Source organism: Podarcis filfolensis (assembly GCF_964270895.1).
Source record: "Podarcis filfolensis genome assembly, chromosome: 2".
Classification (NCBI taxonomy): Eukaryota; Metazoa; Chordata; class Lepidosauria; order Squamata; family Lacertidae; genus Podarcis; species Podarcis filfolensis.
Genome location: NC_139605.1, coordinates 114,461,418 through 114,533,506, shown reverse-complemented (window position 1 = coordinate 114,533,506; position 72,089 = coordinate 114,461,418). Strand labels below are relative to the sequence as shown.

The window sequence follows — 72,089 nt, the reverse complement described above, 5'->3', positions numbered from 1 at the left end:
GCAATGGAAGCGGCAGCTGTAGCCCCTGCCCATTTCATTCTGTTGGTGGACATATCTCTGTGTGCCAGGTGACCTGAACTCTCTCCCCTCCTTGCAGTGGCGTAGGTGTGGGGGGTGCAGGGGGGCCAGGCGCACCGGGCGCAACATCTGGGGGGGGCGCTCGCACTTGCAGCTCTCTGCCCCTACCTGGCTCACTCACTCTCTCTCAGCGCTGTCACAGATTTCGCAAAAAATTCGCTATTGTCACACGGATCCTCCTCCTAGCCAATCAGGAAGTGGGATCCACTTCCTCATTGGCCGAAAGGCGAATGCATGCAATTGGCTGAGCTGCCGAGCAGGAGGCGGGAGGACTCGAGGAGACGCGGGGAACTGAGTAGAAGCCACCACTGCAGGTAAGTCTCTCTGCATTGAAAGGGGGCACATTGATCATTCTGCAATGAAAGGGGGCACGCTGGTCGTTTACGATGGTTGTGAGACGACATATAATAGCATGGCCCATGCTAGATTACTACATTTGTAGATTTGTATTCATAGACCTGCTGAAAATGTGGAGAATGTGTAATGCATGTTCGCACTCAATAAAGTGTTTGAAAATAAACTTGTATTTAGATGCATTTTACTTTAATTACATCAGTATTTTCATAACAAACAATACATGTGCTTAGGGGGTAAGGGTTTCTTTAACTAATCTAGTGGAAGAGACTCGAGTGCTAAAATCCACGCGTTAGGGGGCGCAAATTACTTGCCTTGCCCCGGGTGCTGACAAGCCAAGCTACGCCACGGCCTCCTTGCAACCTGCTGATCTCAAATGCAATGGAAGATGGTGCCCCGCTAGCAGTGTCAAAACAAGGTCCAACTTCCAGTGTGGTCTACAACTCACACACCCCATGCCCATGGACCATGCTTGCTGGAGCTGATGGAAGCTTGAATTCAACAGCACCAGTTCTCCATAAAAGGAAATGATTGTGCGAAGAGGATCAGGTAAGGTTGAATCCCATATTGTAAATGCAGGTTCCTGCATAGGAGACCGTCAGGCCTATGCAATGTGGAATATAGGTAAAGGGTAAAGGGACCCCTGACCATTAGGTCCAGTCGTGGCCAACTCTGGGGTTGCGGCGCTCATCTCGCTTTATTGGCCGAGGGAGCCGCCGTACAGCTTCCAGGTCATGTGGCCAGCATGACTAAGCCGCTTCTGGCGAACCAGAGCAGCGCACGAAAACGCCGTTTACCTTCCCGCCAGAGCGGTACCTATTTATCTACTTGCACTTTGACGTGCTTTCGAACTGCTAGGTTGGCAGGAGCAGGGACCCAGCAATGGGAGCTTACCCCGTTGCGGGGATTCGAACCGCCGACCTTCTGATCGGCAAGCCCTCAGCTCTGTGGTTTAACCCACAGCGCCACCCGCATGATGCGGAATATACTGTGTCCCTTATCAGTGAAGAGCGTCTTGTGGGATTGGTGAACAATCAGGTGTATCCTCCAACATTTCTCCAATGAAAATAGGGACATCCTATTCCATAATAATAACAACAACAATAATTTTATTATTTATACCCTGCCTGTCTGACTGGGTTGCCCCAGCCACTCTGAGCGGCTTCCAACATATATAAAAACATAATCAAACATTAAACATGCAAAAACTTCCCTATACAGGGCCACCTTCAGATATCTTCTAATGGCTGTATAGTTACTTATCTTATAGGCTTGGGGGGTCACATTAACTCCATACCCTCCAATAGTTCTCTGATGAAAATAGGGACGTCCTAAGGAAAAGCGTGACATTCCGGGATCAAATCAGAAACCAGGACAGCTTCTGTAAATCCAGGACTGTCCCTGGAAAATAGGGTCTGGGACTATGAGAGGAGGGTTATGTGACTGAATGCTTCTCCATACAAATTAAAAAATAAATTCTTGCATGGAAGAGCACTCAGCCATCATGATCACCTGCAGGTTGAAGCGGTATAGTCCAAACACAGGTATACCACTTGAAACTAGGCCTACATTTCACCTATTCACCTCTGTATTTACCTATGCAGGCATGTCCAACAGGTAGATCACTGGACACCTGTGGTAGATCACTGGTAGATCATTGGCTCCCCGCAAAGAAGCTGAACTGTGGCTCCCCTAAAAAAAGCTCAACATTTTACCTCCTCCCTGAAAAACAACCTCAACAACTTTGACCCAAATCCCCCAAAAGGGGGTAGATCACTGCCAGTTTTTAACAATGTACTGTATTTTTCGCTCTATAGGACACACCCGACCATAGGACGTGCGTTGTTTTAGAGGGGGAGAACAAGGGGGGGGGAAATCTCTCCCTCTCTGCGCAGCACCCCTTCAGCGAAGTGGCAGGAGAAATGGAGCCCCTTCCATTTCTCCTCCCGCTTCGCTGAAGGGGCGCTGCGCAGAGAGGGAAAGCTGTGCAGCGCCTCTCCAGCGAAGCAAACCCAGGAAAGCAAGAGGGATCAGTGCGCACCAACCCCTCTCGCTCTCACACACATTTCCCTTTAATTTTTGGAGGGGGGAAAGTGTGTCTTATAGAGCGGAAAATATGGTAAGTAGATGACAGTCTCTTGGGAGTTGGCCACCCATAGGCCATTGGAAGCTCATCTCACAATCTTGGCTCCAACTAACTCCACCAGAGGGAAACTGCAGGCTGTGTCTACTTCAACATCGAGATCAATGACAATTACTTCAGGGTCAAACAAATTATTTGAGGGGGTCAGTGCTACACAAAGGTGTTGATGCGCCTAGCCAGTTTACCTTTAGGAACATCTCTGCATCAATGGTGCAGAAGACTTTTCCACCAGGAAGAACCTATGGGAACCATTGCCTGCTAATGATGCTCTCCAAGCTGTTTTCCAACGAATGGGTATGTAAATTTCACTGTGCAGCTGAGCAGAAAATCTCAGCGCCAGCATCTCCTCCTGCAATTAAAAGAATAAATAAACCACAAGCCACCTGGTGGCGATGCTCTAAAAATCTGGAGATGTGTCCTACCTTGCTGGAATATCCACTGAGGGAACAGGCAAGTGGGAGGAAAGCAGGAACATTCCCCTTAAGGTCAATGACTTCACACAAGTAGGTCCACCACTTGATGCCTCGTCACTTCCGCACCACCACCAAAATTTGATAATACCCCTTTCTTAAACAAAAACTGTAATATTTTTATCATTAATATTTATAAAGCAGCATCAACAACCAATCACAACAGAGAAAGGCTCTCACATGCATTGACTTCCACATTACAGAGCTTTGTGGGACCACTTTTAACGAATAAGAAAGGCCTTTGGTTTAAGGAGTTGTCCCGGACGAGAGAGCCCTGTTATGCTGGTCCAAATGGTATATGGTTTTTACTGGCTTATGTCTCAAACAATTGGTAATATAACCACCTACTCAACCCCATGATTGTTTCAACACACCCAGATAGGCAGGGCATTTATTATTATTATTATTATTATTATTATTATTATTAATGTGAACCTCCCCAAAGTCAATTCAGAGTGGGGGTAACGCCTCTTGCCCTCACTCTGAATGAGCGGGGCACTTTTAGACCCGTCTGCAGAATGATGAAAAGTGAAAAGGGATAAAAGGCAAACGTCGACACCAACTTCCCTTGTTCCTGCTGAGCTGTAGTTGTTACAGAAGGATAGCTGTGTGGTTAAGTATGTCACAGCAGGAACAACTAAGAGTCCCATGGCACCTTAAAGACCAGCAATAACTAACCATAAAGGTGTCAGTCTTTAACGTGCCACAGGACTCCTTGTTGCTAAGATTATTAATTCAGTGTAGCTCTGAGTGGCTTACAACAGCCCTAATAAAATAAAAAAATCAACAGTGAAAATATAAAAGTTAAATAAAAACATACAGTGCGAATCAATAAAACTCTAAACCAGTAAAGTCAACAAAACCATCTGTAACGATTACCGTTTACAACTACACACCCTCTGAAAGCCTGCATAAAAAAAGAATGTTTTACAATGCTTCTGAATATTGGGCTCAAATGGCCTTCTTTCAGCAGGGAAGCATATAGTGTTGCTTGAGAGTAGCCACATGTTCAAAGCACACATCTTCCACCAGTGAGTTGCTCTACAGCTACTATTTCCTTCCTTCCTTCCTTCCCTTTGTAAGAGATGGAGAAAGAGAGTAAGGGGATGAAAAAGGAGCATGAAAGCCTGAGAGGGAGAGAGAAGGAAAACGAGAAGGATGGATGGACAGATGTGGTAGAAACTGAGTCCTGGACCCTGAAAGGCATAGCGCTCTGTGTGTCTGAAAAGGTTGGGATCTGTTACTTGAAAGCATCTTCCATCTACTGAGAGTCACATTGGAAAGAACCTTGTTTTGCCCTTCTTCCCACCTGTCTTTTGCGACGTTTAAGCCTCCAAATGGAGCGGCTGGCTTGCTGCATCCGAGACTGGATGATATTATAAGAGACGAGGTCAGAAAATTAGATGCTTTCATCACCTTGACACTTAGAACTCGGTTTTGCCTGGTCCAAAAAGTGATTCTCACCAGATGCTGGGGGACGCAGACAATCCGATACAGCTGATCTTTGATGCAGGCTCCTGCGAGAGGGAGCGGGTCCTTTTGATTTCGCCGCCCACCCCCCCCCCAGCCCTGTGGCTTCCCCTCCAGCCCTCAGCCCCCATCTGTTAGTTCCAGAGCGAAATCTCAAATTTCAGGTTAATGTCACGGGAGATCAAAAGCTGTGTGGGGCAGGTGGGATGGAGAGTGGAGTTGGGATGAGGTAGTGATGAGGTAATGGCCTAAAATTCTAGGGCCCTCTGAAGCCCCTTGGGACTCAGCACAGCAGCAGGATGTAGCCAGCCTGTGCAACGGGGGGGGGGGCAGCCTTATATAGGGTCCATTTCCTTGAAAAGAGAGAGCATGATGAACGTGTGTTTTTCCTGTTTATTACAAGGCAAGATCTGTTTATTCACAAAGATACAAACTGCACATGGGTGGGCAGCCAGAACAGCCCATTTCTTTAAGACAGCACCACTTCTCCCACAAGTACCGTATTTTTCGCTCTATAAGACACACTTTTTCCCTCCCAAAAAGTAAGGGGAAATGTGTGTGCCTCTTATGGAGCAAATGCAGGCTGCACAGCTACCACAGAAACCAGAACAGCAAGAGGGATCACGAAAGAAGCGATCCCTCTTGCTGTTCTGACTTCTGGGATAACCGTGCGAAGCCTCTTCAGGGCAACAGGAGGAACGCCCACCCTGCCCTGAAGAGGCTTGACATGGCTATCACAGAAGCCAGAACAGCAAGTGGGATCACTGCTTTAGCTGCGCAGCAATCCCTCTTTCTTTACTGACTTCGCTTCGCTGGAGAGGCGCTGCGCAGAGAGGGAGAGCTGCGCAGCGCCCCTTCAGCGAAGTGGGAGGAGAAATGGAAGGGGCTCCGTTTCTCCTGCCACTTCGCTGAAGGGGTGCTGTGCAGAGAGGCGCTGTGCAGAGAGGGAGAATATTTTTTTCTTGTTCTCCTCCTCTAAAACTAGGTGCGTCTTATGGCCGGGTGCATCTTATAGAGCGGAAAATACGGTATGTCCTTGAGAAACCCTACCACCACCACCACCACCACCACGGCTTCTTAGCATCATAGAACTAGAGAGTTGGAAGAGACCCTAAGGGTCATCTAGTCCAACCCCTTGCAATGCAGGAAACCTGCCCACAGCCGTCCCTGGGTGGGCTTGAACCACCAACCTCCTGTCAGCTGCCAAACCTGGGCTCTTGTGTCCATTCCTGGCTCCATTACAATTGTTTCTTTCTCCGGCCACCATTCAGACAGGTGGGGATGTCCATAGCAGCTCAGTTGGTTAGAGTGCAGTGCTGATAATGCCAAGGTTGCAGGTTCAATCCCTGCTTGGGACAGATGCATAAACCTGCATTGAAAGGGGCTGGACTAGATCAGTGTTTCCCAACCTTGGGCCTCCAGCTGTTTTTGGACTACAACTCCCATCATCCCTAGCTAGCAAGACCAGTGGTCAGGGATGATGGGAATTGTAGTTCAAAAACAGCTGGAGGCCCAAGGTTGGGAAACACTGGACTAGATAAGGGGTCAGTAAACTTTTTCAGCAGGGGGCCGGTCCACTGTCCCTCAGACCTTGTGGGGGGCCGGACTATATCTTGAAAAGGGGAAAAAAAATGAACGCATTCCTATGCCCCGCAAATAACCCAGAGATGCATTTTAAATAAAAGGACACATTCTACTCATGTAAAAACACACTGATTCCCGGACTGTCCGCGAGCCGGATTTAGAAGGCGATTGGTCTGGATCCGGCCCCTGGGCCTTAGTTTGCCTACCCATGGACTAGATAATAGATGTTAATGGTGGAATTCGTGTTCTTTACGCACCCAGGTTTTTCACACTGTCTGCATGATGGCACCGTTGTCCAAAATGCCAGCTCGTTTTTTATATGTATACTTAATCTGGATTTTCTTGTACAGTGGAAATCCTGTTATGCAGAAGTAACCTGCTATGCAGCCACTGCTGGTAGTGAAAGCTTGTTAGCTCTTTTCTTCTGGGAGGGGAAGGTGGTTTGCCCTTTGCGTCAAAGTTTGCTCCTCAAACATTGGTGAAGTTTCAGTTTCAACAACTGCAATCGGAGAAGTTGCTCGCTCAAGATCTCATGTTACCATGGCGACTGTAATCACAGTACAGTGGTACCTCAGGTTACATACGCTTCAGGTTACATATGCTTCAGGTTACAGACTCTGCTAACCCAGAAATAGTGCTTCAGGTTAAGAACTTTGCTTCAGGATGAGAACAGAAATTGTGTTCCGGCGGCGCGGCAGCAGCAGGAGGCCCCCATTAGCTAAAGTGGTGCTTCAGGTTAAGAACAGTTTCAGGTTAAGAACGGACCTCCAGAACGAATTAAGTACTTAACCCACTGTACATGCATTAGGACGTTCTTTTTTTCATACTGAATTTCTGCACAAGATCTCTTTATCAGAATATAGATCAGCGGAATGCAAAACCTCTGCATATATTTTGAAAACAGAATGGAAATAGATACTCCTCTCCTTAAACAACAACCCACAAGGCTTCATTGTGAAACATGGTAACAAGAGACGGGTAATGTTCACTCTTCTGCTCTTGCACACTTCCTGTGTGTGCTGTTGTTCTTGCTTTTTAAGAGCATGGGCACACAAATACAGAAATACTTGCACGTATGCCCAGAATGGGAAAAGATGGGGGGGTAGAAGTAGCAGCTGAGGGGACCAGAAAACACAGCATAGGAATATTCCACGGAGGACCGCCCACTGTTGAGGATGGGGAAGAAAGGAATATCTCTGAAAAACCCCAGTAGCTATCAAGACAGGACATTTAAAAGCACATTCTTCAGATATACAACACATGACTTAAATCAAGGGATGGCTGGTTGAAATCCTGACAGAGGCCCTACTAGATACTTTTAGCTCCGGATTATGAAACAATCAAAAATAATTGTTAAGTGCATTGTGATGCATTATTTACTGTGCAAGCCACTTTGAAGAATCTCAGTGAGAACTCGGTGAGATAAACTGTTCTTATTTATAAATGTATAGGCCACTTATTGGCACAATCAGCTCGCAAGCAGTTTACAAAGTATAAAAATCTGTTATACAGAAATTGAAATAGAAAACACCCATAATGAAAGTACACAATAAAACAGTCCCATTAAAACATTAAAATATCAACGTCCATCATTAAAATGTGCTAAAATAACCACATGATGACAACACAGCAATCGAAACCAAACAGGAGACTTGGGTCAAGATCAGGGGAATGCCTGTGTTTACAAGAGTTGGCAGAATGCCAAAGCTGATAGCCAATACTCATATACCGTATTTTTCGCTCTATAGGACGCACTTTTTCCCCTTCAAAAATGAAGGGGAAATGTGTGTGCGTCCTATGGAGCGAAGACGCCATAGCCCCGCGACCCTCTCCCGGCTGGAGAGGTGACGCGCGCCCATGGCAGGAACCTCCATAGGCACGCGTCACCTCTCCACCCGGGAGAGCGCGCGCGGGGCTAAAGCAGCCCCCCGCGACCCTCTGCCGGCAGGAGAGGTGACGCGCGCCTATGGCAGGAGCCTCCATATGCGCGCGTCACCTCTCCACCCGGGAGAGCGCGTGCGGGGCTAAAGCAGCCCCCCACGACCCTCTCCCGGCTGGAGAGGTGATGCACGCCCATGGCAGGAACCTCCATAGGCGCGCGTCACCTCTCCACCCGGGAGAGCGCGCGCGGGGCTAAAGCAGCCCCCCGCGACCCTCTCCCGGCTGGAGAGGTGACGCGCGCCTATGGCAGGAGCCTCCATAGGCACGCGTCACCTCTCCACCCGGGAGAGCGCGCGCGGGGCTAAAGCAGCCCCCCGCGACCCTCTCCCGGCTGGAGAGGTGACGCGCGCCCATGGCAGGAACCTCCATAGGCGCGCGTCACCTCTCCACCCGGGAGAGCGCGCGGGGGGCTAAAGCAGCCCCCCGCGACCCTCTCCCAGCTGGAGAGGTGACGCGCGCCTATGGCAGGAGCCTCCATAGGCGCGCGTCACCTCTCCACCCGGGAGAGCGCGCGCGGGGCTAAAGCAGCCCCCCGCGACCCTCTCCCGGCTGGAGAGGTGACGCGCGCCTATGGCAGGAGCCTCCATAGGCGCGCATCACCTCTCCACCCAGGAGAGCGCGCGCGGGGCTAAAGCAGCCCCCCGCGACCCTCTCCCGGCTGGAGAGGTGACGCGCGCCTATGGCAGGAGCCTCCATAGGCGCGCGTCACCTCTCCACCCAGGAGAGCGCGCGCAGGGCTAAAGAAGCCATAGCCCCGCGACCCTCTCCCAGCTGGAGAAGTGACGCGTGACTATGGCAGCAGCCTCTCCGCTGCGCCTTTCCGCTGCTCCCTGACCTGCTCTTTGGGGCTGGTGGTGGGCTTCCCCCCGCCAGCCCCAAAGCTCAGGTCGAAAGGAACCTGAAGCCTGGAGAGCGAGAGGGGTCGGTGCGCACCGACCCCTCTCGCTCTCCAGGCTTCCAAGGTAGCCGCCTGAACGCACCTTAAATGGCACCTTGTTTTAGAGCGGGAAAACAAGAGGGGGAAAATTCTCCCACTCTGCGCAGCGCCTCCTGCCACTTCGCTGAAGGGGCGCTGGGCAGAGAGCGGAATAATTTTTTCCCCTTGTTCTCCCCCCTCTAAAACAAGGTGCGTCCTATTGTCCGGTGCGTCCTATGGTGCGAAAAATACGGTATCTATGAGGTTCATCTGAGCTGCTGCAACTTCTCCTGGCACAAAATAATAACACATAAAAATACACATGGACACAAACCAACCACACCAGGGAGTGAATTAGCTAGATAGAACTAAATACCTTTTCACCATTCTCAAATACCTTTTCATCCATTCTTAAGGAAATCAGCCCTGAGTGCTCACTGGAAGGACAGATCCTGAAGCTGAGGCTCCAATACTTTGGCCACCTCATGAGAAGAGAAGACTCCTTGGAAAAGACCCTGATGTTGGGAAAGATGGAGGGCACAAGGAGAAGGGGACGACAGAGGACGAGATGGTTGGACAGTGTTCTTGAAGCTACCAGCATGAGTTTGACCAAACTGCGGGAGGCAGTGGAAGACAGGAGGGCCTGGCGTGCTCTGGTCCATGGGGTCATGAAGAGTCGGACACGACTAAATGACAGCAACCTTTTCACCAGATTTTTCTCATATCTCGTAACGAATAGAATGAAGGCTGTGACAGCCAATGAGATCCAGGGTCCAATCTAGAATGTTATCAAGGTAACGTTTTAGGGGAAAGGGGATTTATTTGTACTGGAACCATCTGAATTGAAAATAAAGGTTCAGTCAAAACTGGGTTCTTCTACCAGCAACAAGAGGCATGGAGCTTCATTATAGATAGGATAAGACCATTCTCACAGCAGCTGTAAATTAAAGTGTCAAGCTTTTGCACATACGTTTCTCACTAGGCTTAACTTTCTTCTCTGTTAATAGACCAGGAAACCACTCCATTACAACCTATGATTATTCCCAAAAAAACTTCCTACAGGTCATTAGGGTTTTCTCCAGAGTTATCAAGGTGGTGGTCAACGACTCTATTACAAACTTAAAAACAGAAAGTGTAATGCTGGTGGTCAACAAGAGGTTTAAAGACTGTCTCAAGGCAAATCTTTAAAAATGTAGTATAAACAGTGACAACTGGGAAACACTGGCCTGCGAGCGCTCCAACTGGAGAACAGCCTTTATCAAAGGTGTCATGGACTTTGAAGACACTCGAACTCAGGACACAAGGGAGAAACGTGCTAAGAGTAAGGCACGCTTGGCAAATCCACACTGTGATCAACTCCCGCCCGGAAACCAATGTCCCCACTGTGGAAGGACATGTGGGTTCAGAATTGGCCTCCACAGTCACTTACGAACTCATTGTTAAAACCGTGTTTATGGAAGACCATCTTACTTGGCTACGAGTGATCGCCAAAGAGGAGGAGGAGGAAGAAGAAGAAGGAGGAGGAGGAGGAGGAGGAGGAGGAGGTTGCTCCTCCAAAACCACGAGGACTATAAACTCGTTGTTATATAAAAGCCCCGATTCCAAGGAAAGAGTTTCAGACGCCAAGTTAAAAGCTGTATTCTGTGCTCCGCTGTGATCAATTGCAGCAAGGTGGATTTCGCTAGGCTCCCTGGAGGGTCTTTTTTGTGCTAAACTCAACCTCCCCTACAAGCACGAAGGCACTTTGCGATTTGGTCTCCCCAGGCCTCCAGAAGTGGAGCAAGCCGATAAGCGGCTGCAGCGACAGCTGCTCTTGGAGCTGTGGATTGAGTTACAAGGGAGCGCAGATTGCTTTTGTCCACTCGGCTCTGAGCCATCCATCACCAGCTCTGACAGCGCTTAGAACTGCAGGAACACACCGGCCACAGCGGCTCTCAGCACTGGGCTATCGGCGACATTACATCTCAAGATACAGGATTACAGCAGAGAGGCGCTTATACCCCCTAAATTGAAAGAGGGTGCAGGAGATCTGATGCACATCTCGTGTCAAAGACTTCAAAGGCACAGGGCAGCCAGAGAGGAGGGACGCTGCCTAACACCTCCTTACACCCCCTAACGCACATGAGCACAGCGGAAGCAGGTTACAAATCTTCCAAGCTGCAAATCTTTTAATGCCTTTTACATTAACATGGAATTCCTCCATCTTCCTTTAAAGAGGAAAGTGATGCATCATATTTAATGGATTTAGAAGGGATTTTGCATCTAGGGCATCCCACCTGCTGAATAAATGGGAGAGGTGTCCTGGAAGCTGACGGCTGAGTGCCCTTTACAGTAGTATAAAGCTATGGTGGTGAGCTTTTGTTTGCAGAAATTCAGGTACACGGGCATGAATGCCTCTGAGCATGTACAGAATTTAAGGACGAAACGGTGAAGTCTGCTATGATTAAATGGGCACAAGATGTTGGACATAACATTATGTTTGCTGACTGGGAACAGTTGTGGACCACAGGTATGAAATTTACGGCATGTAATGCCTTAAGAGAGAATATTATGAAAATGATATACAGGTGGTACATGACCCCAGTCAAGCTTGCAAAAATATATCATCTGCCCGATAATAAATGTTGGAAATGTAAAGAAACTGAAGGTACATTTTTTCACCTTTGGTGGACGTGCCCAAAGATTAAGGCTTTCTGGGAAATGATCTATAATGAAATGAAAAAGGTATTTAAATATACCTTCCTGAAGAAACCAGAGGCCTTTCTCCTGGGCATGGTTGGCCAATTGGTGCCAAAGAAGGACAGAACTTTCTTTATGTATGCAACAACAGCAGCAAGAATGCTTATCGCAAAGTATTGGAAGACACAAGATCTACCCACCTTGGAAGAATGGCAGATGAAGGTGATGGACTATATGGGATTGGCAGAAATGACTGGCAGAATCCGAGACCAGGGAGAAGAGTCGGTGGAAGAGGATTGGAAGAAATTTAAAGACTATCTACAGAAATATTGTAAAATTAATGAATGTTAGAATGATGTTGGATAGAAATTAAGTGGTTTCCAGCTGTAATGCTTTAAGAATATGGGGAAAGGGTTATAAATAGGTAAAAACATTATTAAAATGATGTTGGATTGGAAATAAGTGGTATTAGCAACAAAGTTAATAAGAATATGCAAAAATGAATTGATAATGGATGAAAATACTGAGTTATAAAATGTTAAGTTATAGAGATAAGATGAATGAAAGAGGGTAAGGATTTGCTGATTTGATTATTTAAATGGGAATACAAGAAGGGGAGGTGTGAGGAAGTCAAAGAAACAAGCAAATGAATTTTAAGTTATGAAAAATGGAATTGTTTTTAATTTTTCTTATTTTTTCTGTGTGTTTATTCATATTTTTTTGTTTCTTTTATTATGTGTTTTTGTATATCTGTTTCTGTAAAACCTTAATAAATATTTTTCAAAAAAAAAAAAAGAGCATGTACAGAATTTATCCCCAACCCCAACAAAAAAGTACTGTTTTTCCCCCCATGAAGGGAATGTTTTCTCACATGCTTTTGAATTACCGGTACTGGTGTCAATAAGCATATGGATAGGCCTGATCTGTTAGGCATTACGTACTTTGATTTCAAAAAGCTTTTCATAAAGTCCCTCACCTAGGACTAAACTTAGCTGTCATGGAATAACAAAAGATGTTATCATCTGGATATGTAACAGGTTAAAGAACAGGAAGCAGAGAGAAGGAATAAATGAACAGTTCTCACAATGTAGAAAGTGGCGTCTTCCAAGGACTGTTATCGGAACCAATGTTTTGAAACTTGCTCATAAATGGCCTGGAGTTAGGCAGGACCAGGTTTGCTGATGACACCAGAGGGTTCCAGATGGAAAGAGCAAAAAGGGATTGCAAGGGGGGTCCAAAACACTTTCTTCATGCTGTGAATGAACATTAAAACGGAAAGTGTGATTCAGTGATGCACATTGGGGCTAAAACATTGCAACTTCACTTCCAGAAGTTATTAATACCGATTTACAGCCGATTACTGCAGTGCTAACAACAGCAAAACAGGGTATTGCACAAAAATGGGAAAATAAAGATCCCCCTACCATAACTGATTGGTTAAGTGAAACTTAAGGAAAAAACTTCCATACAAGAGAAATGCAATACTAAATAATCAAGAAGAAAAAAAATATTGAGAGGTGCGCCTTTTTTTTACAGTTCGGGAGTTAATAAAGCAAGTGATATTTTTCCTTTTAATTTCTTCAAGGTATTATAGAGTTTTGTTGTCTCTCTCTCCTCTTCATATGTCATTTCCTTGTTTTTTCTTTTGCATGAGATATAATAGATTTTGCTGCATATTGTTGCAACATAATATTATTAAATTTTAAAAAACGGGGAAAGAAAGGGGTTTTTTTTGCTTTTTTTGGCAATATACCTCTTACGAGGTCTGACCAGGACAGATATATTTGGGTTATGGTGAATAGCTTAATGAAAATGCCAACCCAGTGAGTGGCAGCTATGAAAAAGGCAAATTCCACACTAGGTATCATTAGGAACGAGACAGGAAATGTAATTGCCAGAATCATAATACAGTACTGTTTTTGAAAATCTATGGTGCAATCACACTTGGAATACTATGAACAGTTCTGGTTGCCTCAGCTCAAAAAGGATATTGCAGGTTCAGAAAGGGAGAACGAAAATGATCAAAGAGGTGGAACAATTCAGAAAAGTCTACAACATTCAGGGCTTTTTAGTTCAGAAAAAAGGAGAGGTGGGGGTGAGGGAACATGAAATACATGCATAAGATGTGCAAGAAGTTGACAGAGAAAACATTTCCTGCTTTTCTCATTACACTGGAACTCGTAGATATTCAATGAAGCTTAATGATGGAAGATTCAAGACGGACAAAAGACAGTACATTTTCACACATTACACCGCTAAACTCTGGAATTTATCTCCAAAATTTAAGTTACATTTAATAAATTTTGCATACTGCCAACCCTCTGACATATTCTTAAGTTTGCTAAAGGACGAGTATACCTTTCCTGGGGTGTGAGGTAACTTGCAATTTAATCAACAAAAACATAAATGCTCAGTGTTGAAAGGCAACGCCAACTTTGATATTTTCTCTTTCCATCAGAGAAGGTTATGGAATGCAGAATATTCTCTTATCACACACCAGAAGCACTGTGGATTCAAAAGAAGTGAACAATCAGCATTAAGCAGAAGATCCAGACAACTGGTTTTGAGGGAGAGCTCTCCCTTGCAGCTGTGAGTTGCCTGCAATTCTTAGTCCTCAAAGGGAAGCCACAGTGGTTTCAACCTAGTTCAAAATATCTGCTAGCACTGAATATAAACAGGAAGCAAAAGTCTCCCTTTTGTGTTTGGTTATGAAAACCAACAGAGGTGGGAGGGAACCAAAAGGAATAAGCTGAAATTAATGCCAATTTTTAATTAAAAAAAAAACTGATTAAATCAGCTGGACCAGTAATGACTTATGAGCATATGAAGCTGCTTTGCACAGACCTAGTTCTTATTTAACACTAAAAGAGAAGAGGCCCCATGGGCTAGATCCATCCTAGGGGCCAGTCACTTCTTAAAGGGTAAAGGGACCCCTGACCATTAGGTCCAGTCATGACCGACTCTGGGGTTGAGGCGCTCATCTCGCTTTATTGCCCGAGGGAGCTGGCGTACAGCTTCCGGATCATGTGGCCAGCATGACTAAGCCACTTCTAGCGAACCAGAGCAGCACACGGAAACGCTGTTTACCTTCCTGCCAGAGTGGTACCTATTTATCTACTTGCACTTTGACGTGCTTTGGAACTGCTAGGTTGGCAGGAGCTGGGACCGAGCAATGGGAGCTCACCCTGTCGTGGGGATTCGAACCGCCGACCTGACCTTCTGATCGGCAAGTCCTAGGCTCTGTAGTTTAACCCACAGCGCCACCCGCGTCCCATAGTCACTTTTTACCCTGGTGTTTAATCCATGGCAAAGATTTTGGATAACATGCACATATACCCCCAAGGACCAAAACATGCTGTACAGTTCCAGGGGGGCAGTGTGGGGAGGGCTGGGTGTGCCGTGCCCCGAGCGCATTTTCTGGAGGGAGAGTGACTAGGCACCCCCACAAGAGGCTCTCATCTTCCTCGCGCCCAGCTGCAGGACGTGGGAGTGGAGTGGAGCGTCTGCCACCCCTCTCCTTGGCTATGCCATGTGCAGCTCCACCACAGTGGAGAGAGGCTGCCAACCACGCACCTCCATCCCTGGGTCACCCTCTCCGGCCCAGCAGCTCTGCCCATGAGCAGACCCCGTGACTTCTTCTGGGGGTGCACACCCCAGTTGAAGCTGCATGGGAAGCAGCTATGGAGAGGCAGCCCCCACATTGCAGAAGCACCTAAACCAGACAGCCACTTTGATTGCCACCTGCTTGATTTACCTGCACTCTGACAGCTGTAGCTCAGTGGCACGTCCGCCATACGGAAGATTTTGCACGCAATTCTCCTACATCTCCACTCAAGTGGCAGGTCTTGAACTTAAGAGAACTACACAGAGTAAGCAAAAGGGGGCTTGACCAGTTGCCCACAGCCTTTTCCAGCACGGGACCCACCTTTAACGCAAACACATGTTTGGGGACCTATTCATTATATACATATTTTTTTAATGTGTGTGTATGGAGGTAGTGCTGGTGTTGAGACCGACCTTACATCAGGTTTTGACCAATGGGCTAGATCAGGAGTAGCCAACGTAGTACCCTGTAAGGTGTTGTTGGAGTCTGATTCCCATCAGTCGTACTCAAAATGGCCAATGGTCAGGGATGCTGGGAATTGTAGTCCAAGGCATCTGGAGTGCATCACGGTGGCTAGTTAAGCCAATGGTTATTAAGACACCTTAATACAGTGGTACCTCAGGTTACATACGCTTCAGGTTATAGACTCCGCTAACCCAGAAATAGTATCTTGAGTTAAGAACTTTGTTTCAGGATGAGAACAGAAATTGGGCAGCGGCGGCGCAGCGGCAGCAGGAGACCCCATTAGCTAAAGTGGTCTTCAGGTTAAGAACAGTTTCAGGTTAAGAACGGACCTCCGGAACAAAGCAAGTACTTAACCCGAGGTACCACTGTATGTTAACATGCGCCCCCCCCCCCAAAGAAAAGAGGTTTCGCAAAAAGCCAGACTGAGCACCCTGGGCCAAACTCCCTACTTCAATGTCTAACATGAGTTTGATCATGGAGAAGCCAGCAGGAGACAGGAGCATCTAGCAGAGTGGCAGCTGCTGCTACAAGATCTGCTAGATATCACCCCAGATGAGGTTTAGCACCAATACATGGAGATGAAATTGAAACCCAAATTCCAGGAAAGACTCAACGGGGGGCTCCAGAAGAACCTGAAAAAGTGAATTATGAGGAGCACAAAAAAAGAGTAGTGTTAAAAAATGGTAGTGTCAACCCAACGATAGAACAGTAGCTTTTGTAGCCCAAGCCTGGGCTGGTCTATGAAAAATGAGTCCAGAGTCATTGGCACATCCAGTGTGATTGGCATGTGAGGCCAAGTCACCCAAGGGCAACTGAGGTTCCGCAAGCAATCATTCCACAAGGAGAGCCAGCACACCGAGTTCCTCCAGTTTTGCTCGGATGATGGCATCCCAGCCCTTGTTGGCCTGGGGGTTGCGAGGCGATGGGTGCATCACCCCCTCGACTCGCACTGGGATCCCAGCAGCCGACAGGGCCTTGCGGGCTCGCTGCTCAGCAAAGCGCCCCACGCCGATCACCATGTTGACGCCCAAGAGCTTGACGGCTTCGCACAGAGCGTCGTCACAGACCTGCAGGAGCTGTTCCCGCTTGGCGGCCGGCAGGTCGGCCGGAGTCAAGTTGCGTCCGCTGTGACTAAGAAAGAGAAGCGGGCAGTGGTTGTGAACGAAACAGTGGCGGAAGAACACCTCGGGCCTGGAGCACAAGGAGCGGAAGAAGCCCCAGAAGCGGGCGCCGCTCACCTCCGTCTGGGGGCATTCCAGGCCCCGGATAGGTCTCTTGGGATGCTCCCTTGGTGGCTTGGACACCTGCCCGCGGACCTGGAGCCAGTCTCGGACCAGCTGCACCTCTCCAAAGGGCACCTGCAAGGGAGCAAGAACCATCACATGGGAATCAAGATCTGATGGGAAAGAGTCTGACTCCATAGGCTTTGACAGATCTGCATTTGCTTTGGGATTTCTGTGGGACTCCCAATTTGTCAGAAAAGGCGCCCCCAAATCAATCTTTTTCAGAGAGGAGGGATGTAAACAAGTTAAAATACAACATCCTTAGCAAGTAGCCCCAAGTCTAGGCGGATGTCAGGCTTCGGGTAATCTTACCAGTTAGAAACTGTAATAATCACAGCAAGAGAACAAAGAACACATCTCCTAGAAATGGCGGTGCTCCCAATTTAGGCTTACACTCCCTTCCATCCCTATTAATCTACGTCACTCCTACGTCTTGTAATCTGAGTTTATATCCTCTGTGCTTTCTGTTCTGACACTTTCTGAGCTCTTCTTGACCTTAGGCTGAGTGGAGGAATGTTGTCCAGAGACTGTGAATCTGTTAACCTCTTCTCCTAGCTGTTCCCCATCCAATATTTCCCAGCTTCTGCCTTCTGAACTATGTCCCTCTGCAAACCACTGTTCGAAATCTATATTGTCCTCTTGCTCCTGGGAAGATTTAGGAGCAGGAGCAGGGGGAAGGGGAGGCTCCCACCATTCCTCCTCAGTGAGAAAGAAGAAGACAGCTTCATGGTGAAACCTCTACTAGGGATCTTCACCACAGAGAGAATCCAGATTACTCCATGGGGGTACCACAATTATTTCCTTGCATAGCTGCTCAAGATCACCTAAGAAGAGGTCTAGGTCTAATTAGTGCCTGTGAAGACTACATATGCCAGACGCAGTAGGCTTCTGAATAACAGCTGCTGGAAATCACAATTGGGGAAGCAGTTGCATTCAGGTCCTGATAGCAAGATTCCCATAGGTATCAGATTAGCTGCTGTGAGAGGAAGATGCTGGACTAAATAGGCCTCTGGCGTACTCTGGCAGGACTCTTTTATGTTCTTGTGCCACTGTAAGATTCATTTTGAAAGAAAAGCTATACAGCGGTACCTTGATTTACGAACTTAATCCATCCAGAAGTCCGTTCTTAAACTGAAACCGTTCTTAAACCGAGGCACGCTTTCCCTAATGAGACTTCACTCCGCCAGTGCCCTTCCACCGTTCGGCTTCCGTTCTTAGACCGAGGTAAAGTTCGCAAACCAGGATCCTACTTCCAGTTTTGCGGAGTTCGTAAACCAATTAGTTTGTAAACAGGGCTGTTCTTAAACCGAGGTACCACTGTATAAATCAGGCATAGGCAAACTCGGCCCTCCAGATGTTTTGGGACTACAACTCCCATCATCCCTGACCACTGGTCCTATTAGCTAGGAATGATGGGAGTTGTAGTCCCAAAACATCTGGAGGGCCGAGTTTGCCTATGCCTGGTATAAATAACAATAATAAGTAGGAAAGTCAAGGGTAGATGAATAAAAATAGATGTCTCCTGAGACATGGGTTTTTGGGAATCATTATTCATCTAAGCAGTTTTTCCCAACCTTGGGTCTCCAGCTGTTTTTGGACTACAACTCCCATCATCCCTAGCTAGCAAGACCAGTGGGTCAAGGATGATAGGAATTGTAGTCCAAAAACAGCTGGAGACCCAAGGTTGGGGAAAACTGATCTTATACCATGGGTGGTATTCAACTGGATTTAGCTCAGAGCAGATACACTGAAATCAATGGACCTAACTTAGTCCTGTTCATTAGTTTCAACAAGACTCCTCTGAGTGAAACTTAATTGACCCCATGAGTCTTACTTCTGTGTAGTATATAGGATTGTGAGATGAGCTCACAGAGGACCTGGCTGGGCAGTGAAGTCTTTTGCTTCGCAAGCCTTAATTGTGAACAACAGTTTTGTGGACAACAGAGACAGGGGCTTCTTCTCTTTTAAATTGTTTTTATTAAAGCTTTTCTTGGATGGGAGGCAGGAGCTTCCGGTGCAGGCCAGCCAAATACAGACCTCTCCTCCTGTTTTCCAGCTCAGCCCAGCTGCTGCTCTGAAAAGCATCTACCGGTATCTTTTCTTTGGGGAGGGGAGTGGGATAAGCCTTCGTGATGAGAGGCTAATCCATCTATCGTTATCAGACGCTGATCTCCATAAAATTTAAATGCTCACACAGGCCACAAAATGGATTGGGTTTTCAAAAGGCAGGCCAAAGGGAAATAAGAATGGAAGTGACCATGTGTGCAGCACGGAATGGGGCTTTTAATGCCATGCGTAGTCTCTCCACTGGAATACTAAGACTTTGGGATTGAATTCAGTTTTCAAAGAGCATGTAGAATTTCCCAGCCTGGAGAGCCTCTGCCAGTCGGCGTAGATACTATGTAGCTAGATCAGTGGTTGCAAAGTGGGTGATATTACCCCCTGGGGGGCGCTAGAATGATCCTGGGGGGGGGAGGTAGTAGCCTTGGGTGCAATTGGGAGGAGTTGATTAAAAATAATGGGGATTGGTGGAAGCATAAAGAAAGAAGAAATAAAATGTTGAAAAACCATTTGTACATCTTCACCATCATCATCAATTTAATAATAATAATACCCCATCCATCTGGCTGGGTTTCCCCAGCCGCTCTGGGCTCCTCCCGACAGAATAAAAAAGCAATAAAATATCAAACCTTTAAAACTTCCCTAAACAGGGCTGCCTTCAGATGTCTTCTAAAAGTCAGATAGTTGTTTATTTCCTTGACATCTGATGGGAGGGCGCCACCACCAAGAAGGCCCTCTGCCTGGTTCCCTGTAACCTCATTTCTTGCAGTGAGGGAACCGCCAGAAGGCCCTCGGAGCTGGACCTCAGTGTCCGGGCTGAACGATGGGGCTGGAGACGCTCTTTCAGCTATACTGGGCCGAGGCCGTTTAGGGCTTTAAAGATCAGCACCAACACTTTTAATTTTGCTTGGAAACGTACTTGGAGCCAATGTAGGTCTTTCAAGACCGGTTGTTATATGGACTTGGCGGCCGCTTCCAGTCACCAGTCTAGCTGCCGCATTCTGGATTAGTTGTAGTTTCTGGGTCACCTTCAAAGGTTCCCCACATAGAGCGCATGCAGTAGTCCAAGCGGTAGATAACCAGAGCATGCACCACTCTGGCAAGACAGTCCGCAGGCAGATAGGGTCTCAGCCTACGTACCAGATGGAGCTGATAAACAGCTGCCCTGGACACAGAATTGACCTGTGACTCCCAGGCTGCGCACCTGGTCCTTCAGGGGCACAGTTGCCCCATTCAGGACCAGGCCCACCTCCTGTCCCCCCAAAACAAAAATGCCACAGCTTCCTCAGCACTTGGCAATGTAGCAGTGGTTACTTCCACCCTGCGGTGGTTCAGACTGAGCTGACAGGCTTCACTCTGGCCCGCCTATAGGTTTTCATAGATATCATAGAATTGTAGAGCTGGAAGGGACCTTAAGGACCATCTAGTCCAACCCGCTGCAAGGCAGGAATATGCAGCTATACCATATGGGGATCAAACCTGCAACCTTGACATTATCAACACCATGCTCTAACCAACTCAGCTATAAATAATTTTGTAATTTGAAGCTTCAGGGTGTCTTATTTACAAGAACATCTTTCTTTACTATACTGTAGGACAGGGGTCAGCCAACTTTTTCAGCAGGGGGCCAGTCCACTGTCCCTCAGACCTTGTGGGGGGGGGCGGACTATATTTTGGGGGGGGGAAATGAATGAATTCCTATGCCCCACAAATACCCCAGAGATGCATTTTAAATAAAACACACATTCTACTCATGTAAAAACATGCTGATTCCTGGACCGTCTGCGGGCTGGATTTAGAAGGCAATTGGGCTGGATCCGGCCCCCGGGCCTTAGTTTGCCTACCCATGCTGTAGAATGTAGGTATGTAAAAATAAGGTAAGGTAAAGGGACCCCTGATCATTAGGTCCAGTCGTGACCAACTCTGGGGTTGCGGCGCTCATCTTGCTTTATTGGCCGAGGGAGCCGGCATACAGCTTCTGGGTCATGTGGCCAGCATGACTAAGCCACTTCTGGCGAACCAGAGCAGTGCACAGAAACACTGTTTACCTTCCCGCCGGAGCAGTACCTATTTATCTACTTGCACTTTGAGGTGCTTTTGAACTGCTAGGTTGGCAGGAGCAGGGACGGAGAAACAGGAGCTCACCCCATCGCGGGGATTCGAACCGCCGACCTTCTGATCGGCAAGTCCTAGGCTCTGTGGTTTAACCCACAGCGCCACCCGCGTCCCTTGTATGTAGAAATACAGATACATAAAAGAATGCAAATTTGTCACTGCATCTTTTTGTTTGTTCGCTTAAAGAAGGTAGATTTCCAGGGGGGCACTGAGTGCTTTTTTTTTCCCCTGAAAAGGGGGCGATAGGCCAAATAAGTTTGGGAACTTCTGAGCAAGATGGAACAATGGTCTGATCTTCAGCACCTTTGTCTCAGGGTGCTGAAGATTTTGCTAGAGCCACACACACACATCCAGTTATAATTCCTAGGATTCCTCAGACGGAGGAGGAATGACTATTAAACCAGCTTGTCTGCAGCGTGGGCAGACCACAGGAAACAGAAGCAGTTGTTTTACTGTGATCTCCAGACTAATTCCTGTGTTATCATAGCTTAAGTTAAAGAAACAACTTTCCCCCCTACACACACAACCCGCTGCCCTTTAGCAAAGTTGTGTCTACATCCACATCGTAGAGCTAACTGCTTCTAGCATCGCGCGGGGGGGGGGGGAGAATCAGTCAGTGTACACCTACCCACCTATACATGTTTAAGCTAGGTCTTTGCAATATCACAGCAAGCACTTTGCCACCCTATCCATTTCCCTACTCCTGTCCTTTCCTGGCTCAGCATCAAAGCAGACGCGAAGCTATTTGTCTGGGTGTTGACTCCACTACGATGGGACAAGTCAGGACATCCCAGTTCCACCCACGAGGCCCAAGCCACGTGCAGGAAACTAGAGAGATAACAAGGAAGAGTTCTTCAGCAGAGAAGTATCTCCGCTGGAATCGTACAGTTCGTTTGCACACAAGAGCTGGCCAGGAAGCCTCGCTCGCACATGGGGTCATTTTATTAACGGCCACCATCATCTAGCTACCACTGAGTTCCTTTTCACAGACAGGCAACCTGATCAGCGCTGGAGGCCCCACTATCGGAACAAGTTAGAGAGCCGCTGTGATTTTATGTTATACCTATATCTAGCTGCTGTGGTTTGCAATAGTAATCTTGAGCACAACAGGTCCTTACACTGCCATTGCTGGACTCGAAGCCATACATTTCCCAAATCTGCAACACGTAAAATGCACTGGGTTTCACTGCAATGCTAGTCCTACTCCGAGTAGACCCATTAAAATTAATGAACCTCAGTGAGTCATGTCTATTAATTTTAATGGGTCTGTTCTGAGTAGGACTAGCACTGCATGCAACCTGTTTTTTAAAAAATTGTTTTTATTAAAGGATTTTCATAGATAGCAAGAATACATACAACATCTCTGTTTTCAATTCATAGAGTCCTTTCTGCAGCTCAGTTACATTCGGTGTGGGACACTGCTGTCATATACATTTACCTGTTTTTTGTTAGTTAAATCTGGAGCCACATTTCATTCTTAAAAACACACACACCCCTTTTAGAATGCTTTCTTTATGGAGCTTCCACAGTGCTGTGATTTTGCCACTGGGCAGCTGCTCTGGGAAGACACACCAGAAGGCGTAACTCGTGTAAATCCGCAGGGGGTGATCTCAATTAGGGGCGGGTAATTCAATCTCATGGAACGCGGGTGGCACTGTGGTCTAAACCACTGAGCCTAGAGCTTGCTGATCAGAAGGTCGGTGGTTTGAATCCCTGCAATGGGGTGAGCTCCTGTTGCTCGGTCCCTGCTCCTGCCAACCTAGCAGTTCAAAAGCACATCAAAGTGCAAGTAGATAAATAGGTACCACTCCGGTGGGAAGGTAAGCGGCCTTTCCGTGCACTGTTCTGGTTTTGCCAGAAGTGGCTTAGTCATGCTGGCCACATGACCCAGAAAAACTGTCTGCAGACAAATGTCGGCTCCCTCAGCCAATAAAGCGAGACGAGCGCCACAACCCCCAGAGTGGTTAGAAACTGGACTTAACTGTCACGGGTCCTTTAAAGGTAAAGGTAAAGGGACCCCTGACTGTTAGGTCCAGTCGCGGACGACTCATCTTACTTTATTGGCCGAGGGAGCTGGCGTACAGCTTCCGGGTCATGTGGCCAGCAGAAAACTGTACCTCAGAAAACTTAGCTAGTCTCTTGACTTGATGGGGAACCAAAAACATGGGCCTGAGTTATTTGTTAAAGTTGATCCACATACTAGGCCTTGAAGTCTTATCCAAATATCCTTCCCACTAATCCCTGATGCCTGGAGTCTTGTTGCAGCTGCTCCAAGTAATAAAAACAGCACTCTGGACATGTTCAAAGGCCCTCGCTTCCCTATTATTACAAGTGGCCCAGAGCCGAGCCCCACAGCCTTAAATAAGAGCTTACAAGGTGAAGCCCTGATGCAGATTAAGTTCCAAATCCTGTCAAGCTCAACTTACTCTCCCCCACCTCGGCTTGCCTTCTTACCCCAGTCTGGGCCATTCCAAAAGGCCCTGGGTTCATACCAAGAAACAGCACCTTCTTGCGGAACTGACAGTATCGACGCACGTAATCTTCGTGGGGCTCCCAGGCGTATTCCAAGGGGTTGTAAACGTACTCGACGGGCTCGAGGAAGCTGAGCTCCTTCAGGCGGAGGGCCTGCTCTCGCTCTATGCGGAGAAACTGCTCGGCCAAGCCATCGCCCTCGGAAAAGCTCACGGGAGCCTCTGAGGAGTTCATCGGAGCTCTGCCTGGTAAATGAGAAAAGCAGAGGTTTGATGGCCATCTGCCATGGATGCTTTGGTTGAGATTCCTTCATTTCAGGGCGGTTGGACTAGATAACCTGAGGTTCTCACCCTGGGCCAGCAGGGGGATACTGTAGATAGTTATGCAAATAAGGGATCGAAAGTGACGTTCAGTGATTGGATAGTTTTAGAAAATTGTTACAGTTACGTTGTACTGGAGCTCTATATAAGCAGGCTGACTGAACCCTTCAGTTCAGTTCTGTTCTGGCCTGTGAATAAACAAGAGCTGTTTGAAGAAGCGCTGTATCGTCTGATATGTTCACCCACAACCTAACATGACTCTCAGGGTTTCTTTCAACTCTACAATTCTATGATTCCTGGGCTGGAGAATGGATGGCTGAGTCATGGGCTATACAGCTATGATACAGATACCCACATTAGGTTCCACATTCTGCTGGTGCGGATGTGCGTTCTTTGGAGGCAGATCAAGCCAGCCTAATTTCTCACTGGATCACAAGCACATCAGCTTAAAGTTCTTCATAAAGACCTTGGCAGCTTTGACAAGTGAAATGGCAGGCTGCACCCCCCTGAGTGGTAAGGGACGTGGGTGGCGCTGTGGGTTAAACAACAGAGCCTAGGGCTTCCCGATCAGAAGATCGGCGGTTTGAATCCCCGCGACAGTGTGAGCTCCGGTCCCTGCTCCTGCCAACCTAGCAATTCGAAAGCACGTCAAAGTGCAAGTAGATAAATAGGTACCGCTCCAGCGGGAAGGTAAACGGCGTTTCCGTGCGCTGCTCTGGTGCGCCAGAAGCGGCTTAGTCATGCCGGCCACATGACCCGGAAGCTGTACGCCGGCTCCCTCGGCCAATAAAGCGAGATGAGCGCCACAACCCCGGAGTCAGCCATGACTGGATCTAATGGTCAGGGGTCCCTTTACCTTTTACCCTAAGTGGTACCTTAACAACTCATGCCTGTGCATTTTTGGCTATGGGCACTGGCCAGTGGATGCATTCATTCCATTGCCCACCCCACTCACATATGAAACTCCTAGAGACCCTGGATAAGAGGTCAGGAATCTGTACTGTAGTGTTGAAGAACGACAACACTAGTAACTATAGATTAACAGGGCATTCCTGCACAAGAAAACAAAGCAAGTTTGGGTAGGAATAATAATAATTGTTGTTGTCGTTTATACCCTGCCCATCTGGCTGGGTTTCCCCAGCCACGCTGGGCAGCTCCCAACAGAATATTAAAAACACGATAAAAATCAAACACTAAAAACTCCCCTAAACAGGTCTGCCTTCAGATATCTTCTAAAAGTCAGATATAGGGATGGCTGCAGCATTTGCACACACATGTAATAAAATAAATTCTGTTCTTCATCCACTCACCTGGCTGAGTCTTTTCTTGAGAAGCCAGGAGACACCCCTAGAAGCCAACACTTGGCTTCAGCAACGTGGCAACATGTCATGAAACTGTTTCTTATCACCCACTGAAGTGCTCTGTTGAAATCAACAGGGAAACATGATGGTTTGATTTTTTGAAAGCTATTTTGGCTCCAGCATTTTACTTTAACGGGATATTTTTACATTATATTCAATTAGTGCTGGAGCACTTGGCTTTTAGTAGTGTTTTAAAATAACGCTTTGAAGGCTTTTCATGTTGTAAGGTGTTAAATTGTATTTTATTATGCCTGACCTATGGCTTATAAACAAACCACTTTGGGGAAATGTGCTTTTTTAAATTAAAAAAAGTAGTATACAAGTTTACTAAATAAAACTATTTCCCAATGTGAAATCACAGAAACTATTAAATATGGTCTTGCCTTGTGACAATGGCTGGTAGTTCTTTGTTTCACCTTAAGATAAATCATATCCTTTGTCTCAGAAATTTCATAACAGTATCTTCACTGAGGTTTTGCTATGATGTGAATGAATTTCAGTTTGTTCATACAGTGGAAAGTGAGAAAGTTTGTCATTTAAACCACCTTAAGTATGTAAAAAGGGGACGCAGGTGGTGCTGTGGGTTAAACCACAGAGCCTAGGACTTGCCGATCAGAAGGTCGGCAGTTCGAATCCCCATGACGGAGTGAGCTCCCGTTGCTCGGTCCCTGCTCCTGCCTACCTAGCAGTTCGAAAGCACGTCAAAGTGCAAGTAGATAAATAGGTACCGTTCCGGCAGGAAGGTAAACGGCATTTCCATGTGCTGCTCTGGTTCGCCAGAAGCGGCTTAGTCATGCTGGCCACATGACCCAAAAGCTGTCTGCGGACAAACGCCGGCTCCCTTGGCCAGTAAAGTGAGATGAGCGCCGCAACCCCAGAGTCGGTCACGACTGGACCTAATGGTCAGGGGTCCCTTTACCTTTAAGTAGGTAAAGGTTTGCTAACTTTTTCTGGAAGAATGGTTTAACATCTGCATACAATAGGGAGAAATGCAACAGATATCACTTTCCCCAATTGCTGCAGCTCCATGGTAGGAAATAGTATCACCAGTTGAATTTCTGCCCACTATACAGGTGTTTAAAGCACTTGGAGGGGGTCATGGAGTAGCAAGCTGAAATTGGTTGACCATCCTATCCAACTACCCCTTGAAGCAGAACTCAGACCGAACTCCACCTGCTTGCTTTCCCTTGTCTTCGCCAACCACCCAGTCTCTTATAAGTACCAGGGCCTGCCTCGTAAATGGTAAAACTCTGTATGTCACGCCTCAATCCATTGCAGCCTATTCCTTAACAGCCTTATTTCTTACCCCACCGAGTGGATGAGCGATTTCTATCATAGCTCTGCTTACAAGTGAACCAGGCGAGGCCTCCAAATATATTCCTCCATGGGGAATGTTCCTTTTATTGCCTTTTTTATTACCATAATTAGTAAAGCATTCACTCAAGATACAAAACATTACTGTAAATAACCTATAAATGCTCTGTGCTGTGATTAAAGAAAGACAACCACCTCCACACGTGTGCTCACTTGCAATCTTGGAGAGAGAGAGAGAAAATAAAACTCAAGAGCCACAATTCAGCAGAGAGAAAATTAGCTCACAAAGGGCTCGCTGGCAGGTGAATACTGGGAGTCTGAACATTGACTGGGCCATAAGCCAAGCTCTTTGCTCCTGCTCTGTGTGCCCCTTTGCCTCCAAAATAATTCCACATTTGCATCTCCCAAACTCAAAGGTATGTAAGCTAATTGACACCAAGAGTTGACAGTTTTATTTTACATAGTGCCGCACTCCGCACCGAATCTAGGATCAGATTTGGAGCTTTTGCAGGATCTGGAACAGGGATGGAGCACCCATGGCCCACCAGATGTTGCTGGACTACAATTCCCATCACCTCTGATCGTTGGCTATGCTGGCTGGAGCTGATAGGAGCTGGAGTTTAACCACATCTGGTGACACACAGCTGCCCCATTCCTAGTCTAGATTGTTTTTAGCAAGGAGTCATACGGCAGCGGTAAAGGACACAGGTGGCGCTGTGGGTTAAACCACAGAGCCTAGGACTAGCCAATCAGAAGGTCGGCGGTTTGAATCCCCGCGACGGGGTGGGTTAAACCACAGAGCCTAGGACTAGCCAATCAGAAGGTCGGCGGTTTGAATCCCTGCGACGGGGTGAGCTCCCATTGCTCTGTCCCTGCTCCTGCCAACCTAGCAGTTCGAAAGCACGTCAAAGTGCAAGTAGATAAATAGGTACCGCTCCGGCGGGAAGGTAAACGGCGTTTCCGTGCGCTGCTCTGGTTCGCCAGAAGTTGCTTAGTCATTCTGGCCACATGACCCGGAAGCTGTACGCTGGCTCCCTCGGCCAATAAAGCGAGATGAGCGCCGCAAGCCCAGAGTCGGTCACGACTGGACCTAATGGTCAGGGGTCCCTTTACCTTTACCATACGGCAGCGGTAGGGTAGCACTGACCAATCAAACAGTCCAAGCACTCAGTTGGGGCAGCACATATTTGGGGAAGTTTATTTGTGAGGCAACAAAAGGAAATGATCTGAGAGACACTAAGGGGTGTACTCTGTAGGGGCCTCTCTCTGCAATATTTGAACCTTCCTCCCCAAGTTTTTAGTTTCCAAATTAAAAGAAAACATTATCTACCCTCTTTACTTAGTAAATATATAGGGGCAAACAAGTTGACGGCACACTGCTCAGGTCATTACTTAAGAAATATGCCTAATGCCCTTCTGCTGTTGTTGGCACGGCTTTTCCCATCATCTCCGGGGCATAATTCACTTCTAAATGTACTCACTATACACACTTCCCTGCCACTCTTACCCATGCCTCTTCATGGTTTTCCCCAAAGAATTCTAGGATCTGTAGTTTGTTTAGGATGCTGAAAGTTGTTCCTTCCAAGAGCTACAATTCCCAAAGTTCTTCTGGGAGCAGAATAGGGACCTCCTAACAAATCTCAGCACCCTTAACAAACCACAACTCACACAATAGCCTGGGGAAAGCCATGGTTGTTTAATGTGGCCTTACAGCTCTTTAGATGTATGGCATGAATGTGACCTTAGAATTCAGCAGGGAAGAGAATGAGGGAATACTAGGGTTGGTTGACTCTGGCTATTGTTGGCTGTGGTTACGTCTGCCATTGGTTCTGGCTCCACCTCTTGTTCGTCTCCCCGACTTCTGCTCTGCCACTCTCAATGGGCACCGCCCACCACTGGTAATAGGGCTTTTGCCAATGCGAGTTGCAAAACGGCACCCACCTTTGTTCGTTTCACATCACCACCTGTAGGCAGGAACATCCACCCCCCTGTCTGAAGAACACTGGCCAAGAAGATATATTATTATTATTATTATTATTATTATTATTATTATTATTATTATTTATTAGCCTGCCCATGGATCAACCATACCAGACGCTCCAAGTGTCCATATTTTCCAGGGAAAGTCCCAGATTTACAGAAGCTACCCCGGTTTCTGACTTGATCCCAGAATGTCTCCACTTTTCCTTAAAGGTAAAGGGACCCCTGACCATTAGGTCCAGTCATGACCAACTCTGGGGTTGCGGCGCTCATCTCGCTTTATTGGCCGAGGGAGCCGGCGTACAGCTTCCGGGTCATGTGGCCAGCATGACTAAGCCGCTTCTGGCGAAACAGAGCAGCGCACGGAAACGCCGTTTACCTTCCCCCCGGAGCGGTACCTATTTATCTACTTGCACTTTGACGTGCTTTCGAACTGCTAGGTTGGCAGGAGCAGGGACTGAGCAACAGGAGCTCACCCCGTCGCGGGGATTCGAACCGCCGACCTTCTGATCGGCAAGTCCCAGGCTCTGTGGTTTAACCCACACCACCACCCAGATCCCTTCACTTTTCATTAGGATGTCCCTATTTTCATTGGAGGGTATGTAGTTATGCAACCCCTGAGCAAAGGAGATAAGTAACTATACAACCTTTAGAAGTCATCTGAAGGAGATAGATAGATAGATAGATAGATAGATAGATAGATAGATAGATATAGATAGACATATAAGATGGAAGCTGCCCAGAGTGGCTGGGGAAACCCACTCAGATGGGTGGGGGAATAATAATGGAATAGGGTGTCCCAATTTTCATTGGGGAAATGTTGGAGGGTAAGGTATACAGTGCTGAGACTGAGGCTTGGTCGATCTATTGGGACCACAGCAGGGCACTGCAGTGATGAATGGCAGTCCTAACCCCTGCCCTGTCCTGCCTATGGGCAAGATGCTTTTTGCACTGTCAGCTATCCATGATTTGCCTAGGCAGCCCTGCACTAATGAAACCTTCTCTCATGCTGCTACAAATACAGTGGTGCCTCGAAAGACGAAATTAATTCGTTCCGCAAGTTTTTTCTTCTTGCGAGTTTTTCGTCTTGCGAAGCACGGTTTCCCATAAGAATGCATTTAAAATCAATTAATGCGTTCCTATGGAGACCGCTTGCCAGGCTGGCGGTTCGGAGAAGGGCTTTTCTCCCCACCGCAAGCCTTCAGGACAGGTCCGGGAACAGAGGGGAAGGCGCGCAGCGCTTCTCCTCTGTTCCCGGGTCTTGCGGTGGGAGGAGGGTTTTTCCTCCCCACCGCCAACATTCAGAACAGTATTCCTAATGTTGGCGGTGGGAAGGAAAACCCTCCTCCCACCGCAAGCCTTCAGGACAGCCATCCGAAGGCTGGCGCGGGGAGGAGGTCTCTCCGCCCCACCGCCAGCCTTCGGAAGGCTGCTAGGAAGGCTGGCGCGGGTAGGAGGTCTCTCCGCCCCACCGCCAGCCTTCGGAGGACTCTTCCAAAGGCTGGCGCGGGGAGGAGGTCTCTCCGCCCCACCGCCAGCCTTCGGAGGAGCCTTCCGAAGGCTGGCGGCGGGAGGAGGTCTCTCCGCCCCACCGCCAGCCTTCGGAAGGCTGCTCGGAAGGCTGGCGCGGGGAGGAGGTCTCTCCGCCCCACCGCCAGCCTTCGGAAGGCTGCTCGGAAGGCTGGCGCGGGGAGGAGGTCTCTCCGCCCCACCGCCAGCCTTCGGAAGGCTGCTCGGAAGGCTGGCGCGGGGAGGAGGTCTCTTCGCCCCACCGCCAGCCTTCGGAGGAGCCTTCCAAAGGCTGGCGGCGGGAGGAGGTCCGAGCAGCCTTCCCAAGGCTGGCGGTGGGGCGGAGAGACCTCCTCCCGCCGCCAGCCTTCCGAGCAGCCTTCCGAAGGCTGGCGGCGGGAGGAGGTCTCTCCGTCCCACCGCCAGCCTTCGGAGGAGGTCCGAGGATAGTGGGGAAGACGCGCTGCGCTTCCCCGCTGTCCTGGAGATTTCCCTATGGGCTTTCGTCTTGCGAAGCAAGCCCATAGGGAAATTCGTCTTGCGAAGCGCATCGAAAAACGGAAAACCCTTTCGTCTAGCGGGTTTTTCGTCTTGCGAGGCGTTCGTCTTGCGGGGCACCACTGTACCCACACTCCCATCGTGCCTATCTGCCATGCAGGTCGGCACACGTGTACATTTATGGTCATGCAGGCACAACTCCTGTCTGCATAGACATTGTTTTCCAAAGCAACCATGAGCACCGGGCGCTTGGTCTTTCAATAAACTGAACATTCAAGAGTCTCACAGTGCTCTCCTAAAGAGTCCATGCTTCCCCCTTGATCACAGTCAGCTACGTTTTGGGTGGGGGGGAACGCTGCAAAGGGGAAAGGAGCAAATCCAAAAATTATCTGGGAGGAAAGGGAGACCCACTTGCCCCACACTTTCCTTGGAGGGGCAATGTGTGAAAATGGGGCCCTCCCTCTCCTTAGCCTTATTTCAAATCCTCAGAAGGAACGTCATCTCATAAAAGCCGTGGCTGCTGAGAGATTTAATTGCCTTGCCAACTGCACGGGGTGTAAATCTACGAAGCTCCGGATGTTAACAGCCTGAGAACTCCGTGCTCCCAGAGCACAAATTAACAGCATCCCATTCGCAGGCAGTGGCGTCCCAGCATGCCTGAGCATTTAACAAGGGGCTTGGGAGAAGGGGGTGGGGAGCAGGAGGGCATCTCCCCTATAAAGGGTCATTTGAGGGGTTGCATTTCCTCAGCAGGTGAATAGGATTGTCCTGGTCTCAAGTTTCTACAGTAAAACTTCCCAGTGATCCTTCTATACCCACCACAGGAGCACGTTCACATTCTCAGTGTTCCAGATGAGAAGGGAAGTACCGTATTTTTTGCTCTATAAGACAGACCAGACCATAAGACACACCTAGTTTTTGGAGGAGGAAAACAAGAAAAAAAATATTCTGAATCTCAGAAGCCAGAACAACAAGAGGGATGGCTGCGCAGCAAAAGCAGCGATCCCTCTTGCTGTTCTGGCTTCTGGGATAGCTGCACAGCCTGCATTCGCTCCATAAGACGCACACACATTTCCCCTTACTTTTTAGGAGAGAAAAAGTGAGTCTTATAGAGCAAAAAATACTGTACCTCTTAAAACTGGAGAAGTGGAGAGAAAGAACACTTTGGTCATCTTTTTATGATGAGAGTTGAAGTCATCATCATCCACAACATGCCCTCCTAGTGCTAATGGGTTCGTTTGTTCATTCCATTTGTATCCCACCTGTCCTCACAACCACCCTGTGAGGTAGGTTCAGCTGACTGACCGACGGGCACAAGGTTACCCTGTGAGTTTTACAGCTGAGCAGGGATTTGAACCCTGGTCTCCATGGTTTGTGATGCAGGTGGCGCTGTGGGTTAAACCACAGAGCCTAGGACTTGCCGATCAGAAGGTCGGCGGTTCGAATCCCCACGACGGGGTGAGCTCCCATTCTCGGTCCCTGCTCCTGCCAACCTAGCAGTTCGAAAGCACATCAAAGTGCAAGTAGATAAATAGGTACCGCTCCGGCGGGAAGGTAAACGGTGTTCCCGTGCGCTCCTCTGGTTTTCCAGAAGCAGCTTCATCATGCTGGCCACATGACCCGGAAGCTGTACGCCGGCTCCCTCAGCCAATAAAGTGAGATGAGCGCCGCAACCCCAGAGTCGGCCACGACTGGACCTAATGGTCAGGGGTCCCCTTTCCTTTACCTCCCAGGTCTTATCCTAGCCCTCTGGCCACTAACCCACAACAGGCATGGCAACTGACAGCATGGCACTAAATCTACAGTTGCCACTCTTTTTATGGATAGAGGCAGGTGAAGCTTTACCTGTTGGATTTGTGCCAGCTGTGTTGATCTTAAAAGCACAGGGCTTCTGTCCAATTAAAAAAAAAAGTGGCAGCTGTTTTGCACCTAGCACCAGAGCTGTATTTGTTCAATGTAGCTGAAGGAACACCAACTCTGTACATTACTTAGGGAGAAAGAGCTCCCAAGAGCACCAGCAGCCACTGAGATTTTCCATTCATTGGTTAAGTTTTTAAAATTGAAAAGGATAGCAGCAGGGACTTAATATTTGTATACTATAATAAAAAATGTATAGATTTGCGATATCCATGTCCAATTTCACACATGCCACAAAGCACAATCGACATCCCCAGACCCCTGGCTCTCTGTTGGAATGCATGTGTGCGTGTGCTTGTAATCAGATTTTTAAAACTGATTGATGGACATGAAGGAATGTGGCTTTTAAATGGTATTTCAACCATCCAGTCCCCCAGTCTGGTCTCTGGTGAAACTGATAACTTTGGGGAAAATCTTTTGACAATTTCACTGGTGGGGTTGTTGTTTTCCCTGCTCCACCCCCACCCTTAAAAAAGCACACACACACACACACAAAGCCATCTCTGGTGCATAAGACGCTATTTTAAGTTTTTAAAAGACGGTGCATCACCACTGACATTTATAAGTCACTAACCTCCTTGCTGCAGTTCTGCCAGAAGTAAGGAAAAGGAAAGTTGAAAGAAATCAGTATTGGGTGAAATTGACAAGCTTTCTCCAACCTTCTATTTTCACCAGAGAGGGGTATATAGAGCATTTTCAGGCATTTACTTTTTTTATCAGAACTCTCAGGTTGAACTGCTACGGTCAGTGAGAAAAGATGGAAAACAATATTGAGCACAGCACTCTGCTCCATGAGAATATAAGTCTTTATCTTCTTCTTTTTTAATGCTTCTAGCTCTCATGGGTATATGGCCAATATCTGATCGAATCAACCTTCATTTTTTAAAATGCATGTTTCTAGCACTCATGGTTCAACGTGCATTGCAGGGGGTTAGACTAGATGACCCTTGGGGTCCCTTCCAACCCCACGATTCTGGGATTCTATGAACATTCGGTAAAAAATCTCAAAAGCCAGAGGAGCTGCTGATCAAGATTTGCAGAAGGGAACAAGCAGAAATTCAATGCCCCTCCCCATGATAATTGCAAATGCAAAACTAACTACAATGTTAATTATGCAGAACATTATGCTTTTTTTAAAATAAAACAAAAACCTGAAAATTAGTTGAAAACACGTAGCTTCTCCCCTTGCAGGGTTTGGTTAGCTTGACACAGAATTTTGATTTTTAAGCTCAAAGTTCTCATTTTCCTACTTAGAAGTTGGCCAACATGAACCTGAAAGGGTCGGCCAACTTTAGGATGAACAGGTCAGAGTACAGTTAACATAACAAGTTAATGAAAGGCCACAGATATACAGTGGTACCTCTGGATGAGAACGGGATCCATTCCGGAGCCCCATTCGCATCCTGAAGCGAATGCAACCTGCGTCCACGGGTTGCAATTCGCCGCTTCCGCGCATGCGCGTGATGTCATTTTGAGCGTCTGCGCATGTGCAAGCAGCAAAACCTGGAAGTAATGCACTCTGTTACTTCCGGGTCGCCGCGGAGCGCAACCCGAAAATGCTCAACCCGAAGCTACTTTAACCCGAGGTATGACTGCATGGAGCAAGCAGATCCTTCACATTTGAAGCCCTTCACGGTCTGTGCTTGCCAGGACAGAATGGAAGGCATTCCGGTCCCCTAATTTTCGCCATGCCAGCTTCAGAACATCCATGGGACTTGGGACCAAAGCCTGCTACCACTCCATCCCCACAATGCTTAAGGGTTTTACACTGCTGGTAGCTACTGCCCACTTGGGTAGAGGCAGACTTGCTGGTACAGCAGGCAGACACACAAACACACACACACACAACACAACAGTGGCCCTCTCTGCCAACTGGAGAGGCAAATGCACACCACCCAACCCCATCACCCATCAACATGGGGGGGGTAGAATTGCATTTTTAATCCTGCTGAAGATTGCAACCTTAAAGATACTGAAGTGCCACTGATCAACCGAGGCTATTTTCAAATTCATAACATCTGGGTCAAGGCTATGCAAGCCCCCTCCAGTTGCCCTGGCCTGTACTTGCTCTCTGTTTCCCATCCCTTAGCCTTGAACTGATGCCGTTCTAAAAAATAAAAGTCAGCATGGTGTAACTGTTAGACCTCGGACAACAGAATTCGAATCCCAAGCCAACCGGGAAGCTTGGGCCTGTCACTGCCTCGCAGCCTAACCTACCTCAAAGGTTTAGATACAGGTAGGTAGTCGTGTTGGTCTGCCGTAGTCGAAACAAAAATAATAAAAATTCTTCCAGTAGCACCTTAGAGACCAATTAGTGTGCATGCACACGATAGCTCATACCAATAACAAACTTAGTTGGTCTCTAAGGTGCTGCTGGAAGGAATTTATTTCTATTATTATTTTGTTTCGACTACCTCAAAGGGTTGTTGTGAGGATACAGTGAAGAGGGGGAGAACCATGGGTGTTCCTTGGAGGAAAGCCGGGGTATAAATCCAACAATAAATAAAATAAAAGCCACAATGGTGACAGATAAAAGGGAAAGACAAAAGGAAATAGCTGGCAGCAGCCAACCCTCCAAGACTCAGGTGAGATACTGTGGGGTGATTTGAGGACGCAGTGGCCAAAAATAAAAAGACACCAGCAGTCTGGGGCTATAAAGCTGTACTGCTAACAAAGGAACCTCCATGTTCAAAGGAAGTATACCTGAGATTAGCAGACGATGGAGACAAAGAACAGGGGAGGCAGCTGCCTAAATCATGCCTTGCTTGTGAACGTCCCAAGGACAACGGACTGGCTGCCGTTGGGTCGCAAAGCTGCCGGATTAGATTATCATTGATGTTTGTTGTGATTTAGCCATTACTTTCTCGTTACCCGCGGGGCGCTTTGCACCCCGACAGGTGGGAAAGTAGCTTTGCAAGCCATGTGCAAACGCAAATGTGTTTTAATTTAAACAGTTAAAAAAACAAAAGAGGACGAATGTCGTCTTTTTCTCACCCCATCTGCACCACCTCCCCACCTCCATCACTATACTGTCTAAATTATGCCAATGAATGCTGAATGAATGAACCCCCCTCCCGCCCCCTCCGCAGACTCCCGGTCTACTTTACCTACAATGCTCGGTTCGGGCCACGCGCCTCTCCCATTTCCTGTGCGGTGGCTGCTGGGAGCTGTAGTCTTTCCCCTCCCGCAATACCCCCAGCAGTTAGCAGGGGCCATCCTCCTCGACACTGCAACTCCCAGCATCCTCCTGAAGAAAACAGGAGCTTGCGAGATCTCCGGGGAAATGTAACGCCTACGGAAGCGAAAGGCAGGAGGGGGGGTTGGAATGAATGGAGGTGAGCGAGGCGTGAATGGAGCTAGGAACGAGCCCGGAATTTGCAAGCGGCAGGGGTGCATCTGAGCACGTGCAGAAAGCTAGTTCACTGCTTTGTTGATCAGCTATTAAAATAAATGAATGAGGGCTGTTTAGGCTAGACTGGATTCCGTGGCTTCCATCCACGTAGCCTTCAGTCCTTGGGTCCAACAGTATAAATACAGTCGAGATATAGATGATAGATAGATAGATAGATAGATAGATAGATAGATAGATAGATAGATAGATAGATAGATATAAAAATAATTTGACACATTTTGACTGCCACCAAAGGAGGCATACTCCAAAACGTACACGAAAGCTTATACCAAGAACAAACTTAGTTGGACTCTAAGGTGCTACTGGACTTTTTTTTTATTTTTATATATATTTCGACTGCATCAGACCGACACGGCTACCTACCTGAGTATAAATACAGGTAGACATAATTGATCTTAGAAATAAACCCAGATACTGATCTACCTGACTGCATTAGGAAGAGGGAATGTGGGCATGAAAAAGAGGACCAGCATGTTTCTACTTACGCTGAAATCTCATACAGCAGCCTTCGCCAACCTCGTGCCCTCCATACGTTTTGGAGTATGCCTCCTTTGGTGGCAGTCAAAATGTGCCAGCAGGAGCTGATGGGAGTTGTAGTCCAAAACATCTGGAGGGTACCAGGTTGGGGAACGCTCTGAAAGGTTACCTTTCTTGGTTATCTTTCATCTAACAGAAATTTGCAATTGGTCCTGACATACGTACACACAAACCTGACACCCCATTCATGCAAACTGACACAGAATCCCTTCCATGGACTTTGCCTGCAAGTGTAATACAGTGGTACCTCTGGTTAAGTACTTAATTCGTTCCAGAGGTCTGTTTTTAACCTGAAACTGTTCTTAACCTGAAGCACCACTTCAGCTAATGGGGCCTCCTGCTGCCACTGTGTCGCCGCTGCACCATTTCTGTTCTCATCCTGAAGCAAAGTTCTTAACCCGAGGTAATATTTCTGGGTTAGCGGACTCTGTAACCTGAAGCGTATGTAACCCGAGGTACCACTGTACTATGATTTATGTGTAAATCACCTTCGGACGGTGGCTCAGAAGGCAATTAAGAAATTCATGGTAATAATAGGACCTGATTCTGCCTAGGCTTTGATGGGCATGGCTGACCATAGGATTAGGCTGTTGGACTGCAAATCCTTTGTGACCTGCAGCTAACGCCAAGCCATTTGGAGGATAGGAGGAGTTGCACAGCAGAATACTGGGTACAGCTGATCAGTCTGCAAAACAAAAATGCATTGAACATCTTACAGAGGAAAGCATGTTTACTGCACCAAAACTGCCCACGTGTGAATAATGCAGCTGGCATTCTTAAATGATGGGATTCCCCTCCCCAAGTAAGGACTGTGCAGCAGTTCTCGTTCTCCAAAGGTCCTCATAACAGAGAATCCAGGGAATGAAGAGCGTGTTGATCTGCACATGCTGCCTTCGCTCCCTTTGCATTCCAGAATAATCCCTGCCGCCACCTGATAATGAGCAGAAGTGGACAGGCCTCGTTATTGCTTCTGTCAACACTCAGGCCTTATCAGTTCTGTAGTAACAGACTCCTCTCTCCCCAGTAATGGCCTCTTGCGTGCAGGGTTGCTAGCATCAAGTAGGTGTTTAAAGGATCAGAGCTGTGAGTCACTCTGAGACACAAATATTTTGAAGGTGCAGATACCCTGCTGGCCTCTCGAGAGCGGTTCCTCCTGGCTTGTGCCATCTCAAGGTACTGACAGGCCTTCTGATGAGCAAAAGGACATCTGGCTGAAGGAGACTAGCCCAGCACTGGGCAGGTGCTTTGTCTGACAGACTCGATCCCTAGCACCTAATTAAAAGCATCTCAGCAGTAACAGCACGAGGAAAGACCTTTGCTTGCAATCTTGGAGAGCTGCCTCCCATCAGGCAGAACTGGGCTAAATGGAACCAAACATCCGTTTAAGGCAGCAGCTTGTGTCAAAACTTGGGATCACAGTGGCTGAACAGAGCAAACAGGTTATATGTATCCCATGCCCCTGACTCTGTATTCTAGAGTATAAGCATCCCTGTCCCAACATCCTAGGCAGGTGCTTGTCTGGTCTGCTTTGGAAGATCTCCATAACCTTATTGGGGCTTTTTTAAGGACTCTGTTCAGCGCAGTGTCTCCTAGAGCAGGAATGGGGATCCTGCGGCCTTCCAGATGTTGTTGAACTACAACTCCCATCACCCCTCTCCATTGACAGTGCTGACTGAGGCTGATGGGAGTTGCAATCCAGCGGGTGGTGCTGTGGGTTAAACCATAGAGCCTAGGGCTTGCCAATCAGAAGGTCTGCGGATCGAATCCCCGCAACGGGGTGAGCTCCCATTACTCGGTCCCTGCTCCTGCCAACCTAGCAGTTCGAAAGCACATCAAAGTGCAAGTAGATAAATAGGTACCACTCCGGCGGGAAGATAAACGGCGTTTCCGTGCGCTGCTCTGTACACCGGCTCCCTCGGCCAATAAAGCGAGATGAGCGCCGCAACCCCAGAGTCGGCCACAACTGGACCTAATGGTCAGGGGTACCTTTACCTTTACCTTTACCTGACATCTTGAAGAGCCCCAAGTTGCTCATCCCTGGGCTAAAGAGAATTGCATTATATGCAGGGCAAGTTTATTAGGGGCAAATGGGGCACTGCTCCACCAGCCTCAGTCTGTCCTCTGCCAGCCACCACCTGCCTGTCTTCTTACGTACAGCAGGCCCAGGGAGTGGCACTGCTTGTCATTGCCTTTGATTTCACCTTCTGTTGAGCTCCCCGCTTTCCACCCTACCAGCCTCAATGTGCTCCAGCCATCACTGCTTATACAGCTAAATATAGATATACAAATTCATCTATAAATGTCAAAGCGCCTTCAAGTGAAAACTTCTAACACCCATTAAGATCTCTCAACGCAGCCTGCAAAGAGCTTTTGCCATTTGGCACGCAGATTTTTCAGTTTGGCATCCACTTGCTGAGCTGTATAGAACAATGGAAATCTCGGACATGGGCTAAGCCCACCTGTGGCTAAAAATTAAACCAAACTGGCAAAGAATAATAATGCTGGCCTGTGGCTAAACCCCCACTTTGTCAGTTTTCCTCCAGCCAAGCCTGTAGCCAGTGCCACCTTCTGCCTGGGCTGGCTGCCCTCGCCAAACCCTCGCCAGGAAGGCAAGTGTGTGTTAAACCACCAACATGCCTTGCTTGCTGTTGCTCGGCTCCTGTAACCTCCTGTTAAATAAGCCCCAAAGCCCTCTCTCCAGCAATTCCCAGAAACATCAGGAGGAAATGACAGGGTGAAAGTTCAACTACCCAATGGTTATAAATGAACTGTTTCCAAAAATCAATACGCCATCCTGAGAGCAGCTGACGCCAGTCCAGCTTTGCGCAGCTGTAGGAAAGGACTGGAACGCTGACTGATGTATGGTCCAGTTCTTGGTCCTGCCTGAAGGATTTGCACTAGCTGCCACCCCCCACATCTGCAAAATGGGGGACGACATAATACTGACCTACCTTGCAGGGCTGTGCTAAGGACAGGTGAGCTAATGAATGAAAAATGCTTTGGGCATTCTAGTGACCTATGAAATCCACATGTTTATATCACCGTGTTTGTAAAAGGATGGCTGAAACAAGTTTGTCTATTAAACCAAGCAGAACCCCAGTTTTGAAGAGAGAAGGATGGGTGATGGAAGGAACTGGGCAGGGAGTCCCATCTTCTACTGGCTATGCATTGTTAAAGGTACAGGTGGTACAATATCTGGGTTACAAGTCTGGCGTATGGAGTGTAGCTGTTAGAGTAGTTAAAAATAACACAAGGGAGAGTCAGGTTTCTCACAGAGCCACAAAGCTCACTCCGTGTGCTTGGACCAGTCATTCTCATCTCTCAGTCCAACCTACCTTCCAGGGTTGTTGTGAGGACAGAATGAAGGGACATATATATGCTACCTTGAGCTCCTTGGAGGAAAAGTGGAATAAAGAGGTGATGACAAAATAGACTTTAGTAGAAATACATGGTGTGTGAATAGAGTGGAGAAGGTTGTGTTCTTCCTTGTGTTTTTTTGCGATGATCTGCCGGTGGTATATCAGAAGTGGGGAACCTGCCCCCCCCATGTCAACTTACGGATTTGAAAATAAGGGACCAGCAGCCTTGAAAATAAGGGATCAGCAGCCAAAATAAGGGACTTTGCTTAGCTTATGCACGTCGGGGCTGCCGTTGTCCTGGCGCGAGGAGTTCCATCGGCCCTTCCCCGCCCGAGAGGGAGGGAGGAAGAGAGACTCTCACCCACAAGCCCAGCATGAGGCGGTTGTAGCGCCACGATGGCCGCTGAAGCTCCGCCCTTCTGCGTCCCTCCCTATCCCCTCCTCTTCCTCCTCCCTCAGGCCGCCTCCTCAGCCGCCTCCGGCTTCCCCTGGCAGCACAACAGAAGTCTCGCAAGAGAGGGGCTGCCTGCCTGCCCGCCGCCACCCGTCTCCTCACGATGCGCCCCTGAGGGGGAAAAGGGAGAGACGAAGACGCGGCAGCTTGTGCACACTCTCACGCGCGCGGCGGAGGACCCCGAGCCGCTGCTTCCCTCCCGAGCCGGGGCGAGCATGAAACCTGGGAAATTTAAGGGACATCATCAATCCGGGACAGCAGCGGGACACGGCGCTGGGATAAGGGAGTTTCCCGCCAAATAAGGGACGGTTGACAGCTATGCTCCCCTCCGAATGTTGTTGGACTGCAATTCCCAACATCCTTGACTATCAGCCATGCTGGCTGAGGTTGATAGGATTTGGAGTCCAATAACATCTGGAGGGTCCCTGGTTCCCCACCGCATTTGGATATGAATGCAGCTGTTCTGTACGCTGTGAAGTTCTCAAGATAAGAACATTCAAATAACCCCAGTGGATTGGATCGGTGGCCCACCTAGTCTAGCATCCTGTTCTCACGGTGGCCAACTAGATGCCCATGGGAGGCCCACAAAGAGGAGCTTACGCACAGCCCTCTCCCCTCCTGCAGTTTCCAGCAACTGATCTGCAGAAGCACACTGCCTCCAGCCCCTGCGGTAAGATAACAGAATAAGAGAACAAACGCTCGCCATTATCAGTCATGACATGCAAGAATTGGAGACAGCCCTTCTCGTTCCTGTTAAAATTCAGGCTTCAGGCTGAGCCAGAGCTTTGCCCTTGAGATCTATTTTTAGTACAAGTATTCCATTCTAGAATGTGTGGAAAAAAATTAAAGTGCCCCTCTGAGCATAAGCAAAGTGTATTTGCCTAAATAGCACAGGATGTAATGGGTCACTGCTTGAGTACCCTGAAAGCACCTCATTTTCTCACAACTTTCTTTTTTCAGCATGACTTGGCTGCTGGCAGTGCCACTTAAGAGTTGAGAAGTTCGTATACCGCTTCTGAAATTGCATGTACAAAGGTGTCCTGCTGCAACAAAATGTTGCAGCATGGCATGTTCGAGTCAGTAAGCCATGTCCTCTCCAACTTACTTCATTCCATCCCGACGAGTCATCATTCTGTAGCAACTAAGCATGCTCAGTTGGACCACGTTGGGGTTTTATCCCACCCTTATGATTTAGCTTTGTCTTCCTCCAAAATATATATACTTGTTCTACTGCAGATCTCAGGATTTCTCCATGTCTGCCGACATCTCCCTTTTGTGGGTCGAGCTGTTTCGGCTGCATAAACAATGGCACTCACACCTGAACATTTGAAATAAGGGGAAATGGTTCTGTGTGCTGTAACTTTCCTCCAAGGGGCTTGAGGTGGCACAGATATTGTTCTTGCATGGCCTGCTATTCCAGTGATTCCCAAATCTAAGCTCCAGAGGCACAACTACATCAAGGCAACTGCTGGCAAAAGAAGAGCAGACTCCCATTGCTTTATTTTTATTTAATAAATTCAAGAGATCCGCAGGACAGATAACTTTGGCAAGAGATGCGTGCAGCTATGCGAGGGTCCCACCCACCTAATTCCCCTTCCTGTGGCAGTGTTGGCATCTAGTACCACTAACTTTCCTTTGCTCTTCAAGCCCTGAAAAATTGCGTTGCTCGCAGCACAGCTGAGAAACAGGAAGGGTTAAGGTTTTCTTCCAGCTGCTGCGTGGAAGTCCGCTTCCCCCACCTTCCCTGGCTGCTAAGAGCTGCCTTGTGCAGAGGGCGCCATCTATTGGCCTGAAGAACACCTGGCATCTGCTAGGCCTGATGCAACTCAGCGGCATATTCCAGAGGACTGACTCTTCCTGGCAAGTGTTGCCAGCCGGCATTTATGCACGTTACACGGGTGTATGCATGCGTACACACATGTGTATATGATATGCATGAAACAGCAACACTGGAACTGTGCTGGCTAGGGGAGTGATAATTTTGCCCCTCCCGCTGTTTTCTGCAAAGAGATTTTAATATGCATGGACAATTTCTCTCCCTTAATATTCTGGAAATTATTTGTTGTGTGATAAGTTATTGATATGATAGTCGTAGTAAATTTCTTCATTGTGTTTTAACTACTACATTTTGTAATTCGTGGATACTATTCTTAAGATAGGGACGCGGGTGGCTCTGTGGGTTAAACCACAGAGCCTAGGACTTGCCAATCAGAAGGTCGGCGGTTCAAATCCCCGCGACGGGGTGAGCTCCCGTTGCTCGGTCCCTGCTCCTGCCAACCTAGCAGTTTGAAAGCACGTCAGAGTGCAAGTAGATAAATAGGTACTGCTCTGGCGGGAAGGTAAACAGCGTTTTCGTGCGTTGCTCTGGTACGCCAGAAGCGGCTTAGCCATGCTGGCCACATGACCCGGAAGCTGTACGCTGGCTCCCTCGGCCAATAAAGCGAGATGAGCGCCACAACCCCAGAGTCGGTCATGACTGGACCTAATGGTCAGGGGTCCCTTTATCTTTACCTTTTATTCTTAAGATGGTGCATCACTTTGAAACTGGGTTCATAAAATCATGGAGTTGGAAGGGACCCCAAGGATCATCCAGTCCTACCCCCTGCAATGCAGGAATATGTAACTATTCCTTATGGGGATCGAACCTGCAAACTTGGTGTCATCAGCACTACACTCTAACCAACTGAGCCATCCAGTGGAATACGACTGAAGCTACCGTATATATAACATTCCATGTAAGGCGATTAACAACTCATAATGAATGAATGAAGTGAGGGATGTAGAGATGCCAGGTGTTTAGGCTTGCCCGATATAGTTGAGGGATGACCCAGTGGAATTTGGGGAATAGTTATTAGTGTTGTGTATATAGCACTTCACAAGAGTATTACACGCAAAAAGACAGAGCACACTGTCAATCTAAATGTTGACAGTGTGCAGAGCTAACAAGAGGGGGCATAGAGAAGGATGGAATTGAACAATCAAGCTTTATGAGTGGTGAATGTGCACAGATGCAGCAATAAGCGCATGGGCTTCATTTAAGTTCAGGCTTCACTGAAAAGGTGAGTTTTACAGGAAGCATAGGTGTCAACCTTCCCTTTTTTTGCAGGAAATTCCCTTATTCCAGTGCCGTTTCCCGCTGCTATCCCGGATTGTTAGATATCCCGTAGACTGTCCCCGGGACAGGTGAGGCTGCTGATCCCTTATTTTCAAACCTGAAAGTTGACAGCTATGACAGGAAGTATGGGAAAGAAGTGGGGGTTGGATTCACAAAGGGGGTGGCGTTTCAGGCAAAAGAGGCAGCAAGTGAGAATGGGCAACTGCATTTGATAGCACAGGAAACTTCCCAAGAACATCAGAACACAGCTAGAACCTACAACAAAATGTTGCAGTATATCCTTACTTTCTATCAGAACTGTTTCTGTTCAAGATCCCAGCCTGCGATCCATGCCCAACTCTAGGCTACTCCATTTCAACTGACACTGAACATTCCATACTTGTGCGAATGCTCAATCTTCATCAGTCCCGTAGACTGTCCCCGGGACAGGTGAGGCTGCTGATCCCTTATTTTCAAACCTGAAAGTTGACAGCTATGACAGGAAGTATGGGAAAGAAGTGGGGGTTGGATTCACAAAGGGGGTGGCGTTTCAGGCAAAAGAGGCAGCAAGTGAGAATGGGCAACTGCATTTGATAGCACAGGAAACTTCCCAAGAACATCAGAACACAGCTAGAACCTACAACAAAATGTTGCAGTATATCCTTACTTTCTATCAGAACTGTTTCTGTTCAAGATCCCAGCCTGCGATCCATGCCCAACTCTAGGCTACTCCATTTCAACTGACACTGAACATTCCATACTTGTGCGAATGCTCAATCTTCATCAGGACTTTTTCTTTAAATTCTCTCCGCCTTTAGTGTTTAATCTCAGAGCCTCTGTCTATTATCTTTGAGAATTCTGGGAGAACAGGTGAGTTTCCCTGTGGGCAAATATTCCCATCTTCAAAAAAGGGAAAAGGGAAGACACAGGTAACTACTGACCCGTGAGCTTGACATTGATACCAGGAAAGGTCCTAGACCAGATAATTAAACACTCAGTCTGTGAGCACTTAGAAAATGATGCTGTGATTATCAAGACCCAGCATGGGTTTCTCAAAAGCAAGTTATGCCAGACGAATCTCATTTCTTTTTTTGGTGGGTTAGGGAAATGCTGTGGACGCAACGTATCTTGATTTCAGGAAGGTGTTTGACAAACTCCCCCGTTATTCTTGTGGATAAGTTGGTAAAATGTGTGCTGGAGGAGGTTACTGTTAGGTGGATTTGTGGATTGTTGACTGACGGAACTCAAAGAGCGCTCACTAATGGTTTCTTTTTCCTAACCCTGGAAAAAATGACAAGCGGGGTGTTGTGGGGTTCTGTCCTGAGCCTGTTGCTGTTCAACATCTTTATAAATGAGTTTAATGAAGGAATTGAGGGGATGCTAATCAAACTTTTTAAAATAATAATAATATTTATTGAAATTTTCCAATCAAACCAAATTATATATTCCAAATTATCCAGTGATCAAACAAATTCCAATTTTATGCCTAATTATAAATTATTATTATTTTTTAGCTGACTTCCCATGCTTCGAGATCGGAGGGAATCCTAATCATCCCGTAGTTCTATTGCATTTCAAAATATTACAATAACTCCATTAAGACATTCTGATGTTAATCCTTCATTATTTTCAACAGCCTCTGCGTTCATTCTGCAAGTGTGTTTAAGTCCAAATAAAATGTTTCTGTGTGGATTTTATGTCTTTTCTTTATAGTCCAAATCTGTGGATGTTAATCAAACTTGCAGGTGACACCAAACTGGGAGGGGTAGCTAATGCCACAGAAGACAGAACTGGGATTCAAGATAACCTTAACAGGTTCGAGAACTGCCCAGACTAACAAAATGAATTTCAATAGCGACAAATGTAAGTCTCTACACTTAGGCAGGAAAAACCAGCTGCACAAATATAAGATGGAGGCTTGCTAGTAGTATGTGTGAAAAGGCTCTAGGGGTCTTGGTGGACCACAAGCTTAAAATGAGTCAACAGTGTGACGCAGCAACAACAAAAACAAATGCTATTCTAGGATGCATCAACAGAGGTATATTGTCCAGAAAAAAGAGAAGCAAAAGTACTACTCTATTCTGCCTTGGTCAGACCTGCAATATTGTGTCCAGTTCTGGGCACCTCAATTTAAGGAGGATATTGAAAAGCTTCACTGCAGATGGTGACAGCAGTCACGAAATTAAAAGACGCCTGCTTCTTGGGAGAAAAGCAATGACAAACCTAGACAGCAATGACAAACCTAGACAACATCTTAAAAAGCAGAGACATCACCTTGCCAACAAAGGTCCGGATAGTTAAAGCTATGGTTTTCCCAGTAGTGATGTATGGAAGTGAGAGCTGGACCATAAAGAAGGCTGATCGCTGAAGAATTGATGCCTTTGAATAATGGTATTGGAGGAGACTCTTGAGAGTCCCATGGACTGCAAGAAGATCAAACCTATCCATTCTGACGGAAATCAGCCCTGAGTGCTCACTGGAAGGACAGATCCTGAAGCTGAGGCTCCAATACTTTGGCCACCTCATGAGAAGAGAAGACTCCCTGGAAAAGACCCTGATGCTGGAAAAGATGGAGGGCACAAGGAGACGGGGACGACAGAGGACGAGATGGTTGGACAGTGTTCTCGAAGCTACCAGCATGAGTTTGACCAAACTGCAGGAGGCAGTGGAAGACAGGAGTGCCTGGCGTGCTCTGGTCCATGAGGTCACTAAGAGTCGGACACGTCTAAAAGACTAAACAACAACAATTGAAAAGCTGGAACATGTGCAGAGGAGGGCGACCAAGATGATCAAGTGTCTGGAAACCAAGCCTTATGGGGAACGGTTGAGGGAGTTGGGCATGTTTAGCCTGAAAAAGAGGAGTACTGAGAGGAGATATAAGAGCCATCTTCAAAGATCTAAAGAGCTGTCACATGGAAGATGGAGCATGCTTGTTTTCTCTTACTCTGGAGGGCAGGACTCAAACCAATGGATTCAAGTTACAGGAAAGGAGTTTCCATGTAAACACCAAGAAGAACTTTCTGACAGTGAGCTGTTTGACAGTGGAACGGACTCCTTTGACAGGCGTTGGACTCTCCTTCCCTTGAGGTTTTTATGCAGAGGTTTCATGGCCATCTCTCATGGATGCTTTAGTTGAGATACCTGCATTGCAGAGGGTTGGACTAGATGACCCTGGGGGTACGTTTCAGTGCTAAAGGTAAAGGTAAAGGGACCCCTGACCATTAGATCCAGTCATGACTGACTCTGGGGTTGCGGCGCTCATCTCGCTTTATTGGCCGAAGGAGCCGGCGTACAGCTTCCAGGTCATGTGACCAGCATGACTAAGCCGCTTTTGGCAAACCAGAGCAGTGCACGGAAACGCCATTTACCTTCCCACCGGAGTGGTACCTATTTATCTACTTGCACTTTGACGTGCTTTCGAACTGCTAGGTTGGCAGGAGCAGGGACCGAGCAACAGGAGCTCACTCCGTCGTGGGGATTTGAACCACCAACCTTCTGATTAGCAAGTCCTAGGCTCTGTGGTTTAACCCACAGCGCCACCAGCGTCCCCACCTTTCAACTCTACAATTCCACAATTCTAAGTGAGTTGACAAATGCCAACCAGACACTCTATTTTTGACCCCTAAGCCTGGTGCCATAAATGTTGCGAGGTGGAATCATGGTATTGCTTGATTGTTTTTCAGTAAAGCCAGATTTTCTTCTTTCTTCTTCTTCTGAGTAAAAGCCAACAGCATTTTAATTTAGTGCGTGCATGCATGCTTGAACATTAGCCCTGGGGGGTAGACTGCCTTGGAGTGGTCTTCTCCTTTAAAACAAAGCATATATATGGGTTTTCCTGTGGCCCACAGATGTGCTTTCAATTTACAAAGCCAGGGTACATGCTTGTGATCTTTTAAAAGCAAAAGCAGAATGGGCGATAAGTGACCCTGAGCATGCACACTTGCTTAAGAACAGAAGAAGTGGTTTTTCCGGACGCATTAATTCAGCCTTTGCTGCAAGAATCCCAGCAGCCTTCTTCTCTGTGGGGGGGGTTCCCCTTTGTGGTTTTACCCTCCCTTTGCACGTGGGTGTTGCTGAAGCTGTCACCACATTGGTGCCAAGTAAATACTGGTGTGCGCCTTGCGCCCAGGCTTTTGCAGTGTTTTAGCGTACAGGCAGTGACCATTTTGCATGGGTTTTTCCGTTCCTGCCTCTTCCCTCCCCAAAAAATGTTGCCATATAGAACGTTTCTATTCAGGGTTTCAGACAGACAGACACGCCCTCTTGCAGGACATGCCATTCCCTTCAGTTTTCCGTCCTGCAACGGTCAGTCAGGAATGCCAGCTGGCCAGGAAAGTTGGGACACAAGAAAGGAACGTCCTGACTTGCTCCTGTACCTTTAATAGAGGTTTGATTTGCAGAAAGCAATAGGTGAAACTTTCCATAGCTTGGGAGATAAAGCAGGACCCACCTGCTAATCGCTGCAGATCAGCAACTTTTAAAGGGACAGGACAGGTAAAGGGGCTGGTTCAAAAGACGGCAGGGTAGCTGTGAGAAATGCCTTAAATCATGAAAGGCAGCCCTGAGGCCAAATCTGCAGAGGAGGGTTTCTGTTTCAGTCCTGTGCACTGTAATTTACTGTCCTGCCCTTGTGTCCCTCTCATGAGCCTCTTCTAAGGGCAGATAATTCTACATCTCTTCATTTGATGTCATTTGGAAGATAGTTTTAGCGGGGGGAGGAAGTCTACTTGACCTTTATCCTTGACCTGGCTTTTGACACTTGAGGTGTACATATCTTTTCAGGACCCACCTTATTGTTATGATTGCAACTTGTTTTAAACTGTTTTTAATTGTGCGCTTAAATGTTGTGACCCACCTGGGACCATGCAGGAGGAGGGCAAGTAATAAATAAACAAGGGACTGTGTGACGCTTAACCACACTGGCATCTCTCTTGCCTTCTTTGTGCCTTTTTCAAGCTGTACTATAGATTTTGCTGAAGTCCTTGTTACACTGGCTGTAAATAACCTGCCATCTCCCTGAAGAGATCCAGAGGGAAGGATTACATCTTAGGAAACTGTGTTATACCAAGTCAAGGCCTTTGATCCAGCTCAGTATTTTGTACATCACTAGTCTTCAACTGGTCCCAGGGCCAGGGAGGCCATAGCTCCAGGTGCACAATTTTGAAGGGGCATGAACCAGGTGCCCACACAAAGGCACCGGCTTCTGCAGGGAACCCTGTCCCAGCCACGCACATCCTGGCAGGCACTGTCCCTGGCTCCCCATCCTTCTTCGTCTGGCGCTAGGGGTCTCTGGGCCCCAGAGACCAGCCTGGCCTCGCTTCTGCGACCCTGGCCCCCTTGCTGAATGGCTGCCAGTGAGTGCCAGGCCAGCACTCACTTGCTCCTTGCTTGGCGCACTCCCCAGTCGGAGAGTGGACATAGAGGGAGGGAGGCAGGCAAGGGGCAATCCCAGAGTTGCCCAACCCAGTGCTTGTCTCCGCAGGCTTCAGAGGGATTCGCCTGCCAAGGGTTGCATCATCCGGCCGGGCTCCCCCAGTGCGGTCCGGCAGCGCGGCCCCATTTTTTTCTCTGGTGAGGGTTCAATCCAGCACCTTCACTGGTGAGGGCAGGGCTGGCACCATGGGCTCCATTTACACTCCATTTATGCATGCCCTGGGTGCCAGCAAGCCAGGCTACGCCACTGTCAGGAACCACAGCTGGATATTGGCGTCATCAAAGGTGGGTCGCAAAAGCACAACTAAAGGTAAAGGTAAAAGGACCCCTAACTATTAGGTCCAGTTATGGTCGACTCTGGGGTTGCAGTGCTCATCTCGCTTTATTGGCCGAGGGAGCTGGTGTACAGCTTCTGGGTCATGTGGCCAGCATGACTAAGCCACTTCTGGTGAATCAGAGCAGGAAACACCGTTTACCTTCCTGCCGGAGCAGTACCTATTTATCTACTTGCACTTTGACGTGGTTTCGAACTGCTAGGTTGGCAGGAGCAGGGACCGAGCAACAGGAGCTCACCCCGTCGCGGGGGTTCAAACTGCCGACCTTCTGATCGGCAAGTCCTAGCCTCTGTGGTTTAACCCACAGCACCACCCGCGTCCCTAAAAGCACAACTAGAAGCATGTAAATTATGACTAGGACCTTCTGCATGAGAACAGATGCCCTACCTCCACACAGAAGGGCGGATTTCAACAGAATATAAGGAGAAACTTCCTATGCTACAGGTTTCCCACCCCTACTGTATAGTTTTGCAAGAGATATTCATGACAGGGTTTTACAAACCCAGAGATGATCAAAGGGCAGCTTTACCTTTCTTACTCCTTTCAACTTCTCTCTCTGATTGCACTGCCTCAAGGGGATGGAACAACTCCCTTATGAGGAAAGGTTACAATATTCAGGTTGGTGTGTTTTTTTTTAAGTTTAGAGCAAAGGCAGGTAAGAGGGGGAGCATGGCAGGAGTGTATAAAATCATGCATGGCATGGAGAAAGCAGGTAGAGAAATGGTTTTCTCCCTCTGTCATAATAACACTCGGGGAATACCCAGTCTTGGAAGATTCAGGAGGACTAAAGGAAGAACTTATTCACACCGTGAAAAACTGTGGAACTCACTCACAGAGGAGGCAGTGATGGCCATCAGCTTGGATGACTTCAAAAGAGGATTATGCAAATGCATGGAGAATAAGGCCATGCCCTCCAACATTTCTCTGATGAAATTAGGAGTGTCCTATTAATTAATAATACAGTGGTACCTCGGGTTACAAACACTTCAGGTTACAAACACTTCAGGTTACAGACTCTGCTAACCCAGAAGTAGTACCTCGGGTTAAGAACTTTACCTCAGGATGAGAACAGGAATTGTGCGCCAGCGGCACGGCGGCAGCAGAAGGCCCTATTAGCTAAAGTGGTACCTCAGGTTAAGAACGCTTTCAGGTTAAGAATGGACCTCCGGAACGAATTAAGTACATAACCAGAGGTACCACTGTAATGAATAGGACTCTAGGTGGCTTCCGACATACAGTGGTACCTCAGGTAACATACGCTTCAGGTTACAGACTCCACTAACCCAGAAATAGTGCTTCAGGTTAATAACTTTGCTTCAGGATGAGAACAGAAATCGTGCAGCGGTGGCAGCAAGAGGTCCCATTAGCTAAAGTGATGCTTCAGGTTAAGAACAGTTTCAGGTTAAGTACGGACCTTCGGAACGAATGAAGTACTTAACCCGAGGTACCACTGTATATAAAAACATAATAAAACATGAAACATTTTTTAAAAACTTCCCTATACAGAGCTGCCTTCAGAAGTCTTTGAAAGGTTTTATAGGTACATATCTCCTTGGTTCCAGGGTTGGATAACTCCATACCCTCCAACATTTATCCGATGAAAATAGGGGCGTCCCATGAAAAGTGGGACATTCCGGGATCAAATCAGAAACCGGGACGGCTTCTGTATATCTGGGATCGTGCCTGGAAAAGAGGGACACTTGCAGGGTCTGCAAGGCTATCCATGATTATTCGCTCTGATGGATGCGTCTTGCCTCCACTGTCACCAGCATAGCTGTCAACCTTCCCTTTTTTTGCAGGAAATTCCCTTATTCCAGCGCCGTTTCCCGCTGCTATCCCGGATTGTTAGATATCTCGTAGACTGTCCCCGGGACAGGTGAGGCTGCTGATCCCTTATTTTCGGGGCTGCTGATCCCTTATTTTCAAATCTGAAAGTTGACAGCTATGGTCACCAGTTGCTGGAAACGGCCAGAGGGGGAGAGTGCTGTTGCGTTCATGTCTGGCTTCCAGGCTTCCCAAACACATCCGGTTAGCCGTTTTGAGGGCGGGGTGCTGGGCTAGATGGGCTACTGGCCTAATCCAGCAGGACTCTTCTTAGCGTTAAGAAGCCCGACCTGCAATAAAATGATGCCCTGAAGCCTCTTTCTGCAGTTGCTTCCATATTATGGAACCAAGGAGCCCAAGCAGCTGGGAGAACTCATCACATGGAGCAATGGGAGAAAAGGACTCCTGTGCTATTGTGAAGGGAGCATGACAAGCAGGGATTTATTTGTTTGTTTGTTTGTTTGTTTGTTGATTTATTTATTGATTGATTGATTTGTTTATTGATTGATTGATTTGTTTATTTATTTATTGATTTGTTTATTTATTTATTGATATGTTTATTTATTTATTGATATGTTTAAAGAATGGTTAGCTTTCTCCTCCTTGCAAAGTACATAGGAGGAGGTTGATAATAATAATAATAATAATAATAATAATAATAATAATAATAATTTATTATTTGTACCCCGCCCATCTGGCTGGGTTTCCCCAGCCACTCTGGGCGGCTTCCAACAAAGATGAAAGATACACTAAAATGTCACATATTAAAAACTTCCCTGAAGAGGGCTGCCTTCAGATGTCTTCTGAATGTCAGGTAGGTGTTTATCGCTTTGACATCTGATGGGAGGGCGTTCCACAGGGCGGGCGCCACTACCGAGAAGAGTTGGAAGAGTGACGTTCTTTCCCACTTCCTCCTTTTTGCCACTGCATCGTTTTCAAGGCTCATATTAATTCTGCTGGACCCAGCTTTTACACATCTGGCTCAGAAAGGCCAAGTGCGCATGTGGACACACTTTCTGTCCCCATGGGAAGTGATCCAAACAGGGAGCACACATGACACTCGTTCAAAAAGCAAAAGGTGCCCGTGAGCCTTCAAAAGTTGGTGACCCCCTGTTCATGTGTACACTGTCAAGAAGGAGGGCTCAAGGCCCTCTAGTTTACGCCTAGCCCTCATACAGCTCCAAATCAGCAAGGTGGTTTGGAGGACAACCTTCACATTCTGAAATGCAGACAATCTCTGAGAGCTGGCATAGTGTAGTGACTAAGAGATGGAGCTATGAATCAGGTCATCGTCTCTGGTTCCAATCTCACCTCTAGCAAGAGCTCACCAGATTGCCTTAGTGAAGCTACTCCCTCCGAGCTTCACTTCTCCATCCCCAAATTTGCAAGATGTGGCTGCCAAGAATCACCCTCCTTACATCTTTGTTGTAAGGACTGCAGCAAGATAGTGCACAGAATCAAAGCATGTATAATACAGTGGTACCTCAGGTTAAGTACTTAATTCGTCCGGAGGTCCGTACTTAACCTGAAACTGTTCTTAACCTGAAGCACCACTTTAGCTAATGGGGCCTCCTGCTGCTGCCGCGCCGCCGGAACACAATTCCTGTTCTCATCCTGAAGCAAAGTTCTTAACCCGAGGTACTATTTTTAGGTTAGCGGAGTCTGTAACATGAAGTGTATGTAACCTGAGGTACCACTGTACTTGGAAGTCCTTTAGGAATGTTAAGTATTATCACCATCATATTGTTGTATGTTCACTCGGCTTGGGGGAGAGGTGTCAGTGCCCAGATGTTGCTCACTTCCCACAAACCATTCAACAGCTGTGCTGATTTCCCACCATCACCCCACAAGATACACTGGACTGGGGAACATTGTTCCAGCAGGGAAGGGATGCCATGCAACATGGTATACCCTCCTTCCAGCGAGACCGAAGCTGTCAGCACATAAAAAGCTTATGTAGGCATGTCATTATGTTCTCTTGCCCCTAAAGTTGTTGCTACCAAACCCAGGGACGTGTCTGTAACAGTTTATACTTAAGACAGAGGTAGCAAACATGGTCTGCCCCATCCCCCAACACGTGGACTACAATTCCCATCTCCCTTAACCATTGGCCATGCTGACTGGGACTGATGGGAGCTGGAGTCTAACAGGATTTCAAGGGTGCTGTGTTGGCTATCTAGGAGTCAAGATGTGCTCTAGGTAAAGGTAAAGGGACCCCTGACCATTAGGTCCAGTTGTGGCCGACTCTGGGGTTGCGGCGCTCATCTCGCTTTATTGGCCGAGGGAGCCGACGTACAGCTTCCAGGTCATGTGGCCAGCATGACTAAGCCGCTTCTGGCAAACCAGAGCAGTGCACGGAAATGCCTTTTACCTTCCCGCTGGAGCGGTACCTATTTATCTACTTGCACTTTGACGTGCTTTCGAACTGCTAGGTTGGCAGGAGCAGGGACCGAGCAATGGGAGCTCACTCCTTCGTGGGGATTCAAACTGCTGACCTTCTGATCGGCAAGTCCTAGGCTCTGTGGTTTAACCCACAGCACCACCCATGTCCCTAAGATGTGGTCTACAAACACACAATTCAATATTTTCCTTGACTTCTTGCAGTGTCTTGCCTAGGCTCAATGGATCCTATCCACCTCTGTTTTTAAAAATCCAGAGAAAACGTGGTTCTTTGCCACCTGGGCATGCAGTCTGTGCGTGTATCCCAGTGAAGGACAGAGCTGCAATTCTTAAGCTGCACAATTTCCCCTTGGCAGCTAAAGGGCGCATACTAATGCTTGCTCACACACTCTTGCTGTCGTGGTTTGTGTGTGTATGCGTGCGCACATACACTTGCTCGCACACGCTCATGCACTCCCACAGCATGCACAAACCCTGAGCCTCACTTTGATTCCCAAAAGGATTCCTATCAAATATTTCCATGACTGATAGGATGTCTATGTCTGCCTGTCTGAATGCCTGTTTTTGCCTCAGGGTGCACAAGCTATGTATACATGCCTATGTATGTATGCCTATGTATACATGCCTGTGAAGGACACAAGGCAGACAGCTGTTACGCAGGATTGCCATGCAAACAAAGTCCCAGGTAGCATGCGTTAACTCCTTTTGTCCTCACAATCAGGGCTATTAAAGATGCAGAGGGGGAATATAATGTTTTTTCTCCTGTTTGCAATGCAGGCCAGGGAGCAAAGTTTGTAATCCACTTACACCTTGAAGCATACTTCAGAGCTGAAGGCATGTGTGTAGCCAGGAGGGGGCAGCTACCCCCCCCCAATCAAGTAAATAAATAAAAATCCATAACTAACTGACCAATTGTGTTGCACATAACTTGGTTCTGACCCCACAACATAAAACCTGACCCCCCCTAAAATAAATCCTATGCCCCTGGGTTGAAGACAGAGCTGTAGCTGTGATCTAGCCAGGTTTTTGGCCCCAGGTGAAGCCTCCGGAGGCCTCCGAGTCTCTCAGTCTGTGTATGTGTGTACGCAAATGTGCGTGGCAGGGGTGCCAAACTCAGTCTTTGACCCGGGTGAAATAAAGCCTAGTTTTGCCCCTGGCTGAATCTGCTATGAAGGAAGTATCATCGCCTGCTGCTTGAACCGAGCCGTCTAATGTTGTTTCTAATAAACAGGCTTTCCAGGCATGTGTAAGCCCTTCAAAACCCTGCCAGACCTGTAGGATATCAGATGAGAAGTTAAATAAAATTGGGAAGGTAAGGAGGAGAAAGTTGGTGTGATGTTAAATCCACAAAGTCTGCAGAATGAATCGGTCTTAACTCGATGCCAGGATTAATTGTGCAGATTTTTAATGCTGGACTCACACCTGTCTGGAGCATCCTCCCCCTGCATGTGACCAGGTAGATGGGCGTGACCCTGGAAAGACCCCATAAAAGAGCTGGTCACACAGCCATCTTCCCTCCTTCTTCGTTTTATTCCATCTTGATGTATCATGGGATGAACCCACTCTCTCTTCTGTACAGTGGTACCTCGGGTTAAGAACTTAATTTGTTCTGGAGGTCCGTTCTTAACCTGAAATTGTTCTTAACCTGAGGTACCACTTTAGCTAAAAGGCCTCCCGCTGCTGCTGTGCTCCCACCGTGCGATTTCTGTTCTCATCCTGAAGCAAAGTTCTTAACCCGAGGTACTATTTCTGGGTTAGCGGAGTCTGTAACCTGAAGCGTCTGTAACCTGAGGTACCACTGTAACTACAAGCTAAAGCCTGCCTTCAGGGAACCTACTGTGAACTGAATGTAAGTAAACTTCTTATCATTACTTTTAATAGAAGACTGTTGTGTCTTTATTCTTTTCTAAGAGGGAACAATGGGGATTTACCAGGAACAAACCCAACCTGGACAAGCCAGATTGGACTGCTTAAGTAAAGAGATTCAAACGAATATACCAACGAGCTTCCTGCTCTATACTGGGGAATGTACTCTGCCACTGACTCACTAGCATGAATCCATGTCCCTTTCCCTCTCCCCCCCCCCAAAATAAAAGCTCCCTACCCACCCACCCTTGAATTGTGGATTGTTTGAATCCTTCGGAAGCCCTCGACTCTCAGTACCACCTTGACATCATGTGTCATTATGCAGTGTCACTCCATGTGCTGTGCAATGTCTTATTGGCCATATTCATCCATGTGCTCTCTATTTCCTGAGGCACAGAGGCATTGCGATGTTGTTACGCATTGTTACAGAGCACACCACTTGCCATGTGAGTCCAGGATTGGCTACATGGACCCGTTATGGCTCATTGTCTTCCCATCAGCTCAGAATGGAGAATAAGTTAGAATCATAGAATCACAGAGTTGGAAGAGACCACAAGGGCCATCGAGTCCAACCCCCTGCCAAGCAGGAAACACCATCAGAGCACTCCTGACATGTGGTTGTCAAGCCTCTGCTTAAAGACCTCCAAAGAAGGAGACTCCACAACACTTGTCACCCTCCTTCTTCCGTGACCCACACCTCTTTGGCTGAGCCTGTCCTCTGCTCCGTCCCTCCTCCCCTTCTCAGTTCTCTTCTTCCTAGCCTTTGCTCACATACAGTTCATTGCGGTCTCGGTGCTATTCATGCACACAAGTCTTGCACAGCCCTTGCACAGCACTGTCTTCATCAAAACGCCCCATGTGCTTTTCCAGCTGAATCTGGATTTACTGTTTCTGCAGAAAAGTCGCTAACGGCACTTCCAGACTGCCATTATTTTGGGGTGGGATTCAATCGCATACTGGCAAATTCAAATCTCACAGTTGCAGTGGATTGGGAGATCCTGCACAACAAACATGCATCCCCAAAGAAGAAAAGTGAGAGGAAAGTGTGAGGGTAACACAGTACTGGGTTCATCCAGACTTCCTTTTACTCTGGTTTTCCTGGGGAAAGCTCAGACATGGAGCTTTAAAGCCCAAAAACACAGCACAAAAGGAAGTGTGGATGAGCCCAGTGTCTAACCTCCCCACAAATAAGGGCAAATCCACACCATGCATTTAAAGCGTAATGAATGCACATTTAAAGCACACAAATCCCCCCACAGAATCCTGGGGAGTGTAGTTGTCCCTGCATAGAGCTACAATTCTCAGTTACATTAACAAACTACAATTCACAGGATCCTCTGGGGCGTTAAATGTGCATTAAATATATGGTGTGGATCTGGCACAGAAATGGAAACAAGAAGAACTATGGCAGACGAAAATGGCAGACGAAATTAATGGACTGTGCAGAATTAGATGACAGGAAGGATCCGAAACCTACAGGATCAGAGATTCTCAGAGGACTGGAGTAAATATTTGAACTATTTGAAAAGCAATTGTAATAAACAGATTACGCTAGTAGGACTCCAAGAAGTTCTGTGAGGAGGATTATGTGAAGTATTGCAGAGAAGATTATGAAGACAGTTATTAGTTAAGGATAATTAAAAGTAATAGAGAAATTAAGAAATGTAGATAAAGGTTGAAAAATCTTCAGATGTGGTTGATGGAAGTCCAAAACATTGTATAAGATACGAAAGTATGTTATATGATTTTTGGAAATTATGTGTGTGTGTGTGTGTGTGTGTGTGTGTGTGTGTGTATATATATATATAGACGCGGGTGGCGCTGTGGGTTAAACCACAGAGCCTAGGACTTGCCGATCAGAAGGTCAGCAGTTTGAATCCCCATGATGGGGTGAGCTCCCATTGCTCGGTCCCTGCTCCTGCCAACCTAGCAGTTCGAAAGCACATCATGTGCAAGTAGATAAATAGGTACCACTCCGGCGGGAAGGTAAACGGCGTTTCCGTGCGCTGCTCTGGTTCACCAGAAGCAGCCTAGTCATGCTGGCCACATGACCCGGAAGCTGTCTGCAGACAAACACCGGCTCCCTCGGCCTATATAGCGAGATGAGCGCACAACCCCAGAGTCGGTCACGACTGGACCTAATGGTCAGGGTTCCCTTTACATATATATATATATATATATATATATATATATATATATATATATGTGGTGTGGATCTGCCCACTGTCCAATCAGAATGAACGCACACTATACACTTTGCTTTGTAACTTTCCTTCTACTAGGGCTAGAGGCTTGTTTCTTCTTTTTCATTGAAGTCTCTATGTCTGGAATCCCTTGCCCTCTTGCAATTGCAACATTTGCACCATTATAAATCTGTCCGTATTCAACGCAGTGTCATCCAGCCTCCCCCTCAAACAAATCAGGATGAATGCTCAATAAAGAGGTCATCTGGAAGTGCTTCATTTTAAAATAATAAAGCGAAATGGTAAATTATTATTTGGGGGGGGCGAGATTCAGCTAAACAGTCCTGTCAGCAGAAACCTGTGCAAGGACTTCCTCTTGTGCAACTTGGCTTTCCTCTTCTCTCCTTCTGCAAAACACCCCCCATGGTGGGGGGGGTCAGGAGAACCCTGAAACAGCACATGGGGGAGAAGGGGAATTGTTCCGTCTGGCAAGACAAAATACTTGCCCTGCTGGAGCGATTACCTTTGTACAACATTGAAGTTTTACTCTTACTATTTTTTTTATTTATTAGTTGCTTTTTACAGCAAAAAGTCTCAAAGTGACTAGACAAAAAAAAGCACATGAAAAGAATTTAAAACCAAAGAAAATTTAAAACACTAGCTGTACACAATACATAAAAATGCTAATCCAACAAAAAAATTAATAAGGACCAATGCTGGATACATTGGGATTAAATTCAGGGTGGGGATATGGAATAGCATTTTGATGAGGACAGTCCCATAGGGACATTTCACAAAGCTTGAGTGGCTGAACAGCACCAAATCCACAGTAAACTGTGGTGTAGAAGGTGTTCTTTGTAACAATCCTCCCAAGTCCCACCATATGTTCTGTAGGTTTCAAAACCTGCCAATCTCTCAACTTCATAACACCATTGGGGCAACATTCAGGAAAGATGCACCCTTCCCTGGTGTTTGAAGTCACTTATCTTTATTCACAGAATATTTAAAGGCTGTTGTGCCACAAGCATACATCCCTTTGCTTTAACCAAAATAATGGGGATGGGGTGAGTGCAATGATAAAACAAGTACAGTGATGGCTAAATACTTTTTCCCTACAAAATCCCAGAAGTATGTGGTTGAAATCAATTGCCATTTGCAGTGGTAGTGAATAGCCAGACTTTGAACCCTACTGAATCTTCTTTTCCATGCCATAACACCCCCCCCCAAAAAAAACACCCCACTCTGAAATCTGAAATGGTATCCTGAGATCACCAATGGCAGCCTGCCACATTGCCTTCTTGATAACTGGGCTGTTTATCCTGTCAACCAGCCTTCAGGCTAGCTAGACCCTTGCTCAAAAGCTCTACGTCAATTTAAGAATGTAATTTGCTGTAATTACAGAGTTCAAATTGTCTGTGCTGAAGGAGGAACAAAATCAAAGTTCTGAAATGAACACTGATTCACTCCCACCGCCACCTCTGCAAAACAAGCAAAGTAGCTGATGGAAAATTCCGGATTACAAAAGAATGGTGCCAAAATCCACAGCATTCCGCCCAAGCTGTGCAGGTGGAAGGTTCTGCTACATGCAGCAGGACAGGTGTGCATTGTGTTAGGAAAGGCTTGTGCTTTTCTGCCCTTCTGAAGAGAGGGCTTATCTCTAAATTTGTGTGTAGGAGTGTACATCCAAGGGGAAGCGCAGGGTTGTGTTTATGTCCAACAATCCTTGCACCATTCTCCTCCACCCCCTCTGCGCCACATCTTTTTCTGACTATGAAGCTTCGAGGACTATTTTACTTAACATCCAGAAAGCATTATGCACATCTATGTCCTGGAACAGTTGGGCAGCTGGACACCACTAATCTGACCATGGCCATACTCTAGAAAAATCTTCTGGCTAATGCCTAAACCATACACAGCGATATGATGCAGATGACACACTTTCCTACTGAGGGCAGGACATTTTTGCAGGGTCCTCAGCACTACCGCATTCAATCCACTAGAAGCTGAAAACTTGTTCATTACATAAATCAGTCAGGCACGGACCATATGTAAATGTATGAGCCAGAACTGATGTAATATAATTTACACCAACAAGGTCGCTTTTGAATGAATTTCCACAGATGCATGCATGTGGAAACGTTTCCCTAAAATACATGATCTGTGTAGTTTGCCAAAAGGCAAACCCATGGCTAAAATTTGTGTTGGTCCTTTTTTGTAAAGAAAAAAAGACTCAAGTCAAGAAGTTTTCACCTTTTGTATGTGTTCCTTGAAATCTCCACAAAACCCATCCTGTGGATGTCTCTGGACATTTTGCCCCCTAAATATACTTCCCCTCCTGCTTTCAAAATGACAGTACAAATTATCCTGTCTAATTAGATGGGGGGGGTGCTTTCATCTATTCTCATACACTTGATTCCCACTCTCCTGAAGAGACTAGAAGAGGGACGGAAGAAAATGTCTTTGAGCAGGTACAGAGTGCATTTCATTCACCGCCGAACAATTACAGAGAGTTCCACTGAAACCCATGCATCTGAAATCTGGCATTTTAGGGGAAAGAGGATGCAGCTAGATGTCAAGGGCTGTTGCCGGCAGCCACACTTGAGGTCCTACATTTCCCTCCGCCGCGCCTGCAAATTAAGCACGGGAGACGCTTTGTCTGCACAAAACGGCCGCGGCTCCCAGGCACGCGTGTCTTAGTACGTTTGCAGACACATGTCTGCACTTCCATCGTTCACACACATACGCAGAGTGAGGCGAGTAGGGAGGACAGACGATGCTATTCTGGCGTTGGCGCTGCTAACGCCTCTCCTGTTTGTCTGAAGCTGCCCTAGATGCGCACGTGCTTTCCAAAGTGGGGATGGCGGCGCTGCGTGTGTGCAACTCCGCGCGGCACGCCCTCCAAAAGGGGACCGCTTGCGCGCGCGCGCACCGCCCAGCCCCTTCTTCCTCTCCTTGCCTTTGCATCTTTCCTGCCACCTTCCGCGCCGCCGCCGTGGCCAGCCCCCTACCCATCCCTCCCCCCTCCCCTCCCTCCCTCTCCCTCCTCGCGTCATCATCTCCCCCACGGCTGCAGCGATAGATATTAACCGCGCCGGCAGAGCAGACAGCCAGCGCAGCGCCTGGTGCTCTCAGCAAATCAAAGGCCCATTCAGCGGCGTGATGGATGGGCCTGCCCTCGCGGTGAACCCGCACTTTAATACAGAGGAAGTTATGAAAGCGCCATCCATCAGCGGCGGGCGCTTGCTCGCTCGCTCGCTCCTCTTCGCATGCTCGCCTCGGTCGCTGGCGGCCCGGGGCTGCTGCTGCTGCTGCTGCTCCCCCCCCTCCACCGTCCTCCACTGCCCCCCCCCCCAACACGCTTCGCCGCCACCTTGCAAAAATCTCATTTGGCTTCGCAGCCGCTTGCTTGATTATCCGGCGATCCACGCCCACGCTCCCCTCTTTGGCCCGATCCCTCCTTCCCCCCGCTTTGCACTTTCAGAGGTGGGGGGAGCTATGAGCCAGCACCATGCAGAATTGGGGCATTTCCTCTCCCCCCCCCTCTTTTCTAAGCAGAGGGGTGGCGAGTGGGGGGGGGAGAAGACTCGTTAGGCGCGCTGGGCCCCACCCTCCCTACCGCGCAGTCGCTCGTGTCCAATTTAGAATCTTCCCTGACATTTTCCTCCGCAGCTCATACATCAGGAGGGAGGAGAGCCAAGCCGGCGGGGGGGGGAGAGAGAGAGGGAAGGAGAAGGATGTTTCTCGCAGACAGCGCGGTGTCTGTCCTGGAGAGACAAAAGGAGACGAGGGAGGGAGGGGGACAGGCAGACAGCGAAAGGGTGCGCGGAGGGGAATGGGGTGTTTCTGGAAGGGAGACAGGGGCGAGGTTAGAAAGGAAAAGGGTCTCTCCATCACGGTGATGGGGAGAGGGATGCTGCTGCTGCTGCGGGCAGACAGTGGCCGGCCTTTGGAGAGGGAGGCCGCATTGGCCAGCCTTGGCAGGAGAGGAGCCAGGGCTGGGGGGAGGATGGGAAGGGTGGAGTAGGCAAGGAGATGGATGGAGAGCGAGGGACGGGGAAAGGATGCTTTGCGCGCGCACGGCATCCTTCAGCTTCCACTTGTGGCTGTGGCTGTTTGCAAGCAAAATGCCCGCCTGGGTGATGATCATCATACAGGACTTTGCTTTCTTTCACTTTGCTTCTTTATTTCAGTTTCTAACCTGGCTTGGGGGTAGAAGTGGGGGGAGGAATGGAGGGGACTAAAGAAAAAGCCCCCCATCCAATCCAAATTAGATCCTATTGAAAATCCTATTGAAAACAATGGGGCTTAAACTGAGCTTGGGTAGCTTTTCATCGCTGGTATCCTTGAGACTTGAGGTCAGACTCAAGAAAGTACCCAAGACAGAAGGTTCTGGGTATCTAGAGCAGGAATGGGAACTTCTAGTCCCCCAGATGTGGAATTCAATTCCATCAGCCCCCAGCCAGCATGGCCAATGGATGATGAGCCCTGTGGCCTGGCAACATCTGGAGAACCACAGATGGTGGCTATAAAGGAACAAGTAAAATGAAGTAACTTTATAAAGTGTTATTACCGCATCACACTCTCAGACGAATGCCAAAAAGTTTAAATTGTCAACCTTGAAAGTTGTGCCAGGTTTAAAGGGTACTGGGGAAGAATCTCAGTTTTGCAAACTTGCTTATTTCCACCTTTTCTATTTACCCCAATGTGCTAGAGTCTATATGAAATATTTCGTAACAGTATTTTCATATTTCATTCAACCTAGCTGTATTTTTCCTCATTCAAAGTGCGGTTTAATCACCAACATGCTGCTACATCTTTTGTTGATTTTCTTTCATGGCTGATTAAGATTTAATCCAAATTGTACATAGTGGAGAAGGAAAAAAGGGAGCACAACTTCCGCCCATGTGGCTTTCACTAACTGGTGGAGGCAGAAACTGCACACCCACTCCTAGGAGGATATGGTGGTCTCTATGGGTGGGTGGAGAGATTTGGGAAAACTAGGTGCTATGTAGGATCAGATTAAACTAAATACCGTATTTTTTCGCTCTATAACACGCACCAGACCATAACACGCACGTAGTTTTTAGAGGAGGAAAACAAGAAAAAAATATTCTAAACAAAATAGTGGATATATGATTTTTGTGGTTCATGCTGTGGCCACAGACATGTGATCTGACAGTGAGTTTGGAGTAGCCCAATGCAAAAATCCTGAGGATCCATGTGGATCCATGCTTTGTAACCACGGAGGAGGGAAGGAAGGGGAACCATGGATCCTCTGCTCACGACTGCAGCAGATCCCACCCCCCCGCCACCCGCAGGCATTCGCTCCATAACACACACAGACATTTCCCCTTACTTTCTAGGAGGAAAAAAGTGAGTGTTATGGTGCAAAAAATACGGTACATATTACAAGGCCAGCACATAGCAACATGATTCAACATCACCAACTCAGATGTGTTACTCTTTAATTTGGTATATGCACAATCCCTGGTGGTAAAAGAGCACGTTTTCTAACCATGTGCCCTTTCAATATATAGTTACGGGTGAATTGGAGATTCTTCCACTGGAAGTATGGTACGTTTCTGTATGCTGCCCATATTAAATAAATGCGGGATGAGTTTAAGTACTACTGCTGCAGTCTAGTGGTGGATGTAATAGAGGAAGGATCGGATGACCGCAGTGGGTATACAGACGGATAGCACGATATGGGTATGGATATGAATGGTGATATGCAGCCATTACTTGATGCCAATATTGTGTTAGAATACTCTTGGAAAACATGGTAGCCGATAAAAAAACAAAACACCCACATAGTAAAGGGGCTGTTATCATCCCTTTTGTGATCAAAACGTTTCTTCAAAGCAAAAGCAGAACTGTTTCCTCTGGTTAAAACCTCAGAAAGAAGTAAAATGGCATAGCAAATGAGGAAATGAATGGGCAAGGAATCAATATAAATTATCAATTAGGAAATGTACAAAGTTAATAAGAGAAGCGACAAGTATTGGAGAAAGACTCAGAGTTGACAGGGCTAAGGACAATAGGAAGGGATCTTTAAAAAGTTTTATCAAGAACAAATGATACCCTAACAATGATGCAGAGGCATTACTAGACGGTGATGGGGGGAAAATTGTTATTAATGGCACAGAGAAGGCAGAAGTGTTCAATAAATATTTCTGTTCTGTATTTGGGAAGAAGCAGAGTGATACATCCATATCCCATAATGATGATGAACCATCTTCCGTTGCAAACTGCACCTAGGGAGGATGTTAAACAGCATCTACCAGGAATAAACATTTTAAAATCAGCAGGCTGGGATAAATTGTACCCAAGAGTTCAAAAAGAGCTGGCTGAGGAGATCTCTGCTCTGTTGATTTTTAATTTTTATCAAATCCTATAAGGCAAGTGAAATTCCTAAAGGCTGAGTGAGAACACTTGCTGTGTGCTAAGATTAGCAATGTACAGAAAGGCAGACCCCTCTTGGGTTGCCAGATTTTCTGTCCCTGAACCTAAGGAGAACAATGGGAAAGTTAAATCTTGAATAAATCAATCCAGGTGCAGAATCCATTGATTGCAGTGATGAAACTTTCATCTAAATAAGTGTTTGTGTACACATACCAGTGCATACACACAGCTTGCTTGTATTAGCCAATGTATAATATTTATACTCCACCCTTCCATCAAGGAGCTCAGAGTGACATACATGAGTGACAACAGCCCAGTGAACTAGATTACACCAAGAGTGACGGGTCCAAGATGAGCCAATAAACTTGGTGGCTGAGCTGGGATTCAAATCCAGGCCTAGCTCTAAAACTCTATCCACAATCCTACACTCACTCTGAGAAGGGATGTGTGTGGCAAAATGTTAGCAGTGAGGTCAGGTTAATGTACCACAAGAAATACAGACCGGTATAATATTCTGTGCATCTGATGAAGTGAACTCTAGTCAAAGGATAGTTTACGGTGTAATCAATTTATAATTTTTTGAGGTGCCACAAGATTCTATGTGGTTTCTCCTTTGGATTGAGGTTCATAAGTGTGAAGGAGACACAAGTGGATCATTGATATGTTTCTAATTTATTTATATTGTGCCATCAATGTACAATGGGGCTACATAGCCATGGTTCTACTTCCAATGAGCTTCCAAGCTAAAACAGACAATGGGGAAAATGGCAAAGAGAGAGAGGGAGGGAGATGATGATGATGATGATGATAACTTATTAGTTGCTTGTGACCCAAAGATCTCCAGGTAACTTACAAGTTATATACAGTGGTACCTCGGGTTGAGAACTTAATTCGTTCTGGAGGTCCGTTCTTAACCTGAAATTGTTCTTAACCTGAAGCACCACTTTAGCTAATGGGGCATCCCGCTGCTGCCTTGCTGCCGGAGCACGATTTCTGTTCTTATCCTGAACCAAAGTTCTTAACCCAAGGTACTATTTCTGGGTTAGCGGAGTCTGTAACCTGAAGCGTCTGTAACCTGAAGCATCTGTAACCCGAGGTACCACTGTATTAGAAACATAAACACATAAAAGCAGAACAAAACAACCCTGATAAAAAGCAAAGGATAATAGGTTGGCAGCATACTAATAGCAAACAGCATAATCTCAGTTTATCAAATGTCTGGGGTAAAAGAAAAGTCTTTAACTGGTACCAAAAAGATGTTAATGAAGGGGCTAGATGAACCTCATTGGGGAAAGCATTCCACAGACAGGGAGCCACAACTGAAAAGGCCCTCTCCTTGGTTACCACCCTCAGAGCAGGGACCTGGAGAAGGGCCTCACAAGAAGATCTATACCTGGAGAAGCATTTCACAAGACATTTGAGTCCTGAGCCATAAAGAACTTTATAGGGCAAGTCTAGCTCAGAAGCACACAGGCAGGCAGTGCAGTTGGAGCAGAATTGGTGTCATATGATCTGTCAACAGGCAATGACGTTCTGCACAAACTGATGCTTCTGGACTGTTTTCAAAGGCAGTTCCATGTAAAGCACAACGCAATAGTCCAGCGTTGAGGTTCCCAGAGCATAGATTACTGATGTCAAGTTGCCCCCATCCAGATAGGCTTGAAACTGGACCACCCACCTAAGCTGATGGAAGACCCTCCACACCACTGAGGCCAGCTGTGCCTCAAGTGTCAGCAATGGATCCATGTGAACCAACTACAAGGCCTCATCCAGAACAAGCCACACATCACTCAGTTGGTCAGAGGAACCACCCACCAAGAGCATTTCAGTCTTGTCTGAATTAAGCTTCACTTTTCTGGCCCTGTTCCAGTTCATTATCGCAACCAAGCACTGATTCAGCACATCCGCTGCCTCACCTGCAGAAGATGAAAAGGAGTATATTGATGACAATGCACTCCAAAACTCTGTACGGTCCCACTCAGCAATTTTGTGGACATGTTAAGCAACAGGGGAGACAGAATCAGCCCCTGAGGGACTCCATACTGGAGAATCCACCGAGTAAGTAATGCTCCCCTTCTGGAGTTGTTCAGCCAAGCAAGAGTGAAACCACTGCAATGTGGTAACCCTCATACCCAGCTCAGACAGTCGCCTCAGAAGGATACTTTTTGGCTGATGGTAACAGAAGCCACTCAGAGATGACACTCCCTGTCTTTCTCCGGACACAGGTCATCAGAGGTGTATCTAGGGGTTGGTGAAACCAGCTCCTGCCAGGGCACAAGCCCAGGGGTGCACAAAGATAACCTAACCATCTATGGAGTGTATGGCGTGATCGAAACTCCCATTGTTCTAGGCGCATTTTGCGACAGGGAATTTCATTAGCATGAGCGGTTTCTGAGCTCTGGGCACAGTACTGCACCTAAGAATTCAGATTTAAAACTGCAGAGTGGAAGGAAAGGTGGACCCTTTTCTGCCTCCCCACTTCCAGCCACTCTCTGAAGACTGGGGAAGAGACCCTCTTAAAAATATTGGGGGAGTGAGCAGGGGAAGGACTAGACTAGGCCTGGGTGATATATCAATATATCACCCAGGACCGGTATGAGGAGCAGACTGCGATGTTGGTTTCACTCAGCGGTATATCACTGGTGAAACCGCCGCTGTTCCCGTGTCCCTCTGCTAGCAGCATCCATTGGAGGGAGTCAAGAGTTCCTTCCTCCAGTGGGCACTGGTGGTGGTTTCACCAGCGATATATTGCTGAGTGAAACCGCCATCCCATTCTGCCCTCATACAAATGGAGAGAAGGAAACAAGCTGTATTGGGGAGATGCCAATACAGCTTGTTCCTCCTCCATCTTTAAACTGCTCAACTGAGGAGTGGGCAGCTGCCCTTGTCTCAGTCAAGCAGTTAAAGGAGCCCCCAACCCGGTGCCGGCTCCCGCAAGTCGGTGGCAAGAGTGGGGGCTCTGTGAAACTGCTCGGCTGAGGGGAGCGCTGTTGCTGCTCCCCGCCGCAAGCAGTTAAAGGAGCCCCGATACTCTGCCCACTCTCAGAAGAGCGACAAGAGCACTGGGGCTGTCACAGCTGGGGGTGGGGGACCTTCCCACCCCCCAGCTGAGCGGTGGAAACAAGCTGCATTGTCCCAGTCCACAAGCCTGGGTGAAACCGCCTCAGTTCCCGAGGTGAGAGCAGTTTCACCTTGTATCTTGCAGGCCGAGGCCAATGTATCTTGTTTTTTCAACATCACGGTTTATCACCAAACCACAATGTTTGGCTGGCGATACACCACGATGTTGAAAAGCTGATATTGCCCTGCCCTAGACTAGACCATGTGAAAAATATTGTATATAATCTTTTATATGCACCCGGGTGGTGCTGTGGGTTAAACCACAGAGCCTAAGGGCTTGCTGATCAGAAGGTCGGCAGTTCGAATCCCTGCGACGGGGTGAGCTCCCGTTGCTCAGTGCCTGCTCCTGCCAACCTAGCAGTTCAAAAGCACGTCAAAGTGCAAGTAGATAAATAGGTACCGCTCCGGCGGGAAGGTAACAAGCGTTGCTCTGATTTCGCCAGAAACGGCTTAGTCATGCTGGCCACATGACCCGGAAGCTGTACACCGGCTTCCTCGGCCAATAAAGCAAGATGAGTGCTGCAACCCCAGAGTCATCCGCAACTGGACAGGGGTCCCTTTACCTTTAATCTTTTATATAATATTTTAGCTGCAGTTCATTCATTTTCAGCTTTGCATTCTCAATATAAAAAAGCGTGCCTAGACATTCTGTTTTTGCACCCATAACCCAGGTTTAAGGTGCCATTTAGCTCCTAGCTTTCATATCTCAGTTTCTTAACACGGAGTTTATGACACATATGTGTGGCGAAGCGTCAACACTGTTGTGTCAAGATTAAATGCGCTGGGAGAAGCTTCCCATCCTTCTCGCACCACGGCACAAAGGTGACTTTTTTGGGGAGGGGTGAGCCAACACAGCTCATTTCCAAGGGCACAATGCCTCTGCAGGACATTGTACAGGGCAATGAAGGGAGTTTCTGTACCAAAACCAGACCTGAATTCTGATTGAAATGGATCTAGAACATTTGTTTCCTTCAAGAGTACCTAGAACTGCAATTCATAACATATATGGAAACAAATTCTAGAGATATAAAAATCACAGTAGGTTTAATATAACCCTTGCGATGTGTAGACGATATAAAATGAAAAACTGCAGAATGGATTTAATATTTACATAACCCAAAACCGAGATGGAGGGAAGTCAACCGTTATTTGTTGTTAATCAATGTTTGTCTTCTGGTTTGTTCATGTGTTTTGTTTTGGTTGATGTTTTCTTTTTTCTTTGGTGTGTGTTGTTTATTTTTTTTTTTGTGGTTTGGTTATAGACAATGAATAAAAAGAAGTTTTTTTAAAAAATAGAACATTTGTTTCCTTCAAGAGTACCTAGAACTGCATGCCACAGACACAGGTCCCCTCCTGACCTATTCACAACTGGGATTTGGCTACCAAAAGAAATTAAAACGGCAGCAAAAGTAATGGAAAAGAAAGCATTGGTGTACAAAGGGAAGGACAAATACACCTTTAGACCTGTGTAGATTTGTTATGCATCTTGTGTAACCCAACACAATCTTTTTTATATTATTATTAAAGATTTTCTTGATTTACAAAAGTGTGTGCGATGTCTCTCGTATTTTTTTTCCATGTAACATTTTACAAATCAGTTTCATTTGTTGAGACATTAGGAAGAAAAGGGGGAAAGAGGTGGAGGGCAGGGAGATGGGTGGGGGTGGGGTCGGGAGGCGATGTTTCTATTTTACTTCCTTTATGTAGGGTTTGGTGTCAGTGTTGCTTGTGCAGGTTCTCTGCTGTTCACTTGTGTTCCTTTGGTGGTGAGAGAGGTTGGGGTTGGCCTAGGGTGCGGTTGTTCATTTGTGGTTGGCTGTGGTGGTCTTTGTTTTCATGTGTGAGTGGGGTGGGTGGGTGTTTTGGATCGGGTTAGCCATATTGATTTGTATGCTGTTGGTGGGTTTTTGTCGTTGTCTTGTTGGGCTGTGTATGTGATAAAGGGGAGCCATACCAGGGTGAAGGCGTCTTCTTGTCCCCGTGTCAGTTTCAGTTTATTGGTTAATTTTTCTAGTAAGGCTGTTTCCCATACTATTTGGTACCATTGGTCCATTCTTACTCTTGAGCACAAACAAGCCCTACACCTGTGGACATCAGATGCAGCGTCAGCACTAGAGTAGCACCCAGAAGCAGCGTGGTCCTGCGCTATAACATTCCTCTCCAAAACAGGTTGTGTTCTAGCACCAGAAGATTCATCCCACAACTGCACCAGAACAGCCTCTGGCATGGAAATGGAATAAACATAAAACAAGAAAACCTAGCATAGGCGGTTGGGGAAGGGATGGTCATGCTGATTTCTGATACACCAAGACAGCAACTTCTAACTGAATTGAGGAGTCTCAAGCCTTTATTTCCCAGGGCTTAATTTGGCTTCTATGGCCACTGAGCACGCTCACTCTTCACCAGGCTCTTTGGGAGAATAGTAGTTTCCCACGAAAACTTGTACTTCTGCAAACCCTGGGAATCCCTCGAGCATGCTGATGCCACTGTCTTGTGCCAGGGTGGTGCAGCTTTGCTACACAGGGGTTGGCACTGGAGAACTGAGATTGCTATTAGTCTACATGACAACATAAAAATGCATAACGATAACGATGGTACTGTTCCTATCCATCTCCATGCAAATTTCTCACTAGTCCAATGTTGTAATTCGGATCTGTTTCTACCCAAGCTGTATCTCCAAAGGTATGGGAGTCCATCTTCAGTTCGGAGCAGCAGTTCTCAAACTATAGGAGAGGTCCCCTTGTGAGGTATGGGAACATAGGATCCAGAGGGCATAGGATCCTGGAACAAGTGGAACTCCCGGGCTCATTGGCAGCTCACACAGGAACATAGGAAGCTGCCTTATACTGAGTCGAACCACTGGTCCATTTAGTTCAGTACTCCCAGCAGCGGCTCTCAAGGATTTCAGGCAGGGAACACTCTTAGATCTATCTGGGATTGAACAGGGGACCTTCTGCATGTAAAGCACATTCCCTTCCACTGTCTACAGCCCTTCCCTCAAAGTTGAGAACACAGTAAGCTGCCTCATAAGGAGCCAGACTGCTCGTTGGTCCATCTAGTTCAGTACAGTGGTACCTCGGGTTACATACGCTTCAGGTTACAGACCCCCCTAACCCAGAAATAGTACCTCGGGTTAAGAACTTTGCTTCAGGATGAGAATAGAAATCGCACAGCAGCGGCGTGGCAGCAGCAGGAGGCCCCATTAGCTGAAGTGGTGCTTCAGGTTAAGAATAGTTTCAGGTTAAGAACGGACCTCCAGAACGAATTAAGTACTTAACCCGAGGTACCACTGTATTGCTTGCAATTACTGGCAGCTGATCTCTGGGATTTCAGACAAGGGCCTCTCCCATGGCAGCCCCATGTATAACACATTGCATTAATCTAACCCAGGGGTCACCAACCAAAGGCCCATGGGCCAGAAGCGGCCCGCGGAGGTTGTTTGACTGGCCCACGAGCCACCCCAGAACCAAACTGCCCACTTGCGTGCTGCGCTAAACCAGCACAGCGTGGCACAGGGACTTGCTTCCACGGCGCTGAAAATAGCATCTGCACAGATGCAGACACCAATAATCGTGGGTGCGCACACGCAATGCAAAAAAATCGTGGGCACGCACATGATCCAGCCCACGGAAGGATCTCCGCGGGACCAATCCAGCCCAGGCAAGATAAACCTTGCTGACCCCTGATCTAACCTATTGGTTCCCGTAGCATAGACAAGATAAGTTAGTTTAGCCCAGCCAAAGCCGATGGAAGTCACTCTGCACCACCAAGGCCACTTGAGCCTGAAGCAACAGTGATGGATGCAGAAGTACCCCCAAGGTATGTACTTGCTCCTTCAGAGTAACCCCATTCTCACAATAATCCCGTGAGGGAGGTTAGGCTGAGGAATACTACCCGGCCCAAGGCCACCCAGTGAAACTGTATGGCCAAGTGGAGGTTCAACCCTGTAACTCCCAAGCCCAATCCAACACTCTCTCTAATTCCAGACGACCCTTGTGGTCCCTTCCAGCTCTACAGTTCTATGATTCTATGTGTGGCTGCCTTGGTGATGAGAGAAAGTCACAGTGCACAGTTGCAAGGAATTGGCCCTAAAGCGGAAGTGGAGGCACCTGGCGCCCTCCGGGAATTGTTGGATTCCAATTCCCATTAGCCCCAGCCAGCATGGTCAATGGTTAGGGGTGATGGGAGCTGTGGTCCGGAAACATCCAGAGGACCACAGGGCCCCAATCCTGTTCTGAATGCTCTGTATGGTGTGCGGCTCAAATGGATTTCCTATGGAAGCCAATTCCAAAGCTCATTTCAGCAGAAGTGGTGGTGTTGAACTGCTTTCCTAAGCAGCTGACTTGGAGCGAAGGAAGGCAAACATCTCTTACTGAGGGAGGATGTTGGGAGAATCAGTAAAAGGGGGTTTCCTTTGTTTTTCATGTTGCATTTGGGAGCCCTGGTAGAGGGAAGGAAGACAATTCACCCATTCTATCACTCAGAAGAGGCCAGGGTGCAATTATGTTTGCGTTTGCGGGCAGGATTGGAACCGGAGAGAAAGAGAGCGTGAGTTTTACGCAAGAGAGCACAGCTACTTTTTTGATAAAACAGCAGCACACCAGAGTGTGTGGAGGCCCATTCAAAATTGATAGGTCACAGTCCTCTCTTCCCAGTTTTCACAAGGGAAGGACACTAATTTTCAAAGCATATCCTTTCCCACCTCGACGTCAAAGTTCGTTTCTCTCACACACTTTTGACACTGAGACTTTCTATGTGATCCGAGGCAGCAGAGTTTCAAGAAAAGAATTTGCCACACCAAGGGACTGCTGGAGGCTTGACGTGGGTTTTCCTTTGACAATTTCAAGCGGCAACTGTTTCCTTTGACTGCGCCATCATGTGGTAACGTCAGGGATTTTCCGCCTTAGGGGTAAAGAACTAGGGTGTTTTCACAAGTCCCCCATGCAAGTTTTAACTTAGCGAAGCATTCCCAAAGATTATAGTGCAATTTCCATTCTGCATATTAAAGAATGGAGCAAGGTGGGGGGGGGGAGCTGCTTGTTGCAGGAAATCCTCGCTGCATTGGGACAGCAATATTGCTGCAGCCACCATTATCCCATGGTAGAGGAGGAGTTTGGATTTGATATCCTGCTTTAT

General features: G+C 47.4%; 1 protein-coding gene across 2 annotated transcripts; it reads right to left on the bottom strand.

The window, feature by feature from the left end:
• Positions 1-13,388: 13,388 nt before the first annotated feature.
• SMUG1 (single-strand-selective monofunctional uracil-DNA glycosylase 1) lies at positions 13,389-35,681 on the bottom strand. 2 transcript variants are annotated; one of them, XM_083599501.1, is made up of 6 exons: positions 33,686-33,758; positions 25,266-25,376; positions 23,618-23,880; positions 16,071-17,062; positions 14,917-15,840; positions 13,389-14,545 (listed from the first exon to the last, which is right to left on the bottom strand). In XM_083599501.1, the coding sequence occupies exons 3-4, from the start codon at positions 23,867-23,869 to the stop codon at positions 16,535-16,537; spliced, it is 780 nt and encodes a 259-aa protein (XP_083455627.1). In that variant the 5' UTR covers positions 23,870-23,880; positions 25,266-25,376; positions 33,686-33,758; the 3' UTR covers positions 13,389-14,545; positions 14,917-15,840; positions 16,071-16,534. The 2 variants fall into 2 exon arrangements, with proteins under 2 accessions (XP_083455627.1, XP_083455628.1); XM_083599502.1 differs by lacking the exons at positions 25,266-25,376; positions 33,686-33,758 and adding an exon at positions 35,646-35,681.
• Positions 35,682-72,089: the final 36,408 nt, after the last annotated feature.

Bases quoted from the DNA above. Each gene is read 5' to 3' on its own strand.
- SMUG1 (XM_083599502.1), bottom strand. From the start codon at position 23,869: ATGAACTCCTCAGAGGCTCCCGTGAGCTTTTCCGAGGGCGATGGCTTG. The intron at 17,063-23,617 runs GTAAGAAGGCAA...GCTCCCTTGCAG, and splicing joins TTGGAATGGCCCAGACTGGG to GTGCCCTTTGGAGAGGTGCA.